The sequence below is a fragment of the Lonchura striata genome, chromosome 1 (assembly GCF_046129695.1).
Source record: "Lonchura striata isolate bLonStr1 chromosome 1, bLonStr1.mat, whole genome shotgun sequence".
Classification (NCBI taxonomy): Eukaryota; Metazoa; Chordata; class Aves; order Passeriformes; family Estrildidae; genus Lonchura; species Lonchura striata.
The window spans coordinates 17,866,661-17,938,749 of record NC_134603.1 but is presented as its reverse complement, the minus strand read 5'-3'; the positions used below and the strand labels follow the sequence as shown (position 1 = coordinate 17,938,749).

The 72,089-nt window shown below is 37.1% G+C and overlaps 2 long non-coding RNA genes across 2 annotated transcripts in view; both read left to right on the top strand.

Moving 5' to 3' along the window:
• Positions 1–729, top strand: part of LOC144246797 (uncharacterized) — a 1,244-nt gene extending 515 nt beyond the window's left edge. The window contains exon 2 of the long non-coding RNA XR_013340506.1: positions 90–729. This is a non-coding gene — a long non-coding RNA (uncharacterized LOC144246797). The remainder of the gene's footprint in view (positions 1–89) is intronic.
• A 28,886-nt stretch (positions 730–29,615) lies between these two features.
• Positions 29,616–44,824, top strand: LOC116183181 (uncharacterized). Its single transcript, XR_013340503.1, has 3 exons — positions 29,616–29,721; positions 35,370–35,512; positions 44,749–44,824. It is a non-coding gene; the product is annotated as an uncharacterized LOC116183181 (long non-coding RNA).
• Positions 44,825–72,089: the final 27,265 nt, after the last annotated feature.

The window sequence follows — 72,089 nt, the reverse complement described above, 5'->3', positions numbered from 1 at the left end:
GGAATTCTGGATGGGAGGGGGACAAGGAGTGGCTTTTGGCTGGACTTTTCTGTGTTAGCCACAACCTGAACCAAATCTTCTCCTTCAAGAGGGACTGTGTTTTGGGAGGATGCCAGTGAGTCAAGAGACCTGCTTCAGCTGGGAAAAAGACAAAAGTGGAGTGAACAGAGAAAAGGTTAGGGGGTTTGTGGTGGCGCCCCCTTGCCCTGGAAAGGAAAGAGAAGAGAAGAAGATCTCTGTTCTTGAGCCCTCGGCCCCAGGGGAAGATGGGGGGGGACTGTGGTCCCAAACAATGAAAAACTGAACTGTTGTTTTCTCCCCTCTTGGCAGGGCATCCTTGAAAGGAAAAATCCTAAAGGCAGTCTGACCATCCATGCATTGGTGGTGAGAGCACTGTGCATGGAAAGGAGAAGGGTCACCATGGCAAACTTTTTCTCCGGGCGGTGCCATGTGTGACATGGAAACACAGGATGTGGAGCTGTGTTTCTTGGGGGGTCTGTGGCACAGGAGAGACTCTGTTCCCTCGATGGACTGAGTATTGATTGCTTGGACGGTGGAAACCTGATTGGGGTCCAGATTGTGTCTCACTGTGGTTTGTTGGAGTTGGGTGGTGGGGGGAGGAATGTTTTGCAAGGTTTTCATTTGGATCTTTGTGTGTTTTTTTTTTTCCCTTCTTTAGTTTTCTCTTTTCTTTTGTAGTAGTAGTTTAATAAAGTTTTTTTCCTGTTATTAAGCTTGGGCCTGCTTTGCTCTATTCTAGATTCCACTTCACAGCATTCAAGGTAGGGATCACATTTTCATGGGGGCACTGGCATTGTGCCAGCGTCAAACCATGACAATGAGGAAGGCAATGAGGAGGGAACTTTTCTCACCTCTTTCTCCTCTTGCAGGCAGGCACTCATGACAATATGTGCATAGTATTCATTCCCCTCCTGAAAAGAATTCAAGTATGAAACATAACAAGAACTTGAGACTTTTCCCTATTCTCACCAGACTTTCTTTTAACTAGGGTGGCTCAAACATCTTTCATTTGACACATGGGGAGCTTTCTGCCTATGACAGTTTGATGCTAACGAGACTGTCTCTTCCTCTAAGATGTCTGTGTTGTCAGAACCCAGTAGAAATCTTCTACAGGTACCCGTGGTCCCAGTCAGGCATTCCAAGTATTGAATTGGTCTAGATTGTTGGCCAGATATTCAGCCTTTAGCTTCAAGATCCCAAGAGTCTCTCTCTAGTTTATTCTCTGTTTTGGTGCCTAAGGATGTGTTTGAAGCCAGTGTGTTTATAACAGTAGCACATGCATTGGCTAAATATTACTAATAGTTGTATGTTTGTACAGACCCCTGAGACTTTTGATGAAGAAGTAAAGAAAGTTCTTAAGCTTTTATTCACATTGACTCTTCATTTGTCTATTAGTCAATGAAGAAAATAACTACAGCCTTTGGTTGTCTGTGATACTTGGTTTCAGCACACTTGACTTGACATACTCTAATATTGATGTATGGCTCCCAAAGAAATAAATTATGTTTAACATGTCTCAGTAATGCAGCAGCTATAGAGAAAATAATGGAAGAAATAAACTTCATTCAATGCATCAGCTGAACCCAGGCATAACTGAACCAGTGAACAAAGGACACTTGGGGAAACAACGAAGGTAATGCCAGCTTTTGAGGAATAAAACAAAGCCATCTCATCCAACTAAGCAAAGAGTGGGATCAGAACCACTGTCTCAATGAAGGCATCAGCTCAATTGAAGAGGATTTAATACGCAGACTAATTAGCAGGAGAAGTAAGAGAATAATTTAACCAGTAGAAGATAGAATAATATTTAATGAAAGAACAATGTGATTTGCAGCCAGTGAACATTATTGCCTTTGCTAAAATGTATAACACTGAAAGATTTTTATAGTCAGTGTTCTGGCTTTGTGTAATTGCCATCCAGATCCCTTTTCTTCACAGAACAATATATAAATCAAATACCTCAACTCTGTGTGTGGATTAGCTTCTTGAACACAGTGAGAGGACCTGTCCTGGGACAAGATTTTTTTTCATGAGAAGAGCACAAAATTTTTCCAAAGGGTATTGATTTCTAGTGAAGAGAAATGAAGTAGGAGGCTAGGAGTGTGATCAGCCGGCAGCTGCAGCATGGGTGGGCACAGCGTGCTGTTCCTGCTGGTGACCCCAATGCCCTGACACTCCACGGTTGTGCTACAAGTGTTCCTTGCTGAGCATCACTGCTGCTCTTCCACTGTTTGTACCATGTGTTTGGGAGCCAAGTGAATGTGGTTTTTGTTTCATTTCTAATAAAAGGCCTTGTATTGACAGTCAGGGTCATGTATTACCCTGTTTTAATAATTGTGTACTGGTGAAGTGTTTATTGTCTGAGCTGTTTGAGCTTAACCTCTGGAAATACTGTACGTGGTATAGACCTAGGTCTGTATGTGGTATGGACCTAGCTTTCCATGTGGACTCTCAGACTCCCATGAATATAATCAACATGCTGCTGAAATACCACACCATTCTCATCCCCTCCAGCCCTTCCCCAATCTGCTGGAGGAATGCTGACAATATTAGGGTCCAAGAAGCACTGGAAGGGTAACCATAGCACCAGACAAAAGGTGTGGTTAACAAGAAAATTATTTCTTTTGTTACAAGAATCTGGGTGTCTTAGATGGTTGGGCATAGTCAGCAGAGATTCATGATTTGTAAATTAGCCCTGACTGGCCTGACTGCTTTGTATGACCAAATACCAGGATTTTTAGATTATGGGACAGTAGTAGATGTGATTTTCTTTATCAAGGCTTTCAACATTGTCAGCCACAATATTCCTATATCCAAGTAGGGATATTACAGAGTGGGTGGATGGGCAAATAAATTGTAAAAAGACAATTTGGATGATGAGTCTCAGAGAGTGGTTAGTGGGATGGACTTTACCTGATAAGGAACAGATAAGTTTCTTGCGAGGATACTGCAGGGATCTGTCTGGTTCACATCCCACGTAATATGCAGCAATGACTGGGAGGAGGTTACAAAATGTGCCCTCATCAAGTTTGCTGATGACATGAAACATAAGGCCCAGTATGCTCAGTGTCCAGATTTCCCTCCAGAACAACCTGGACAAGCTGGAAGATGGGGGCAACAGGGAACATTTTGAATGTTAACAGTGACAAATGCAAAGTCTTGCACCTGGGAGAGGAGAGTTCCTGGCATCAGCAAAGACTGGGGACTGTGGGAAGCCTGACCAGGGAGCAGCTCTGCAGGAAAAGAGCTGAGAGGCAGCAAGCTGAACAGGAACCTGTGTGCAACAAAGAAAAGCAACAACACCCTAGGCTGTAGTCTCTTCTAGTCAGCACTGCTTAGTTCTAGATCTGTGTATCCAGGATTTGAGTACCCCAAATACAAGAAAGATATTAATGAACTGGAGTGTGTTTATCAGAGGCCCACACAGCGGTCAGGGCTGGAGCACTTGCCATATGAAGAGGTGCTGAGGGAAGTAGGTTTGTTCAGGAAGGGAAGAGGTGGCTAAGGGGGAACCTAAAACCAACTGGTCAGTACCAAGATGGAAGCCATAAAGAAGATGCAGTCAAACTCTTCACAGCATTGCTGGTTGGTGGAAGAGATGTGGTAGACATGTATTTATGCAGGAGAGACTCCATCTGGGAATTAGAAGCTTTTTCTCTATGAGGGAAATTGGTGGAATGTGTTTCCAGAGAGGTAGAGCAGTCTCTGTCCTTGGTGCTTTCTTGGAGAGTTACTTCTTCCCTTGATAACTTTTCATCAAATCAAAGGGACCAATTCTGACATGCTTAATTCTTTAAGAAACTTACAGAATGAAAATTTCTAAATTATTGGAATAAACCAATGAAAGTAGTGGAATATAACATTTTTAGTATCTTTTAATGATTATCAGTTTTATCACAGTATTTGTGATTTTGGTTTTGTATTTCTAGTTTGGTGTCCTTTCTTGCTGAAAGTCCCTAGATAGACATACAATTGGTTATTAGGCAATTTCAGTACCTTAATTGACTATTATATTTAATTGTGTTTACAAAAGTTCAAGACAAACAAACCTTCTCTAATAGGTATGGGGATGTTGATATAATTGTGCATTAATAATGTTTAATTATATTTTGCACAAGAGTAGCATCCCTAGACACCAAGCAGGAAAGGGGATTATATTTTGCTAGACAGCAAGCAAACAGGGTGGTTCTCATGCAGAACTAATTTGGCACTGTAGAAGATGTCCTTTTGCTGAAGGGAAATGGAGGTTTAAAATATGGGTTTTTATGTGCCTAGTCTTGAAATGCCATAAGGGGATGTCAAAAACTACCAAAGGATGACCTAATGTTTTACAAGGATATTAACATCTGACAAAAACATTATGCCATTTCAGTAGAGAAAGATGGTTTCACATGGATTGATTTTTTTGTTGGTGTTTTTTTCCTTTTTCCAGTAAGAATTGAAAAATTTCAACAAAATGGGAATTTGTCAAAGAAGGAAATTTTCTACTGAAAAAAAATGTTTTGAAAAGAGTTGTTCACTTGTGTCTTATAACTACATTCTGGAAGGGAGAATTGGAGAGATGAGCTTTAAAACCTGTACTCATCCTCAATGTAAAGTTCCTGATGTTTGTATACAGAAGAAATAAAAAGAAAAATTTATAGACTAAATTTAGAGTTGTAATAAAATCACATGTGACTGATATCTTCCCTTTCTGAATGGATCTAAGAGACACATCCTACCTATGCTGGATGGTAACATACAATTTATTCTGCTAGCAGTGAATTGTGTCTTGTGCAGCTTTAATAACTCCATGGGAATGCAGCAGGTGTCATATAATGAATAATAGATGTATACTTATTTGGAAGTAAATACTGTCTCTTCCAAACAGCAAATTCTTCTGGAGGCCAGAAGTCAGCCAGATGAGCCATAAGAGATCCATTCTGCTTACCTTCAGTATATTTCACTGCCATCTTTTTCCTGCTCATTATGGTTTTCTCTCTCCTGTAAACATTTGAAAAAGCTGACAAATGCAAAACATGCTATGTTCAGCAAGCATTGTAAAATACTCCTTGAGGTGTAAAGATGTTATAACACAGAGTGGGAAAAAAAAAAGAGTTTTCTTAGACAGAGATGAAAGAGAAGGTTGCTACCTGTAATTAGTTTTTGAGGCTGTACTTTGATATGCTTGTAAATTAGTATATTCACTGGAAAGTGATGGCCACTCTTACCTCCTTTATGCCCCAAACTATTTATTTTCACTCTCTGACAACATTTTACTTTAATACTAATAAAACATGATACTTGCTTACTTTTCAGAAGGCCAGTGCTCGAGCTGGCTTACTGCATGCCTTCATAGATGAAAATGTTGGCCTAATGTGAAGAAGAGGGAAACTAGAACAGGAAGAGGAAGACAACATGAAGGCAGAGTCTCTTTTTACCAAGCACAGTGGAAAGATAAGTGCACATTAAAACTACAGATCATCAGTAAAAAAGTATGTATCAGATTCAGGACCAAATAATATGCAGGTCAGAGCAAAGAACTGAAGTATAGTTTTGTTTCTTTAGAGAAGTTTGTTAAAGTGTTGCTGCCATTAGCCAAATCAGTTCTTCACCACAGGCTGCAGGGTGGACCTACGAAGGGATGTGTTGGAACAACCCAGGATTCTGCACTGAACCATACAATGGGTGAGCATAATTTGACAGGACTAAATCCCAGTTTTTCAGAATTGGATTGACTACAAAAATTTCTTTACTCTCAGTGTGTGAGTGTCTGGAAATTAATGTATGAAAAGAAACTGGAAAGTGTTACAAGGCCTAAGAAAATATACTCAGATGACAGGGACTGTATTATGTTAAATTACAATCTCCCACACTGTATTTTATATTTGGATTAAAAAAATAAGAAATGTATTAACACCAATCTTAGTAACAGCCTAGAAAAATATATTTCAGTTCAAGTAACTCCTATACTAAAATTAATGCCAAAAAGAGAAAAATATGTATTTTATTTCACTTTTATTAGATAACTGAAAATATTAACTTCAAGTAATCTTAATTTAAAATGTGGAAACAATTAAAATATCAATACTGAGTAAGTTATTGTAAGGCTCTACTATCTTGAAATCTCCCACATACTGTCTAGATAATATTCCACTTACTTATATGTGGAATATTTGTCTTGGAGGAGTCAACAAAAGATCTACAGCTACTTAGAGGTTACTTGTAAAACAAAAGTAATTGAATGGAAAGACTATAGGTAATATGCATGGCTCAATTTTTGTCACTTAAAACCAAAATTCTTGGTCTTTGTTTTCTCTAGGATGCTGATGCGTAATCAATTTCTCCATTGGGCCATCCATGTACCTGTAAGAAAACCACAGATTATATTGTACCCACATCACACATAAAACTTTGCTGGATTTTACCATATTGCTCAAAGAGTGGGCTCCATGGTAACAAACAGATTTTCTTACTGCACTTTATGCATACAATGAAATATAAGTGTTTTACGTTGCTAGGATTGGTTTTTCTGAAACCTCATGGTTATACTGCAAGACATTTTGCCTGTCCAGCCAATCTTTTGCCACAGTCTATAGCTAATGTGGGCCCAGGCTGATGTAGCTAGCTAACCTAATGACTCTTTATAAATTTATACATATAAATTAATATATATTTACCAAACTGGTGTTGGTGATGGCAGATAGCATGTCAAGGACTCAGTGCTGGATAACTTGCACACCATAAATATTCTTGTTAGATCAGCTTTTCCTTTCCTTTCCTATATTTAATTTTGTGACTTCCCCCATCCTCTAATTCCCAGCTTTCCCAGCACCTAATAATGTCCTAGTCTCTGTTGAGTCCTGCGGGACTGCGAGTGAGGATGTAGGATCCCCTGCAGGAAAAGGAGTGCGAGAGAGATTACTTGAGCCATCATTGCTGGCCCTCCCTCAGCACTGCTGTCTAGATACATCAAAATATTTTATAGTGTTTTCAAAAGGTGCAGAAAATTGGACAAAATTAACTGCTATTTCTAGAGTTGAATCAGGTTAGGAAATAATTGCCTCCAGCATCTTGCTGCTTTCCCACCACAAAGTATTGCTCATTGAGGTCTGTCATCATGACTTGAGTTCTCCTTAATCTCCTGTTCATGTCTTAGCAGGTTTATTAACTTGGGCTCAGAATCACTCTGAGAATATCTGATGAATTTCTGATTTTGAAGCAAGGCATTCTTGCTTGCTGATTAATCTTTGCACCATATTCTACTATGCAGCATAAATATACCTCAAGGTTGAGCAATGGCAAGTGGGGATGAGGATGGAGGAGTCATATAAAGTGATGAACTTCTGGCTATTTGATATGCCTTTTGTTGGTACAGTGTTTTGAGAGAACCAAGGTACAAACAGGCACACACAGATGTGCTATGGATTTTAGGAGATAGGAATCTTGGATTGTGCAGTGGCAAGTGGCTGGGGCAGAAATACCTTAACTTTTACCGCTTATGATCAGAACAGTATGCCCTTAAGCATCCCATGTGTGTACCATGATCCATTATTTTCTACCCTCATGCTCGTTTAGTTAACTAGAACACTGATATAACTGAAATAACTGGTAGAGGTTATTTCAGTAAAAACCTGTTTCAAAGATCAAGACCATTAATAAAAAGTACAGATATGTTGATGCAGTTGTATATACATTAGGGCATTTATGGAGATGGTTAAGTTCTTTACAATATAGTATCTCTAAAGATAGAGCTATATGGATAGAAATATTGTAAAATATGTAAATATATACATAAGATAACTAAGGAAATGACCCACTAAGTAAAATTCACCTTTGGTAAAAAAACCACAAACAACAAACAAAACTGTAGAAGATTCTGCATGTCTAAAGCTCTAATTAAAATTAAATGAGTCTTTAGTAGAGGCTTCACCGTGTAAGTTTTGCAAATTTTATCTGAAATTCACCAGTTTTAAACATAACAGGAAGAAGCAATTTTTTTCTTAAGCTGGAGAGCAAGAATATGTGAAGGACAAGAATAAGATTTTGTGTCAATATATAAATCGTTGTGGGGTGATATTTGATGGACTGCTTGTCTGCAAGCAAACATAAGATGACAAGTCAATTATTTCAAGCTATTGCCAAAACACCAAAATATAAAACAAGGACATGTAAATAAAAGGACATAAGAGTAAGTATATAAGAGGTGGCAATTAAGCACTTCTCTACTCAACATTGGTAAGTCATCAGGTGGAATTCTTAAACATTTTTGGGCCTTGTGCATCTGTGAACCTATGAGATCTACCTATAGGAAATTGATCCCATAGAAAACATTTAGAATTAAATAGAACTCAGATGAATTGCAATGTTTTAGTCCTGACAAGTTTGAGAAGGTTTAGTCAAAATCTTGGAAACAGATAAAGAATATAGGAATACTGTATTTTCCATGTCTGCTTGTCTGCTGTGGAAGAATAAGCATGTTTGGTAAGCTCTGTAGCAATGAGAATTAACATGAGAGAAACTTTCTAACAATACATTTGGTAGACCACCAAGATCTGAGGTATCTGTGCACTTGTCATACTGATGCACCTGAAGGGTAGATCTGACAAGAGTCTGCCCAACATTACAGCTGTACAACTGCGTCTGCCTCAGAGTGGAAGGGTGAACCAGAGGATTTGTAGAAGGGCCTTTTATTCTTGTTGTATTGAAATTCCCACTCTTGTATACAATTATTATAGTCTTTTGTTCCCTTCATTTGTCTGTGCTTCTTTTGTTTATGACCTGTAGACTTTGCACAGTACCCTGCACTGAGATCCATGGATGCAGCAGGAGCCAGGATCTCCAGATAAACCAGGCTTAGCCCTGCTTTGGCAGGGTGGTCATCAGAACATGCCTTCTGGACTCCCTCTCCCCACACACCTCAGCACAGCTGGGATGTTAAATGAAAGGGAAAGAGCTGAGTTGTGTGGTGGGAAAGACACCAGATGAATGCAAATTAAATTATTTCCTGTGTATCTACACACAGGAGATCTTATGCAAATCGCATTGCAGTATCTAGAAATGGAGTTCAGAAAGAGTGGGCCAAATCCACAATAACTTTTGGTGAGGAAAGAAAGAAGTTATCCTTTGCTTCTTTTGATGAGGCACTTTTCATCACAATGTCTTTTTGATGCTGTATTTCAAGAATGTAAAAACACAGAACCATGCCTTTCTTCTCCTTAGCCAAAACTCACTGTTGTTGTTGTTGCTGCTGTTATTGTGTTGTAGGTACTTTTTTACCCTAACAACAAAGACTAGGCCTGATTTGATGCTAAGCCATAATTAAATAGACACTCTGCTACTCAGTTCCTTTCAATGAGCCTAACTGTTACCAATAGCACAATATAAATAATTTCAAATTCAGTCTCCAAAGTAGCAACCTGAAGGGATCAGAGCTAACATATTGAGGGAAATCAGCATACTTACCACTTGGGACAGAAATTATCTCTGGCTACATGAAGCAAACTAAAGAGTGGTGTTCTGCATAAAACAGTCTGGGAAGTAGTCTCATAAGATGTTTTTTAATATTTTCAATGTGTACTGATAAAATACCCTTAGACATGGATGTGCTCTGTAGTTCTTGTCAGGATGACATTGATTTTTTAAATGCACCTTCTTCATCAGTTCAGAAAGGAAATATTCCTATTTAGGAATAAAAGAGGAAAAAAGTAATGTTGATCTATACTTTTCCTGAAGACTGTGACTCTGTTTTATGTTATCATGACTCACCAAGAATAGCAATTTCACAATGGTTTGATAGAATACCATTGATATTGCCCCTCATTTCCTCTTCATTCCACCATTTATTCCCTTAATAGTTTCACCTCTCTGCAATGTTTACCTTTGCAATTTTATATGAATGACATTTATAATAACTACATAACAGGTGGGTGACAGTGGAACTTAAGAGATGATTTTTTTTCTTCTATGTACACAATTGTGAGATGCTACCCAATGGAATAAAAGAGAAAACTGTATATTAAAGTAGCGTAAAGTGTCTAAAAGAGAGTCAAACAAATGGTAGCTCGTTTCCTGACATACTGTGTATCACAAGCCAGCTGTGTCTTGCCTATTACACATATGCACAGAGTTTAACAAAACCTTTTTTGTTTTTTTTTCTGTAGAATTCATAATAATTTCAGTGAGTACTGATAACTTCTGTCTTTTTTAGGTGAATTAGGGAAGCTGTCATTCCATAAAGGTAAATGAAAATTTCTGCTATTAAACTGATATTAAAGTAACATAAGATAGAATTTGTTTCTTAGATGGGAGAAATTATGAACAATCAATCTCATGGTACTCGGACCTTGCCTTCAAGGAACTTCTGAAGTTAGTGAGTACCTTGGCAATGAGAAACACAGCATTGTTTAAAATAATAAAGTTTGTTCCCAGATACAGGATTAAATTTGTAAAGATGCAAGCTGGCTGAAGTCTGTACAACGAAGATCTGAACTTGATCTGCTCATAATTTCTGTGTGCAGAAATATTCAATTAACTGTACATCAAGTGATCCTCTGAAATATACGTATGTTGTGAAGTTTTGGCCAATGATATCTGCATTATACACACACTCTTGAGAAATCTGAATGTCCCATTTATGTCTGATGTTACACAGCTTAAGTATTCAGAATAATCCTATTTATTTCTGTTGAATCTGTAAATATGGTGCTCATAGCTCAGATAAGCAGTCAGTAATATTTAAAAGAGGACTGACAGTGGTTGGGCATCTACACCCACAGCTTGCTGCTCTGGCTACTCTTTTCTCATTGTTGCTGAACTCCTGCTTCTGCTTATTTTCCCCAAGAAGCTATTGGGACACATACAAGTTTCACAAAGGGAATTCAGAGATGAATCCAAATATGAAATGCCTATGTAGAATGTCCTGTGAATTAGGCAACTCAGGAAGGTTTTATATATACCTTACATGGCTCCAGGTATTTCCATTCTAAGCCTCTATCCTTTGTGTTTCTTTTTCCTCTTTTCACATTATTCACTTCAGAAATATAGGTGTTTTTTTAATTCTTCTAACTCATGTTGGGATTCCTGTCCACACAACCAGTCTTCTACACACTCTAAGAATACACGTGTCATAAAATCTCAAAGAAGATAATGGTCAAGGGACTTGTGAGGTCCATAAGGAAGACTGTAAGTAGCTGCAGACTGTTAGAGAGACAGAGAGAAGACATTCATATTTGGGTATAATGTTCCATCATACTTAAATTTTATTGTCGACCACCAGCTGTGTGGTCACTTGCCCTGAATACATCCTGAAGACTAAACACTAGGCATGGAATATTGAAAGATTTTTCCTGTTCAGCCACATCTATGGTGTATCTCCTTCAGTGTCTAAAACTGGCTGTAGGAGGGGGTCCCAGGGTTAGTCCACCTGAGATGCCCTGGGAGACCACTTCTGTATAATTTTCCTGCCCTCCCCTGATGCCAATCATCTATCCCTGTTCAGGTCCATCATTGGTTGAGCTATCCCTTTGTTCTGGAATGTTCCTTGTCTTTATGCTTTCATTGGTTCCCTATTGTTAGCCACCCCTTCCCCCATGTCCCCATCGGTCCTCACCCTGTTGGTCATCCCTACTCCTCTCCTGTATTGGTCCATTATTGGCTGGTTTGTACCCCGACCCTCCGATCCTGTTTCTGATATATACCTTACCCCGCCCGGGACCGTGCTCTCAGAGCCCGCTCCCTTCCTAAGAGGTGTCTCCCTGCACCTCCGGCTTTGCTTTTCCCTCAATAAAACCCTCTGGGGAACACAGCAGCCTGAGCGTCCTCCCGCCTTTGGTGGAAGCCTTGTTTTAGCTATCCAGCACCGGCAGACCCTACCCTCCGTGGCATTCCCGGCGGGACACAGGTCCCGCCTGTCACAACTGACAGTAATGCCTATTTAGGAATAAAAGAGGAAAAAAGTAATGTCCTGGGAAAAAAGAATTGTCCTGGGAAGCATCAGACCCAGCATCATGAGCTGGGCAAGGGAGGGGATTGTTCTGCTCTGCTCTGCTCTGCACTGGGGCAGCCTTGCCTTGAGTACTGGGGGCAATTTTGGGTGCCACAATATAAGAAATATGTTAAATTATTCAGGAGCACTTAAAGGAGGGAAAGAAAGATGGTGAAGCGCCTTGAGGGGAAGATTTTTGAGGACTGGCTGAGGTTACTTAGTCTGTTCATCCTGGAGGAGACTGAGGAGAGACATCACTGCAGTTACAACTTCCTCATGAGGGGAAGAGGAGAGGCAGGCACTGATCTCTTCTCTGTGGTCAACAGTGACAGGACCCGAGGGAATGGCCTGAGGCTGTGTCAGGGGAGGTTTAGGTTAGATAATAGATAAAGGTTCTTCACCCAGAGGGTGGTTGGGTGCTGGAACAGATCCCCAGGAAGTGGTCACAGCACCACTGAGTTCAAGGAGAGTTTGAACAATGCTCTCAGGCACATAGTAGGATTCCTGGGGCTGGGGCCAGGAGCTGGACTTCAGGATCCTTGTGGATCCCTTCCTACTCAGCTTATTCTGTGATTCTGTGGTTTTGTTAATAAATTAAAGATGAATTTTTCATGATCGCCAGAGACAAAAGAAGCAGTTATCTTAATAAGCAATCTGCTCCTGGTTTTGAGTGATTTCTTGAAATGTCTCTGAGCCTGGTTTTTCTGCATCTCTGTGCTATAATACAGATGCTGCAGAGATGAGAGGAAGTTGTAAGCAGGTTATTCATCATAGAGAGTTGTTCTTGCAAGGTACTCATATTGCAGTTTATCTGCATTTGCAGAAAGCCCATATGTTTTTCCATGGAACAAAGAAAAAACTTCAAATACATGATTGGGGTTTCTAAGTCCACTAGAAGATTAGTCATAAGTAATGAATTTCATTATTACCATCGCTTTATCTTAGATATTGAAAAACTTTAATTATTCTTTTTTCCATTTAGTTTACCATGAGAAGAGTGGCAAACATTTTGTTTGGCACTTGACAGAAATTCTTTTGGGAGAAGATTTTATTGTGTGATGCAAAATTTTTATGTAAGTTTTCTAGGTTGACATATATATTTGATGTAGGGAGAGATGGATTAGGTTTATAGTAAGTGTAGATATATCTGGGTTTATGGAATAATAGTCCTCTCTGTCTGGGTTTATGGTTTAATAGCCCAAAAACTATGTACAAAGACCATCATCAATACTGCTATAGATTGAGGGGGACATCAGTGACTGTGAGATAACCAGATACAGAGGCTATGATTTTAGTGACTGGAGAAAAAAAAGCTGTGAGACTGTGAATGGAGAGACATGATGTAGGACAAGATGTGTGGAAGACCAACAACAAATGGAGCAGCACAAAAATGAGAGAAGGTGTCCAGAATGAATGTGGTCCAGAAGGTGAAAAATGTGCTTGGATTCCCAAAGAAACATCCACTACCCCAATGTCCCTGTGTCTCAACCTCAGAACCTGGTGAGAACACTTGGAATTGCCTCCCTGTTGTCATCTTCAACTGAATATTAACCCAACATTTAGGTAAACAGATACTGAGACTAAGCACCGTCATGCATGTTCTAAATAGACAGCCTTTAAAATAAGCAGGAAATGTTCAGAGTTTTCTTTAAAATTATTTGATGTTTAAAATCATAAAGAAATCTAGAGGATATTTTAAGCACTTGATTATTTTAGGTGTTTAGGTTTAGCCTTTTTAGCAAGGATTTTAAGATAGAAATGCTCTTCAGTTAAGCTTCTGTTCCTCATGAATTGCACAGTTATATTTGCATTTTATTCATGCACATGCTGAACATCTCAACCTGGGAAAATATGATCTTTCTTGAATCTGAAACACCTCAGGTCATATTATTGCCAAGCACACTGGTGTTGAAAAAGCATGGATGGTTTCTTTCACTAAATTCCTCCAGAAACAGGTCAAAATGACTCAGCATTATAAGTAAACCAGGTCTGAGATACTGTTGCATGGAGGAACAAGCTGACCCTGGCCTGACAGTCCTGTCACAGGTAATGAATCTTTGGGATGTTTGGATAAGAAGTAGAAGATGGCTTTAGGGACATAAGCTTGTTGCTAATATTACTATAAGGAGATGTTATGACCTGGTTATTAAAATTATCAGAGAAACCTCTGCCTGAATCAATGCAAAAACAAGCCCATATACCAAAGTCAGTAGTATGGATTTTATTTAACAGTAAATGTGGGCATGAGAGAGAGAGACAGAGAGAGAAAGAAATAGAAAAGTGGGGGAAGGGGAAAAAGAGAGTGAGAGAGACAGATTAAGAAGAAAATACTACTCTGTGGATCCCAATGGTGCCCTGTTGATCCTCTTCTGGTCTTCTTGGTGGTGAGGATACTCCAAAAACATAGAGTTCAATGGATTAATATACAGTTGGGCCAGGTGGGAATGCCTAGGTACCTCCCCTTGGAAGGGGCAAAGACTGCTGCATCACTTTGCATTATGTGCAATTGTCTGGTGCAAGGCTTCATATTTTTATACAGAGTTCAGTGAAGAAACTTATCAGAAACAAAATACATAACCTCCAAAATGCTCAATACATTTGTGTTAAAATCTGGATTAAATAAATTCACAGGGGTTTATACCTCTCTGCTATTAAAAATATTAAAATTCACTTAGTGATAAGTTTTAGAATAGTTTTAATCTGGTGCGTTTTGTTAAGGAAATGACACAAATTTATGTTACTTATTGTGTATTCTATTTAAATTTTTTTGTGTCCTTAGGGCTACTAATGTGCTGCTAATTACCAGAGTGTGCATTTCTGCAGTCTAGGCAGCAGTAAGGAGGCTGGGAAAATTGAGTGCACAGAGTGTGCTACTGTAGGCAATAAAGTCATATCAAATAATAACCAGTTTTCACTGGAATACCTCAAAGCACTTTGCAGTGGTGGTTAGTTTCATGTTCCATTTTTCTATCTCCAGTGGTTGCAGTGCAACCTCCACTTTGAAACATGGGGACTTAGAATGATAAACATTGTAAGCATAACATCAAAGATAAATTCTCTTGAACTAAGACAGGAATTGCTTCTCTTTTTTCCTCTGGTTAGAGAAACCTGAATGTAAGGTGATTAAATAGAAAAGTGTTTTCAAAGCCAACCACTCTGGTTTTTAGGGCTATTTTCTTGGGAAATTGAAACTTATTACAGATAAGAGTCCTTTTGTTATTATCACTGATAGTTCTTGATTTTGCCACATGGTGAGATAACTCACTCTTATTTCTTAAATAATTTAGAAGGAAACTTAAACTCTCCAACAGATAATTTTAGAAAGAGCTAGCTCTGAAGAGTATTGCAACATCTTCTGTGCTCTTAAATAACTCTAGGCTGATCTATTTTCTTGTACTTACTTAGTCCCCTTCATTTCTGAAAGCAGTTTTTATTCTACTTTTCCCTGTCATGGGAGTGAAGTTATTTCCACTTTCTAAGTAAGTATTCTTCATTAAAAGGACACTTCAGCCTAAATCTGTAGTGTTTATGAAAATAAATTGGATTTCCCTGGAGAATTTTTCCAGCTTTCTTACTATCAGTTTAAAACTGTTGAGTTTACCCTGTCATACTTAATAGGGATCTTTCACCAGGAGTTTCTGTTTCTGATTCAGATCTAAAAGAGAGAATGTTCTGTCTTTACATTTTCCTGTAAATTAATCAGCAGTGGACAGCAATGGAACTTGGAATTTTCATAATTTAAATCACAGAAATAGTTTATTATCAGGGATGCCCTGCAGAACACTCTAGTCATTACAGCTGAATTGTAACTTAACCATATCTTTCTCAAAAAATTACATTCTGTCCAAGATGTTAGAGGACCACTTTTAGTGTCATTATGATATAGAATTGCGTGCCACAAAATTGATTGTCCAGGAGTGATTACAGCTGCAAGATGCTCTGCAGCTCCAGGTTATGAGCTCTAAACACCCTTGACTTTATCAGTGGAGGGACATCTACCTTGCTTGTTACAGCTTCTTCCACATATGCAGACTACTCAGAGCAGTCTAACTTGCAGAATACTGCTAAACTGGTGATCCATATTCAACCCCTTTAGCAGGAGATGGCTGCCTGTCCTTATGGAGGCAGGGCTGAGAAGGAGAGAGGCAATTTCCCAAAGTGCTCACTGTATGTCACTTCTAATCATTAATGATTGTTTCAGGCTTTCATTGAAGGAATCTAGGGAGTAACCTCATTGGATCAATCCACGAACACATCAGATTAATGAGTTCAAATTACAATTTTTTGGTCTTTCAGACTTCAGAAATATATTGTAAACCTGTTTTATGACTATTGTTACATGTCAAATTTTTCTTTCATTTATGACATATTTTCCAGAAAATAATGTCAGGGCCCATGTACACATACAGGCTCTGTACACTCCTCTCTCTGGCTGCCTGTGCTCAAAGTGCAGCTGTAACCCATATCATCCTGTTGTGAGATAAGAAGGGAGCTACAGAGATGTTTGGCTGTCACTGTGCTGCTGGTTGACTTTGATGTCTGTCACCAGCCTGCTCTGCTCTTGTCTGATGCTGTAAAACTGCCCTTGTGTTGGAAGGGACAGTGCCCTGCCTGCCTCACTGTCACTTTCCCCTTCCCTTGGGGAGCAATACACCCTAACAGCTATTTATTATTTTATTTTTATTATTATGATTCCACTAAGGGCAATAGAGATACATAGGCTAGCAGAAGCAGTTCAGGGTAGCTCAAGGTTAAACCTGGATGTGTTTGTCCATCCACAGCGATGGAAATTAAATCACTACTCCAAAAGACTGGATAGGATAGCACATGGTGAGTTGAAAATAAAATGAGCATTGGCTTGAGTAGGCTGAACTCTCCATTGTGTAGTGAGTATGGACAGCAATTTCTTTTTCTTGAAATGGAAAACGATTGTCAAAGATCCTGAAATTCAATTTTGTTATGTGTTTTTTTTCTTTAAAGCATTATGAGAAAGCTGCTAATATGTTGCCAATTAATAGCTTAAATTCTATTTTTTTTTACATTTTATTGTATTCTTTATACATGAAAGTGGCATTAATTTCAATGATATGCAAATGGTAAGTTATCGTTCCTACTTGGCATTCCTGATGAATAGGAAATTATACTAACAACCTTCACTATTTTATTCACTATTTATTGCTGGGGAGTAATTAGTAATTAATGACTATAAAAAGTTGCTTTCTTTTACAAAAATATGTCTTTTGTCCTTTTTTACTACATTTATATTCAACAGTCTCTGCCTTTGCAGCTTTATCTTACATAAACACTTTCTTTCTACCACTACTGGTACTGGCCAGTAGTTTGAATACTAAAATTTTAAATAAGAAAAGTCTTTCCAAATTATTCCTGGTCATTGTTTAGTGCCTTAGTGTTACCATATTCTCTAACTGAGATCTGAAGCTAGAAGAGAGGGGGAAAGACCCAGATTTTGTTAAAAGTATAAAGCAAAATTTTGCTTCCATCTTGGGCTCTGTGACCTTCAGGTTGGTCAATAGGATGCTGAAAGTCAACTGCATCACATGTTTTTCCATGGGTCATTTATATGGTCTGATTAGTTTATTTTATCTTCATAGACAACACTAGTTATGGGAAAATATGTGCATTTTTATGCAGTTGCTTAGATATTTTTGACTCCCGGTTACTCATCCAGATGAACAAGATGTCTTCCATAAGACTACTGCTATTTGTGGCATTCTCTGGAATATCTTGGCTATTTTGTGCTTATTTTCATATTTTCACATGACAATAGGCACATGTTTGGACATGTCAACTGAACTCAGTTCTTTACTGACAATGATGAGGCATCAACTCCTACGACTCCATGTAGACACATAAATGGAAACGTCTTAATTTGGAACTCAAAAATTCTCAGAGATTCTTCTAGACTTCTTGCAATATCTCTCTATTCTTTTGCTACAGAAAACCTAATTTTACCTTGCTGCTGTGTAACTGAGATGTAGACATTTTTTAGAAATATTCATACCTAGTTCTGGAGCTGGAGGACAGCTATACCTTACCTGGATTTCGAGGGGAACAACAGTGGCTCATCTACTGGACTTCTCAGGCATATTGCAAGGTATCTCCATGTATGATAGATTTCTTAACTAAAATTGAGTCTACCACGTGTGTAAGTGATACCTGTCTGGGATTGTTAGACACATACATAAACAAATTACTTATTGCTATCTTTCACTATTACACTGTGCGTGGCTATGTACTAAAATGATCACTTGATCCTAAGGGGACATTTAGGCTGGGACAGTAGCTCTGATTCTGGGACTGGGGGTAAAATCTGGCTATGTCCTTGCTATTAAACTGTCTTTGCTTCCAATTCAGAGAAGCTACATTCAAACTGTACTGTAAGTGTACTTATGTTGGCTAATTCACAAACTATGCCTGTGAATTGTTTGGAAAGAATGCTAAATCAGCTAGGCTGATAGTATGCTAGAAACTAGTGCAATAACAATACTTCAAATGCTATCTGGCCTTTCAGTGCTCAGTTCTTCCTTGGTGTTGCTCATTTAGTGTAGATGCCTCATGATTATTGAGAAGACTATTGGAGGGCCTGTATGGAATTTATAAACATGTCTCATAAGGATGATCTGGCAATCAGAAGTCAAGACATTCACCAGAGAAAATTACCAAAGCTCTTTTCAGGTGAAAATATTCCATTTGATATTATGTGACTATATATGTCATTTCACTCTGGAGAATAATATAACAGACAGCAAACTTCATTTGGAAATAGCACAGTGCCCATCAAAGAGGAGCAGTTGGTTCTAGAGTGGAATGTGACAGCTATTTGCCAGGGAAAATAGCATTACATATCTGCGTAGGAGTGAGGCCAAGAAAGAATTCTGCATGCAAGGGACAACACAGAGAGACTGTAAGGAGGTGAAAGGAGATCAACAGCCCTGAGGTTATTTATATAGTGGAAAGTTGGGTAAAAAAAAGTAATCTCACTTAGTATCCTTTGCTAATATGTCTTTAATAAAAGCTGGTTATCTGAATGCAACAGATTCAAGAATACCATACCCCGGATCATCATTTTAGCTGGTGTGGAAAGCTCCTCAGTGAATCAGTCCCTGAAGCAAGTGCAGTCACATCCTGTCCAAGTACTGATCAGGCCAAATCTTTGCGTATGCTTCCATCTGGAGAAGGCTTTGTGTGGGCACAGTGGTTTTCCTGATCAGAGTAATTACCAAGACTTCAAATTGTGAGCTGCAGGTCTTCTACTGATAAGATATTGTGCTGACTTAAATAAAGGGATTATTACTAAAGGATTTAATTATATACCTATGTGAGCACTTTTCACGTAGTAGTTGATTTCAAATTTTGTAGGGGTGAAAAGAAGCATTCAGACAGGATAATCTTAATTACCCTTTGGTGGGAGTGGAGAGTGCTCTCAGTAGGGTAGCAGATTGTTGGTCTGAAAAGGAGACCAATAGACTGACAATCCTTGACAGATGACTGTCAGATAAAACGACAAATGCATTTTCAGTGTAAAGTTAGCTCATGCAGGGTGCAAGAGTTACCACAAGACAGAAGGCAGCAAATTAGTCAGGCTGCTGCTTCTCAAATCCATGAGGGCAGTGCTGTCTAGTGCTTTACACTGCTACTTGATTTCTATTCCATAAAGATGTAGCTGTTATAGCTATCCCTGATTCAAATGAAGAATAATTTTATCCACATTTTTAAACACTGTTTTGTTTTGTTCAGGCCTCTGCCTGCACTTCTGTGTTAATGCAATCCTCAAACACTAGTTCCCAAGCATAGCCACAACCATTGTACCACAAAATCATGCTAAAATAATTATTTTCTCCTTTAGTGCCGTTTGCCGGGCTTCTGAATTTCAAACTTTTAAAAGCTGAATAATGTTTCTAGCATGATGACATATTTTACTTGACTTTAAATAACAGTATACATGATGATCCATGGTGATTTTAGTTATTTCTCTGGAAAACAAGTTTCCTCTAGGAATCCCTGGAAGCCTTCATTCACATCTAACTTTTTATTTATGATGGAAGAAAAATGGCAAGTCTGGAGACCAGTGTAGAATACTCTTGAGACATAAGGTAGGTGAAAATGGAGAAAGAATGGGAAAGCATTAGCTCTCCCTAGAAAGCATCACTATATTCCTCTGCTAAGGGGAATTTACTTTTTCTGTATTCCATATGCAAAGGAGATGTGAACATGGAGGAAGACTTTAGTGTTTACTCAACTGAAACTGTGCCACTAGTGACAAACTGGATAGAAAAAAATCTAGTACATAAAATAGCTTTACATGAGGAGTGCAAATATCTCAGCCATTACATGACCATGACCACGATATTGCATGACTGTGAGGTCTAAAGGTATGTTATGGAACCCTCCAGGCTAAGCTTATTTTTTCAGACTTGCCTGGTAGCTGGTCCCAGATGCCCTGGCCTATTCACTTCATGCTCACCCCCACACACAAAGGGGTATCTCAGCTGACCCCCAGTCTCAGTGGTCTCCCCAACATCTGCCTGGGACCCCATGGCCCATCCAGTAGCCAACACAATGACTTTCTTGGTCTCTAGGTTTGACACTGGCTACCAAGCTCTTATCCTACTTGCAGGGTAATTCTGATTTTATTAAAAAAATATTGTTGTTTTCAACTTACCCACATATTTTGCCATTTTTATATATAATAAGTCTAAACTTCAATGAAGATCTTCTGCAGAACCACATAAATTTAGATGGGGGATTGGTAAATATCTCTCACCATAAAGGCTAACAAACTGGACTATTTCTCCTGACAGAGAACTCTTATGGCAAAAACTAGCTGAAAATCATCCTCTGAATAAAGCTACTTTCTAAAGAAGCTTGTGCTGGAAAATTTTTATGGTACCCCTCAAGGAAAGCTAAACACATTTGTGCTTAAATCTAACAGAAAATGATTCATGAACAATGTCCCATCATAATACATGTTTCTGCATGGAGTCTGCAAATATGGGTCACAAGGACCTTCCTTGTACACACTTGCACCAGCACCAGTCCCAAGAGCAGCTCCTTGAGCACCTCAGCCCAGCTGGGGGTGCATCCCCCAGGCCAGCTCTGTTGCACAAAGGTGGTCACTGAGCTTGAGCCCCTGCGAGCTCCTGTTCCTGGATGCCTACAGGGCAATGCTGAGGCTGCATCTCACCTCTTTGCCAAGGCGTGAAGCTTCACTCCCTTGCAAGGTGTGTTTTGTCTCTGACACTCCTGGGTCCAACCTTCCAACCCTTTCTTGTAACTGGACCTTCTTTCCCTCTGTGCCAGATCATTTCTTTGTCTCAAATTACCACTGCTGAGCAGTTACAGCTAGGATTCCTGCTTTGCTTGCTTTTTTGTCAACAGACCAAGAAGAGGAAGCTCCAACGAGTCTCTTAAACCTGTGGTTTTTCAAATTTTAAGTGCTAACACAGAGGCTTCTGGAAGCTGTACCTTCAGCATCCTGCTTGGAAATGCACATAATAAATGTTTGATTTTGTGTTACTTGAGATGGAAAAAATATAAATAAAACATATGAAAGGCTTCTAGGTAAAAGGACTGAAAAAATCCAAACATGTTGTGGTATTGTTTTATTGTTTTGTTGGCAGAAAAATATCACACTTTGGGAACTGTGGGTGAATAACTTATTCAGGAGCTCAATAGAGAAGAGATCCAGCACATACTGGAACAGATTCAGGTTTTTGATTTTTTTTTTCTTTTTGTTTCCTTGTTTTTAAAGTTATAACTCTTTATAGATAAACTTAATGTTCATCCCCCAATAGCAGAGGACTCCTACATGCAATTTGATACATTTTATATTGTGTTTGTACTCCGAAGCATTCCTGATAATGGTTATTATGAATGGAAAATTTAGCATCTTTTTCTTGATGAAATGAGATTAATTTGAAGTCTATTCGAGTAAGTTAGTATGTCAGTCCCTTCTTGATAATTTTGAAATATACTGGGCAATTTTAATCTCACTGAAAGCTGTGTAGAATTCTTGAAGATAATTAATGATGTCCCTGCAAATTTACTGAAAGTGTTATTGACTAAAGGGAGAAAGGGCCAAAACTATACCTCTCTTGAGGCCAATGGAGCATGAAATCAGCCATTACACATTCCCTTTAGTAACAAGCAGCCATTTCATATGCATGTAGTTCAACACTAATGCATGCTTTTCTTGTATGTGTACTTCATAAAGGATCATCTGCTGCAGAGAAGATGTAGTTTTGTCAGGGTGATGTGGCTGACATAAATGAAATAGGACTCAAATATGAAAAAAATAATATTTAATTAGCTTCATTGTCTATAGGACAACCTGATACTTCTGTCTTCAGGAATCCAATCAGCAGCAATAGTTCTTCCAATTGCATAATGGACTTTTAAAACATTAGAACTACAATATAGCCCTGTATGCATGGTCATGAGAAGGATTCAAGAGCTGTAGAAATCAAACACTTCTCATGATTGCCATTCTATGTGAAAATTATGTGTGAACAAAGAAAATTGCTCCTGTCAAAGGACATTTGTCACTGTCGAGGCAGGATGGGAATGAAGAGACCCACAGACATTCAGCTCTCAACTCTTTGAAACATTTGTGAGGAATGTAGTTTTAAGTTGATTTGACCATGGCATCTATTGCAATCATTTATACATGAAGAGTCATTTGTACTTCAGGCTATGTTGTAATCACAGAATCATAGAATGGCTTTGGAAAGAGACCTTAACAATTGTGGAGTTGCATCCAGCCAGGCTGAATAGTGGTTTTGCCAGTAGCATATACAGAAGGCCTAGTGGGGGATACCTAGCCAGGTCATGGTGGGAAGAGTGGGGTCATGGGAGTCAGTATGTCAATAGAACTATCCTATATTTGGTCAGGTTTCTGGTTCTTGTTCTCAGTTGGTTTGGTACCTGATACAAATAAGGTCATGTTCTGAGTTCACATCTGTGATTGGACCCTTGCCCTCAAAAGACCCCTATAGCTGGTTGTGGGCCCACTCCCCCCAGGCTCTTGCCTCCATACTCTTCTATTTCCACATTTGTTGTTTTATTATTAAAGTCCTTATTTTTTCAGGCAAGACCATCATTCCTGTACCTTATTTCTCCAGCTCCCCCTGGCCAAGCTGAGCAAGTGCAGACTGTGATAAACAATCATCGAGTTCCAACCCCCATGGTAAGGGACACATTCCACTAGATCTCATCAGGCTCTACCAGAGTACCGCAAGAGAACAAAATCTGCTCTCCTGAGCTCTAGGGAAGTGAGTTTGTTGTATGACCTCCACACTGCCTTAAGGATCTCAAATTTCACCATTTCATGGTCACTGTAGCCCAGGCTGCTTTGAATTGCCTGTCAGCTCCTCCTTGTCGATGAGAACAAGGTCTAGATAACACCTCTTCTTGCTGGCTCCTCGATCCCTTGGTGAAGGAAGTTACCATAAATGCATTCCAGGAACCCCCTGGACTGCTTATGCCCTGCTTTGTTGTCCTTCCAGTAGTTATTGGGTTGTTTATGTCCACCATGAGGGACAGGGCTTGTGAACAGTTAGGCTGCTTTTATCTGTCTGTAGGCAACCTCATCCATTTGGTTTTCCTGGCTGGGTGGCCTGTAGCAGACCTTCACTGTGATGTCATCTGTCCATTTTGTCCCTTTAGTCCTGACCCATAAACTCTCTGTTGGCTCCTCATCCATCCCCAAAGGAAGCACCATGGACTTCAGCTGAGTGACAGCTGAGGGTGACATCACTCCTTGTCTCCTTGCTTTTCCTTCCTAAAAAGCCTTTGTCCTTCCATTTCAATGCTCCAGTCATAGGAGCCATCCCATCATGTCTCCACGATGCCAACAAGGTCATGGCCCTGCAGGTGTGTGCATGTCTCTAACTCCTGTTTATTCCCCGTGTGATGTGCATTTTCATAGTGGCATTTGAGTTAGGGCTCCGATGAAGCTGCCTTACTGACTGGAGTGCATGGAATTCCTTTGTGCTGCCTTTCAGGTACCTGCTACCTGCAATCCCTCTCCACGCACTTGGCATCTTGGTTTGGTACTGGCATCAAACTGGTAGGAGTGGCATGGACTGAGATTCCCCTCCCCAGTGTAAACTTAAATGTATAAATGGTTAAATCATAGAATCACACTGGTCTACAAAGAATGGTTTATTAGATGGGGAATAAATGAGCCTTGGTGGACCTCTGTGCAACTTTTGGGGCATGAATAGTTCATCTGCAGATGCATTTTTAAATCTGTTGCAGGCACTTCAGCAATTTGATCTGATTTCAAGATAATGGGATTTGATAATGCAAGTGCTGAAGTACTTTAAAAACTGAATTTGATGTATATTTCAAATTTTCCCTTTACAAAACCTCCTCAGAATACTTGAAATCATAAAAAAATTCTCCAATAGTTTTGGCTTGCTGTTAAAATCTTTTATCTTCAGGGAATTTTTCAGTCTTTGGCACAAAATATGAACATTAATATCAAAGCTGAAAATCAAAAGAAATACAAACAGAACTACAATTGAACTAGTCAGAAGAAAGAGAACTGAATGAAAATATACACATGGTAGATAGTGTAAAGAGCAGATGTGCAAGAAACAAGTAGAGCATATAAATTAGTAATTACAAGAAAATGTAAAGCTCAGTACACTCCATGTGATTTTAGTATACAGAGTAACCCAGTAACATCTGGGTGTAAGATTAGAAACAGAATTTTCAAAATGCTACTGCTTTTTAAAGTTGCCTAATATAATCAGTAAGAGTTTTTGGGATACAGACAGAAAACTCTTAGAATATCCACAGAAGACAACTTTGGTGGTATTATTAGCACGAGTGAATGGAAAAAAAAAATGTAGTAGGAAAATTCTCTTTATACTGAGCCACTATGAAACATAAGCAATGATTCTTAATAACTTCAAAATTTTGTGGCACTCATAGCCAGTAATTGTCAAGTACTATAAACTTTGAACACTAAGACATTGCAGTCGGGAGTAACAGTACAGGCAGAAAATGGAAATGGAGAATGTATGAAGGAGTAAAGGAGTGGTGCAAGGAGACTGACTGTGTAAGTAAAGATTAATGGAATTTTAAACTGGATTAAGCTAAGGATAAATGGACCATTTGTATATATGAGTATGGAGTGTGAATAGTGACAAAAGGGAAGATTATTATCTGCCTTTCAAGAACTTAAGAAATCATTGCAAAGATGGTTCTGAAACTGAGCTCTTATGTGTGAGATGGCAGCCCATGGTGACAAGGGGAATGACCTCACCTCTAGAAATGAATCTGACTCACCTCTAGAAATGGCTGACTGAGCTGCTTTTAGGAAGGAATGTGGAAAACTGAAAATTCTGAAGTTGTGACTTTACAGAAGTTGTCACCTGAGCACTGTTCACCAGGCAGTGGGTGGTCAATGGTTGCTTGCTAGCGAGTTCTAACAGCACCAAAATGAAGAGAAAGTACCAAAAAATATTCCTGGTCACCGCAGGAAGCCATTTTAATTTGAGAAACCACTTTTAGAGTAAGAAACTACATTTGTCAAGGTTAGATCATCCATCTTCCACAGAAATAACTAAAGGGGAGTAAAGAGTAGCAGCCTTGATTCTTACTGACTTTATTGGATTATTTTTATAACTTATATTTAAGTAGGAATACAGATATAGGTAAACAGGGACCCTGACCCCAAAACTAATTGTCTAAATCAGTTATTATATATTTTCAAAGGCTAGATGGTCAATATACTTCTGTTATTAACAAAACCAATACAAAAAAAAAAAAATATAATTCCTCTTAAGATGTTTGGTATCATCTCAGTTATCATAAAATGAAAAAATAACCTTCAGCTATCTTTCTTAATTCAACATATGTAAATACCTAAGATAGGAACAAGTTAGTTGTTCTGTAACATTTTTGAATCAGAAATTACATGTGACAGGCAACTACATTCTTATGTCTGCAACAGGAAAAACAAAAAAAATTAATAATGCTGAATACAAATAGATCTTTAGAAGAGACCTGATTTTGTGCTATACTTTACTTTTGGATGAGCTAATATCTTACTGGAATCAAGGATGAAGATTTCTGAACTCTCAGTAGAGATCTTGGAAATTTCTTTTTGTAGTGGCTTTCTTCAAAGGAGCTGTCTCTATTGTTCAGAGAATAAGATCCACATGGAAGATCCAAGTCTGAATTCTTGTCTCTTTTTCTTTTTCTTCTTTTGCTCAGTACTTAAGATACTGTTAAATGATACATAGGTTATTGCAAAGTCATAAGATACTATTTTTACTATTCTACTATTTTGTAAATGAGAAATGTATTTCTCTTTTTTGATGCTGAAATCACTATTTAGAGAAAAAATGTTTTATACATACATATTATGAATCCTTAGTGATGAAATGCAGTAACTCTCACAAAAGTAATAAAGGCAAGAATGAAGGAGACAGAGCAAAACTCACTGGAATAGTCACAGGAGGAAGAGAAGGAGAGGAAGAATGAGAGAGAGTGAACAAGGAGGAGAGGAGCTCTGAGAGAAACAGTCTATGAATCACTTTCCTGGTTTGTTTGTCTATAGTTTTCAACTATCTGAATATTCAGGGAAAAACTCCTCAGTTGAAGATATCTCATTTGACTGAACCATATAATCCTCAGTTGGAAGACACCCACAAAGATTACTGAAGTCCAACTCCTGCTCCTGCAGAGGACCACCCCAAGAATCACACCATGTGCCTGAGAGCATTGTCCAAACACTTCTTGAACTCTGAAAGGCTTGGTGCTGTGACCAGAACTTCCTTTGAGCTAATAGTGAAATTGTGATATTTATTCAAAATTTTACTTTTAAAGAGAATGCCTATTGCTATAAAGCTAAGAAGATTACAGAAATAGCAAGAACCCCTGAAGCCATGCATTTGTGTTTCAAAGTGGCTTTCCATGTATATAAGCATGGGACCTTGACTAAGATTAATGTGCAGGGATTAAAATTTTGGTAGCACTGTGCAAGTAACTCTCAAATAATGCTACTAAAATAATAATACTCAAAAAATAAACCGGACCAGGTGTGGACATGGGTTTTGCCACGATTGCATTTTGTTTTTAGAATGGATCATGGAACACTTTTGATCATGAACCCATGACCATTTTCCTAAACACTAGCTAGTTACAGATTGCAGGGGCTAAGGATTTTTCTCAAAGAAAAGACTGATTGAGGCCACAGTTCTGTCTGGTAAATGCATGAATGATGCTAGAACTATGCCAGTTTGTCTGTGACAAAAAATAGGTGCAAGCAGCATAAGTATAGGTGTTATAGTATTCATTGCCTCTTATTGCCTTATATCACCCCATATATCTTGCTTCTCTTTTGTCCTTAGAACATAATGGTTAAAACAACTGTATTTTTCTAAAATGTCATCTTTGTGATATCTGGCAACAGAAGCTTGACTTTGAAGTTGAAAGATATTTCTCATAATAGGTTAGGAGCAAGATATAATTTTGCTAGTGATACAATGTCTTTTCTAGGTCTTCAGGCTGATCTCACAAAACCTTTTTACTAGAGTAAACACAAATATACAGTAAACACACATTTAAAGTAAATACGTGTTATTGTGTATAGAAAGACATTTGAAATACTCTACTACCAACTAAAACAATCTAACAGCTTTAAAGGCAGATGCCACAAAGCCTGTTATAAAATATTTCAAATCATCTTTCAAAAGTGAAGTTGGAAAAACAACAGATATGTTTAGATCTTTAACTGTAACTTTTATAGAAACACCTTGTATAAAGTGCACACGTGAGTGTGGATGTAATTTTTTAAGTTTAAAGGTGCTTTTACAAACTAAGAGGAACATCATCACTTTAATCTTTAATGGCTTCCAAATGTTCTATCAGCACTTTAAAGATAAAATCCAGCAATACTCATGCAACATCAAGTGTCTCCACTGGATGTGTTCAAATTCATGTAGTCCATATCAGGAAAATACCTCCTTATAATTCTCTTTTGTCTCACTTTGTTTTGCATTGTAGTGTGGTTTACAATGGAGAGTTTGCAGTGGGATACTCAAACTGGATTCATTTTATTTGAGGGCGAGCTTGAGAAAGTGTGTCAGTAGCACAGCTAATACAATCTGGTTATTAAGTCTGTAGGGACAGACAGGAGCTCAGCTGAGGTAAAACTTTCAGAATTGCATACAGTGAGGACTTTGAGGCTTTAACATCATCTGCTTCATCCTTCAGATTCACCCTAGAACAGTTTGCTGTACTAATCCAGAAATGGCATCTGGGTTTTGATCCTAAGAAACTTGAAAATGGTGCAGTAATTGCTATTTAGAATACAATCACATACTCTCAAGTAGAACTCTTTGTTATTTCAAAAGACTGAAGAGTCAAATGGAACTGTCACCATAACTCAGAGTTAATGAAAGTCACCATAAGAAAATTTCTGCATGGAACAGTGTTGTCCTGTTTCTGAAGAACTACTTGGCTGTTGGGTGTACTGCTGTGACATTACTTGAAAATCTTAGCATTTTCACACGGCCAGGATTTCTGCATGAAAATAGAGGCAACTGAAAAAAAGTATAATAATGAATCCATTATATTTCAATGTTTAAAGCACATTTTGCAAAATATGGCTTTGGATTCTGGCTTTAGTGAGGATTTTTCCTCAATTTTTGGGTTATTTTCTTGGTCCAGAATCTAGGACCTTGAAGCATATCTACCATGATAATGCACATTTATCTCAACTACTCATGATCATCTACAGATGGACATTTGCACAGGTACTCTAGGCTCATTCTGTAGTCACTAAGTTATCTCTGAAGGATGGTTCTTCTCACACCTCTTAGGAAGGGATGGTGTAGCTATTTATCTCTTCTGAGTTCAGCAGAAGCCTGAGCTTACCAGCTATCTGACTAATGGATGGATAAAATGTCAAGATCAGTCTTGTTCCTTTTCTCTACTGGCTCAAGTGTACTGATATAAAGCACATGTACTTCACATAAAGTGAAGATCTAACATTTTTAAATATTTCTCACTTAGAAAGAGACAAGAATAACAGGAAACCAAAGATTTATCCTTTTTTCTTTTCCCTTACGCTTTAAGAGCATGCGATTAGCAAAACTTTGTATAAGGTTCTCTGTAGTTTTTTAGTTGACAATTCTGCAGAAAGTTATTTCTCAATAAAATGTAAACCAAATTACTTTGAATTGAATACTTCCAAAAACTATTATGATTTATTAGTCATAAGTTTATAATTTTAATGAAAAAAATGATTACAAGTTTTTTAAATAAAACTTTGCTAATACTCATGTGATTTAGCAGAAAAATGCTTTAAGTTCTCAGAAGTGTATGTGAGGAGATGTGGGAATTTCAAGGAGAACTAACTGTATAAAACAATTAGCCTCATAAGAAATATTAAGAAAAGGGGGAAAAATACTGGAAGTGAAAATATGAATAATTATGTAGAAGATAATCCCATCAATCACTGTGGAAATAAAAGAAGGTAGAGCTTAGAAAATAAACGAGACCAAAATTACCTCTTTTATGACTAAAACAGTTCCCTTCTTTGATCACTGGAGAGCACTGTTCCCCTATGAAACAATTTGTTTTAAGGACACAGCTGGGCATTCTGCTGCAGAAGTGATTTTCTGTAGCAAATTATATAACATATATTATGAATTCAGAGATACGGAAGAAAAAATGTTGATTTCCTGAAAAAAAAGGTAACATTTTATGGGATTTTATTCTTCTATCACCCAATTTATACAGATAATATCATACTGTTTATTATTCCTAGAGTAAGAATGTCTTCATCATGCCCAGAGATCAATCAAGTAGGTGATAGAACATGTGCCTATCTGAAATATGTGTTGTTTCTTTTATAAATCTCTTGATTGTAAAAGTAACACAAATTATATGAAATCCAGAGTAAATACATATAATCGATAAGCCCTGGACATATGATAGTAAAATCACCTGCATAATTTGTTACCAGAATTGGGAGGACTAACATCATATCTATCCAGGTCCTGAATAATTTCTGTTAAGTATAAAATTAGAATTCTAGAAAAAAATGCAAAAATAGCTACCATAAGTTCAGAACTACAATTATCTGGTGATTAGCAGAGGAACTTAATCAGTAATTCTGAGCTGGTAATTCTGTCTGGTTTGAGTATCTGTGATAAACAAAACCTTGTAAATCCTGGGATATTTTTTTATGTCTCAGGGTTCAAAATCTAACCATGGTTAATATTGATGCCTTAGAGCTTCACTTTGGCATTTCTGCTTTGAGATTCAGCCCTTTGTGCTTTGTTTCTTATTGTACAGTCAATTTTGACTTAGCAGAGTGGGATCAGAATCAGAATTCTCTGCCTCACTTGTATAAAAACAAGAATGGTAGCATTCTGTTCAACTGTTAAAGCATAGGTTACTTAATTGGAATGCAAATAATGCACTTTTTAAAAATCATTGTTTAAAGAAATTATCTCTGTTGTATCAAAGCCGAAACAAGGAGTGAAAATAATACCTTGCTATCAGCTTTTCCCTTTTTCTGTCATTATAAATGCTTTGTTTAGTTGTTAGGCAGTCATGTATGTAAAAGGGGAGCTGTTAATCATGCAAACTATTCTGTTACATATAGAACATATTAATTATGAACACGGAGGATTTTCAGCCTCTTGAAGAAAGGAGAGCTGTTAGGTCTACTGGATACCATAATCCACAAAGTGACCTGTATCTTTATGCACTGAGGAGGATCTGAGCCTGTAGGTCACCTACCAAATCTCATCTGCAGCTCTATGACCATGTCAAACATCTTGTTCACTGGCTATGTATAATTCATTGTACTGTATTAATTGAATTGCACACAGAAAAGACCTGATTTGTCAAGATAGCCTTTCCATTTCAGAGCAGTGAAGCTCCATTGATTTCCAGTCAGCGGAGAGGATGACACGAATAGATTGTTTAATATTAAAATCAAATCAGCATAATACTGACCTCTCTCAGTTTCACATCTTGCATAAGAACCTCTGCTGATCAGTAGCCCACGCTGCAAAGCACCACTGACCACATTAATTCAAAATCGATTATGGGACCATATGCAAATAGCAATTATGACTGACAACATGGAGGACATAAAGCTGAGAGGAAGTGTTTCTCAAAGTGTGACAGCAGGAATTAGTGCCGTGTCTATCAGCTCTACCTCTACTGGGGCTTTGGCTCAGTGAGTACGTTACGCAATAGAGCAAGCCATAGCTTTTAAATAATTAGCTGGGAACATCTCTTACTCGCATATCTGAACAGCAAAGGGAAAGCAGATATAGTTAGAGTCTGATTTAGCTAATTAGCATTATGGTATGTCTTGATTTTCTCTTTGCTTGACTTTGTAATGAGATTTGGGATAGCTATCGCAGATCTGAGATGATTAAGTATGCAGTGGCACAGACAGGGAAATGGGAAGACAGGAATAAAAGGCAGAGACTTCAGTCATTAAAGTGGGATCCAGTGAACCTAAAAACTATCCCAGGGCAGAAATCTCACGTGATTAGCACCCGAACTGTACCATGGAGTTTACATGAATTTAAGAAAACATATGTTTTAGAGGCTTTGGAGCTGTCTATGTCTACATGGAAAGGTACCAAAATTTCTCTTCAAAATCATCTGAATCCTCAGAGAACATTTTACAAGTTTGATGAGCTCAGTTATGTCAAATAGTTGTTGGCTTCTACCTGCAGGACTTATCAGATCCAGGAGGGTGTCCAGGAAGTTGCACAGCATTACTGAAGCCCTTATAGGTGCCTGATTCTTATTGATAATCATTATTCTGAACTCAGCAAACAGACCACCTGGGTTTCCGATTAAGGCTGCCAAACCAATGTCAAATGTTATGACCTAGCAAATGTCATCTGATATCAATAATGACACGGATGACACCAAATTTTATAATCTTTGATTTGTTGCGATTGAAACATCACTTTAGTTTTGATATGCTCAGAAATTTGATTTTTGTGATGAATGACGTTAGTCTTTTTTATGCTGGTAACTTTCTAAAGGGCCACAATAAATCTCAAATTTCTTCCTTCAGACTCTCACTCATCTTGCTGTCTGGCAACTTTGATCCTAATACTAACAACCTCCTCTCCTCCCCAGTTTCTTGTCATTTTCCTACCCTGTTTTTGGTAGTTCCAAAGCCCTCCATGCTGGGATACTGTTTAAATAAGTCAAGTCTTTTAATGTAGGTATGAAGCATTTGAATTTTCTGTCCTACCTTCTTATACAAGTGTTTAGGAAAATATGTCCTTCTCTTCATTATTACGTCTCTAATTAAAAAAAAAGATGAATGTATTGTTTTCTCTTTCCCTATAAAGCATTTTTGCTTTTAGATTATTTCCCTCTTCTTTGTTCTAACATTAGGCTAGTATACAAAGCAGTAGGCTGAAAAATTAGAATTTTTTACCAAGTAGTAGTCTCACCTCATTCTTTCTTACCCAAGCTTTTCCTTTCTTATCTAATTAGAACAAGAAAGTAATTTTCGCATCATATTTTTAATGAAAAAGGTAAAATTAGATTTAACTTCCATATTTAAAAAACGATAAATATTTACTGATTGTACTTTGAATTTATTTGTCTGTTCATATGCAGATGGCACAAATTCAGATCCTGCAGGAGATAAGAAACAAAAGCTCCAAAAAAGGAGAATTATGGAAAATATTAATAGATAAATTTCCATAAGAAATATATATATATATATATATATATATATATATGATTTGGAGCAGGGGAAAATCTCAATATGTTTTGGTGGCAACTTTAGCAATAAAAACTATGGGGTTTTTTAGGGCAAAATATCAGGAATATAAATTTTTATCTTCCTGGAAATCTCCCTGTTGTTATAAAAAAAGCAGTAACAGCTTCATTTTTGACCTCTAAAATAACAAGATATATCTTTAATGCACAAATATATATATATATTGACCTCTAAAATAACAGGATATATCTTTAATGCATAATCTAAACATTAATAGATTGTGATGTAAGTCAGGCAATAAACAAATTAAAAAAATATTACTATGAATTTTGTGTTGAATCAGTGTTTGCATTTCCACCTGTAATCTTAATTATTTTTGGTGTATAGTCTAAATCATTCTATGTTTCAGGAAGAAATATTATGTAGACCTAGTCTCTAAAATATAGTGGATAAACAAGAAAAAAGCACCTCATTTGACATAAAATTCTCCAAAATTATCAACCTAGCATTTATCAATACCTAATGCAAAACTGTATGTGAAAGGTTTTTCATGCATCATTAAGATGGATATATACACATCAAAGCCTATATTATATATTGCAATCCTCATTGAAAACATTCTTTGTTCAATTTTTTTAATAGGAAGTTCTTCTTGTATAACATTTTTGCTCCCCCTCATGTTTTTTTCATATTTTTTTAATTCCTGGAAAAACTCAGAATTATACCATTAAAGGGTCTATTTTTTGACAAAACCCAGAATTTTGTGAAAGAGCTAGTTCAGCACAAGCTTTTTGTCTGAAATGCTTTATATTGGGAAAAATAATATTGTGCCCTCCAATGATATAAATATAGGATTTTTCAAATATTTTGCAAATGGACACATATTATCAGAAGGACATTCCTTTGAATCACTTCACCTTTTGCTCTTGATGTTCCTGTCACCTGCTAACCCATCCACAAGGGACAATACATTCTTTTCCTTTTACTGCTGTGTAATAATCTGGTGTCAATAACAGCAACAATTAACATGAGAAAGTACCATCAAGCAACCACAGACATATTGCTTTTATAAAGAAAAGGAAAAAGCCTGTTTTCCCCCTACATTTTACTTTAATCTTTGATGGGTCTGTTAGTCTCCTGGAAAAAAGGACTGGGCATTTTACTGTATTCTGTATTTACTGTATACTGTAAACCTAATAATTTCACTGGGGAACACTAATGAGGCTGGGAATCTCTAACCAGTAGGTCATCACTATCTGTAAACTAAGTAATCATCCCTAAATATACTAGGGATTAATACAAAATCAGCTAAAGGTCACCAGGTACCTTTCAATATACTTTGGATCAGACTCAGAAAATTCAGAAATTCATAGTCCATTTTGAAATGAAGAGGCTCATTAGAAAAAGAATCCCCTGGCAGTCACATTGCTATTTTATTGAGCAGAACAGTGTTAAAAATGACCTTCCAGTGTTTTTCAAAACTTTAGAGCATTCAACAACTTTGAGGTAATCTTAGAGTTAGGTATTTCTCTTCTGTGGTTGCTCATTTGGCTTTTAACCTCTTAAGGTGCCTTAAGTTTACAGATTTTGCACCTCTGCACTTCTGCCTTTCTAGAGTATAAGTGGATTATTTTAAAATTGTATAAGGCCTAAATGGGAATTTCTTCAACCTAAGTGCCACCACCTTTGCCAGTACAAACTGTTAGGGATAAATAGAATAATGTTGAAAACTGTAGTTTAAAAAATCATTTAGTATCCAGTTGCCACTGGACCATGGCTAACTACTAATTGGTCCCTTTAGATGCTTCTCCAGCTTATTTTTCACTTCAGCTTGTATTCCAAAATTTTTCCCCAAATCCAACAATCTAAAAATCTTGTGATAAAGCTCTTGCTAATTTACATAGCAGAAGGTTGCTATAGCAACCTGGCAGAGCATTTCCAGCAGCAACATACTAGAGGCAATCTTTATCATTATGTGAGAAATATGCTTTAAAGGTGTGTGATAGTCTGTATAACTGTTTTTTCCTCAAGACATTTGTTTGATCATGCAGTGAAGGCAAAGTATTTCAACTTTGCTATCATGGTCCTAAGCTTGGTGAGCACTGTTGCCATAAACACGTTTTATGAGTTCACTGTATATCAAAGCATGAAGAACTGGAGAACAGTTGAACTTGCACAGATCAAGGCTGCAGGATGTGTCTCTGTGTTGGATGTACCCAGCTGAGGCTTTTGAAAACTGCCAAAATAGTTTCCAAGCATAGTGTGGCACATGGATACCTTGGGAATTCCACCCTTCTTCCTACACACAAGCAGTGATGTGTGGGGCCTCATGGCCAGCTGCCTCACTGCATTGGACTTTTCCACTAGGAAGAACAGGACTTGCACAAAGCAAAGGGTTTGACAAAAACGTGGCAAAATTAAAATTCAGGTATTATGAATATCAACCAGCAGATCTGTCATCCATCTTTGATGAGAAAATGAATCCCTAATGGATCCTTTGAGAAATCTACAGTGATGTGTTTTCAATTCAGTATGAGAATAATGTTGGTAACACGCTTACATTTTGGTTGTTGCTGAACAGTTTTTACTGAGTAAAGGACTTTTCAATTTCCTATGTTCTAACAGCGAGGAGACAAAGCAAATGTGGGAGGGAGCACAGAACAACCACCCGAACTGGCCCAAGGAATATTCCATACCATAGGATATCATACTCAATATATAAACTGGGGAAGATACTTAGAAGGGGGCCAATTGCAGTTTGGAAACAGGTATGGCATTACTCAGCAGGTGTTAAACAATTGTATTATTCATCACCTGTTTTTCTTGTGTTTTAACCCACTCTCTTCTTTTAAAATTATTATTATGATTATTTTAATAACATTGCATTTTACTTAATTTCAATTATTTCAACTGATGTTATTTCAACCCACAAATTTGATATTTTTTTCTTGATTCTTCTCAGAATCAGGCTCAATGCCTGATCAGCCTCCTATCTGGTGCTTCTGTCTCATCTCTATTAATAAGAAACTTCAGGGTATGCCACTTTTTTCATTATCAGAATTTACAGCCAGGCAATACCCATTCTGTCTAGCAGGCAGAAGACTTCTTGACAGTGCAAAAAGTTCATATTCAAACACTGACTTGCAGACAGATGTACACCCAATTATCTGATTCCTCTTAACATTCACAGTTTAAGCTATTTTTTTTTTTTTTTTGCCTTTGTCAGCTGGGTAAACTCTAAATACAATACTAAATTTGCATCAGCCAAGGCAGTTAAAAATTCTGCTGATTTCTTTTCTTCTGACAAAGAGGTATGGCTTTGTGATGACATATATTTCAAGATGCATCTAAAGCACGAAGAGCGTTTTTACACCGAGCAGCTCACCTGTATAAATGAGCTCCCATCAGAGCCTTGCAATCACACCATCAGATAGATTTAGAGTCTGCATTACCCTTTCTCCTCAGAAGCTATTTATTCCTTCCTGAGCTGAAAGGCTGTCAGACCTCACTGATGTTTAGACCAAGAGCTTTTTCCCAGCTTAACTGGTTAGGGAACAATTATTTTCTTTACAAGGTCGAGTCTGCTTTGCCATGTGCCTTAGTTTCTCTTTGTCTTGGATCCTTGTGCAGCGCATCTTTTGGTGGACTTTATATTTCTAGTTGAATATTGAAAGCTTACCTGAAAAAAAATTTGAATGTGCTAACTCTGTGAACCTCAATATTGGTTCAAGACTGAGAGGGAATCTTGAAAGTGGGAATGAGTTTGGGGTGACTGATCTCTAACCCTTCCTTCCAGTGTTTATGGTAAAAATTAGAGAAGCCATGAAATAGGAAAATAATCTCATCCAAAAAGTAGAAAATCATTATCAATCAGACTGGAAATCCAAGATAATCTAGTTTAATATACATGACTCTAAATTTAGACTATGTTAAAATCTACATAGGTTGGAGATTTTAATCATATTTCTGGGCACTACATTAAAGTTAGCACCAGTAGGGCAGTATTCCCAAAGGTGATAGCCTGCCAACACGTCTGCTTTTGTCTCCCTGCCCTGTGTGTTGTCACACAGCTGCTGTGTCTGACCACACAGGTAACACAAGATAGCTGTGACTGGAGCTAGTCAAGCTAACATAGAAGATTTCTAGCCCAAATTCCTGTTTTCAAGGAGATTTGCTGTTGTAAATCCATCAGCTTTTCAGATTGAATTTTCTACATTTGAGTGCTCCTGAGAAGTGATATATGACTTGCATTGGCATGGGGCAGAGAGGATCTTGCTGAGGTACGACAGTGAAGCCACTGCTGGATTGGTGCATGAAGTACTGGCTGACACAATCAAAGGATTTTGACCAATCCTCAGCATCCTGATAAATGCTTCACTGTTTCAGAGGTGACCAAGAGTTTGGTCTCTTTATTCTAGAGGCTGTACCACACCCCTCACTTCTGTATTGAATTCAGTGACTTGTCCTTGGCCAATGTGTAACTCCTTTCTGTGTGCATCTTCTGAAACCATCCCATCTTACTTTGAAGATATCAGATCAAAAATACATATTTTAGACAAACTCACTTTAAAAGACATGGGCTTAGATTTATCAGACTCATTTCAGCAAACATAATTGGTGTGCCAAAACTGGGAGCTCAGTAATTAACAGAAAGGCAGAGAGCTTCAGTGGGTAACTCACGTTGCTTAATATCTGCATCTCTCTCTGGAGATACCTGACTCCTGACATTGCCTATATAAACACTCAGAGATAAACTTTACATTTTGGCAGTGCAGACAAAAGGTCTCAAGTTACAATGGATTAATCTGGGCTTTAAATAAGCCCTTTTCTCAGAATAGCATCCCAAAAGTCCATATTCCGATGGTTTTTAATTTAGATGCTAACACCTCTCTGGATTTGCTTATTTCAGGATGAACTTGCTATCTTTGTAGGTATTCCTTGCTTCCAAGTGTGTGAATTTGCATTTTAAAACCATTTTGTTTGAAAGACCCCAGCTTGCTAAGTGATCAGTTCCTTGTATTTCCCAGAGAATAGCCTTTGTTTGCGTTATGTGGCTGCAATGTTACAATGTAAATTACAATTTTTTCTTTATACAGTATTTCAACTGATTCTTGACTTCAACAGAAGCATATTGAAAATTATTGCACAAGGAAAAACTTAATTAAAACCTGAAGTTTGGGGCTATATAATTCAAGTAAAGGTTATAGCTAATTTAGCAGCTGTAAATTGCTAGGGGTTGTTATTTACATAAAGCACATACAATTTTATTACACCCATAGTATGGCATTTAATTAATTAATTTGACATTTCCATAGCACATGTTCTAATTCTCTCTGACAGGTAGATGCTTCATATTTCATCTAAAAGCAGACAAAAGATTCATGGCTATCCAAATGGAGCCACTCCAAAATTTACAAAAAGATCCTCTGCATTTGGATGTGAAAAGAGAGGATAAATGGATGTTGAATTAAGCCATGTTTAAGACACAGATAGCAATATTTGCAATTTGAACACTTGATGACCTTCATAAATATGTCTCCTTGTGTGTCAGTGCTTTGTATGCTCTTCCCTCGATGCCTTCAGATGCCAGTGCTTTCTGCTGCTGAAGGAAGATGTCTCACAGAAAAGCCTGCAAATTAACAACAAAATAAGATAATTTGCATATTTGTATGGCCCTTTTCAGGATATAACAAATATGAAGATTAATAAACAAGAAGCCAGCATGTTCTACAGAAGCCAGAAGACTTGTATCTTAGAGGTCTGTACTGTGCAATCCATAGTTTGCAAAATGCTGGTGAAGGGATGAATGGAGCACCAAGATCTGTTGATACCCATAGTGGAAAGAGAATAGCAAAAGCCATGAAAATTGGCATATATTTTCCTTGTATCTTATCATTATCAAGATCATGATCATGATCATGATTATCAAAGAATAAAAATAAAGAAGGAAGAAAGAAAAATGAAAGAGAGATGAGGTAGGAGAGGACAGGGTATCCCCAGTGCTGGGTCCAGCACTGATTGAGCTGAGAGAGTGTCCAGCTTGTGGAGGTACCTTTCTGTAGGTACGTTTTCCACCCTGGTGTCACCCTGATTTTTTGAGATTTTCTAAAGTCTTCTGAGTTTACATTCTTGTAGCAAATTTTCTCACACAACTTTCTGTAAATAACCTATTGTTTTGCATTCCTTCATAGAGGAGGATAAATTTGATGGACTGGTAGTTTGTCCAGTGTCATTGGAGAGGTGGCATGTTCACCCTCCATTCCACTGTCATATTTGGAAAATTATAAATGCTGGAGTTAGAAAAAATAAAATTATTCTCTTTGTCGTGACAACAGCAGTAACTGCGTTGTGCTTTCTCATGTCCTCTAGTGACACCCTGGGATTAGGTTTATTGCTCTTTTAAATTAGTTATCACGTGCAGTCTATTCTTCTTGACCTTTCTAGAAATAGGCTGAGGGGTTTTGAGGGTCCTATTGTGCCCTTTTTCTGCTTCTATTGGTCTTGCCTGCTCCTTGACCCCACTTCTGTGCTTGTGCTGCATGCTGTGCTGTCCTCATGGACCTGAACAGGAAAATTGGTTCCAGAAAGGGGCTGCCATACCTTCATATACTCCCCTCTCCCTTCTTCCAGACAAATGCTGGTCTGGCTGACTGCTTGAATGGTCATTGGTATTTGAGGCATAGCAATGCATTAACTCCTTCCTGCTCAGGTTTCTACAAGGTGAAAAACCTACCCAGTCTATCCCTTTCATACTTTTAATGCTGAACAGTTGGGAAGATCACTGAGAAAAATGCATGAGAAGAAAGTTTCCTTTCTGATTAACTCACAGGGTTATTTTTGTACGTGAAACTCAGAGAAGAAAGACTTATTACCATTTCTTATTACAAAAAATATGTATAAATTTCTTTCAATGTAAACTGAACTTTCCCTGTCAGCACAAAAATTTTACTTATTTGCCTGAAGCCACGTTTTTTAATCATTGTTATATGCGTTTTTTAATAAGAGACCGCATAAAGTATTAACAGTGTAAATTCTTTCCATCTAAGTAATTTGGGTTTATTTATTTTACTGCTAATTTTCAATTGTGTTATATTAAATCTGTGACACTGAGGCTGACATATAAAACTTTGTCAATGAATATTCAAATGTGATGTTCTCTATGCACACATTTTTCAGAAGAGCTGCTTTTTGTTTTTAAACTCCTTTTCTTGTGTTAAATATATATGAGTAGGAACCCAACAATGTATTCTAATAAAGCTGGAAGTAAATGTTCTTCAAATTGTGGCTAACATTCAGAAACTGGGACTTGTCCTGGGGGGAGAGATATTTGACCCCTACCTGCAAAAATATATCATAATTCTTCTTTTCTCACATGAAAATTAAAATAAGAGTATTTTTTAAATCAGGTTTGTTGTTTTTTTTTTCTTTTTTGTTGCTACTGTCATGAGAACAATGTGCAAGAGCACAACTTCTAGAACAGTCAGTGTCATCACACTTGCTTTGTTTCCTCATATCCATATAGGCAGCAGTGTCCAGCTCTGACTTGAATTTCCAAATGACTTCTGGATGCTAGAGTCTTTGAGATGGATGTCTCCTTAACTTAGTGCATTCCCATGTAAAGGAGACTAATGCTGTCAAAGGTTCCCTAAGATCATGTGTGTGGCCTCAAAGTACTGCTGTACAAGAAGGCTTATTATCTGCAGGTGTTTGCTTGCCTGATGCAAGTATTTGAGAGTTTAGGGCATCTCAGCATTGTTCTGACATTCAGGCTAATCACATGTACTCTGCCTCATCTGATTTTTCAAGTGGTAATATTGCTATTATGGGTTGATTGCTGTGTTGCAAAACAGAAGGAGTGATTAGCTTTCTTAGACTGAAAAGAAGTAAAAAAAAAAATCTCCAAAACTGTATTTTTGTCTGAGGCTGTTTATTTTTACTATGTTTTTCTTTAAGATGAGGACTTTTGATCCTATGAACATTTGTAAAACAGAATTAAAACAAAATAAAATGAGAATTACAAACACAAACCATAAGCTCAGATTCAGAAGTAAATGCATTCCCTAAACACAATGTATCTTAGTAATTCAGATTGCCATACAAAACAACAGATTAATCCCTCATTTGAATATAAATGTTTTAGTTAGGCATAATACTGAATGATGAAGCTGACCACTTTAATACACATCATAAGTTTTTTAGCCTCTACAGGTATTGGAAGAAAAACAGGCACATTATTATACAAAACCAGTAGTTATATAATGATATCTCAAAGCTTTTGTTTTCATTTTAGTAACATACAAAGAAAAGTTAGAAAAATAGAGCAGTAAAATCCACACATTTTTCTTGTTCCCCAGGGCAAGATATATTTCAAATCCACTGTACAGCTCTGCAATGCAGTGGAGCAAGCAGCATAGGTACTGTGTGGATGACTGGGTGTCAGAATGAAGCTTCAGACAAAGTTTATTAGAGAAACCCTCCTGTTGAGTCACAAGGTGCAGAATGGACCTCCTTGCTTCTAAACTCCTTCTCAGACAGGAGCCTGGATTGTAGCTCTAGGCTGCCAACAGTTTTTGTGCAAAACATTATAAAGGTGTGACTGAATCTTTATACAAGTTTGTCCTACATGATTAAGGATGGCAAACAAAAGAAATTGCTATAAAAATAAATTATTTATTATGACAGTGATTGCATTAAAAGATCTTAATCAGAATTATTTACTACACAGTATAGGTAGCTGTAACTACTAATATGCTATAGTGCACTATTTTTCAAGCAATATTGAAGCAATTATATTAAAGCTAGCAAAAACAATAAGTAGAGATTGCTCTTACTCAGCAACTACCTTGGGCAAATCTCCTTTGTTTTGCCTTGAGGAGCATGCCTGAAGGCATGATGCTTTCTGCCTGAAGGATGTCTGTGCTCAAGGGAGGAATGTCCACAAGTTCTCCAAGAAAGGATATGTTGGAAGACTCTGCTGTTAAAAAGTGGGACTGGACTTTATAATACAAAGTGAAAGACTGTCAGTCATATGTGTCCAGGCCAGCTGTGTCAGTTCAGCATCTTTAGATAAGTTAGTAGTGGTACAGTATAACTCGTTGCTTTGTTTAGCAGGTGCCCCATCAGGTCTGCCATGTCTTACCTCACTACAAATATGTTTAATTTCCAGACTGATGAGTCAGGCTGGTTTCAGCATTCTTCAAAACCAAACCCAGCATGATATCCCTTTCTCTATTCACCACTTTTGATTTGTAAACAGTTTGAGCTGTTTTACTCCCACTTTGGGGAGAGCATCCTGCTACACTGGGCACTACTGCCTTCTTCCTGGGCCTGAGAATATGGAAAATCCTCCTAGCCTAAAATATGAATAGTTTTGGATCTTCTTCCCTGACTAAACTCATGTCTGATTCCCCTCTTCTCCTCTCTTTCTTCCTGTTTTTTCTTGCTTTCTCCTGCCTTCTCCCTGCTGCTGCACAGCCAGTTACTCTAGGGCAAGACCACATCACCTGTGGCACTGCTGTGCTTGATTTTTGTTGTGGGAATGAACCAGTTACTGCTCTCAAGCAGCACTCTGGAGCTACAGGATTTGTCTCATTCTGAGCCTATTAGTGTGAAGTAAAATGCATAGGTACAATGTTCCACTTGAGCATTTTAAAATTAATGTTTCATCACTATCACTTTGATATCTGGCTTTTATTCAAAGACAAGATTAATAGTTTACAAGTGATTTCTCTGATATGAAAAGGTAAAGAATTAAAGAGGAAGAAGCAAAATTAATCTAAAATCCAAACTCACTTATTAACAGAAGACTATAATCCAGTAAGATATTGTATTTTCAATGTCATCTGAATCTATTAATCTATATGAATAGACAGAGTGTCTAATATAATGCTTTAATGAATTTGCCTTACCACAAACCATGATTTTTGGCATACTAGATCCACATTTATGATTTCAAAATTCAGATAAAACCTGAGCATTTAGGCTAATTTAGGTTGTCTTTTTCTAGGTCTCTCTTTTAACAACCTAAGGTTTCAGAGAGAATTCACATTTCTTCACCCCAGTTAAAACTATTTAAAAAATATTTTGAGATAAACCATATATTTTGCAGAACATTTGCAAAAATACAATACCTAAGATAATACTTCATACAGGTGTGAAGTGGCCTTTTCCACATTCTAACCTGTTTATGTCTTTCTGAAAGTTGTGCACCCTTTTCACCTGCTTTGCCAGGTATGCCACCACTCTCAGATTTCATGTTATTCCTGTTTAACTGATTGAGGATGAAATACATAGTTTACCCATCTCTGTCCAAAATCATAACATTTTTTCTTCTGGTAATGTGCAACTGGACCAGGAAAACATGCAGCTTCAGGTTTTATGGGGAGTGACAAATGCTGGAAGGTAAATGCCATAGTGGTTTTTTTTGCTCAGCTACTGATTGTAGCAGTTTAAGTCTATCTCACAAAGGCATTAAATAATGTTTGCAGTCAAGAAGCATTAGTAAGATATTTTAGTCATGTTAATACTTGGCTGATCCCTCTTTGAATAAGTTTAACTGTGGAATATTTCTTCCATTAATGCTGAAATGGATAAAAACTATATGAGCTTGCATAGCTCAGTGGACTCCAAACTGAAAATAAAAATTCAGGGTCAGAAGAAAGACTTTATTTCCATGTGAAGGGGGTTGACTTTTGTTGTCAATGGCACAAATCCTGCTCTCTTCAGTGTAAGACTGTAGCGAGGACAATACAATGTTCTCTGTACAGGACACGATCTGAAGCATGAACATCATCAGGGAATTTTGGACTGGTAGGCTGTGGCAATCAGATGAAGCACTTTTCCCACACTTAGAGCATCCCTCTAATCATACAGGTCTGTTGCTTAGAAGGTGAGGCTGATGAAACTTGGCTTCCCACATTTTGATGAACCCTTTCAGGGTAAGTGCTCCCAGCCACAGACAGTTGTCTTTCATTGGTGCTTAAATGTGAATGAGGGTTAAGCAGAAGAAGAAAAAGGCATGCATTCATACTCTAGCAAATTATGGTTTCCTGTAGTTTAGTGGAGGAAAACATAAATTAATTTTGTTCTTGTCTTCAAAGCTGAAGGCTTTAGAGGGACTTTCTTTCTTCTGCCTGAGATGTCTTCCCCTTGTGACTTTCCTGACAAGAGCTTCAGAGCCATGCAGAGAGCTGAAATGAACTGGAGGATGCCTGGTATAATAAAATGATTCTCTGGGAAGAAGGCATTGGGGTGCCAGAGGCTAATTTTGTGACATGTTTGAAGAACAGCAAGTGTGAGAAGATAAATGGGGCTATGAAAATTATGCAAATGGGTGGAGAAGTCCAAAAGGTAAAAAGGTTATTGTGTCTGTCTCAAACACTGACTGCCAGATGTGGAGTCAGTCAAGGGTTGTTGGTAATAACAGACAAGAATAGCTGGTAATAAAATGCTGTGAAAAAGAACAGGATGTAGCTGTAGAAGGGGGCCATGCAGAGATAGGACAGCACTTTTCTTGGACAAATATCCTTGCTATGGCTTCTGGAGATAAGTACAAAAAAATAAAGTGCAAAGGCAGGACTGAGGTCAAGAAGACATGGACTGTTGACAAAGACAGACCCAGTAAGGGGGATCTAAGCCATGAAACACTCCAAAAGTCCCCCAACCCATTTCCAGAACCATCTAGAAGAATGAGCTGCACATGACAACTGATTTGCATGGAAAGTGAGAAACTTATTTCCAGGATAGAAAAAACTTATTTATAAAAAGGTTCCCCCCATGAAACCTGGGCATTGGCCTCAGGACTATGGGTACTCCATTAGGTGGGCCAGTGCTGAAGCCAGGACTGGTGATCCCTTCCCCTTCCCTTTCCCCCTTATTCAAAATGCACTTCTGAATGCTTATACCAGAAGATGGGACCGACATAGACATTTCCATGCCAAGTGTGTAATTTACTTTGTGAGTTTTGGCAGAAGCTCTAACTTTTGCTGTTTCTTTTTGACCACAGGCAGCTGCACAGCTGTGTGTTTTGGAGTGCGACTACACAGTGGGGACATCGAGTATGTCTATTATTGTAAAGAAAGAACAAGGTAAAAATATAATTAGAGCCAGAAGAAATGCTGAAGAGATCAGAAATAGGGTGGAGAACATATTAGATATGCAAGGAGGATCAAGTAAGGGTCCCAGAATTCCTGATGTTTCTTTCTATTGCATCCCATTTCTTATACCAGGTCAGTCACATGAACTAAGGAAATACTAATGAAGGTATCTTTAGTAGAAAACTGCAGTCATTGTAGGAAAAGATAGGAGAAATCAGAAAAAAAATCATTATTGAAACATTTAAAAGGAGGAAAATGTGAACAGAAAAAAGGTTGTGGAGCAGAAGTCTTTAAAGGACAATAAAATTTTAATATTTGCTCTTGTGACTCATGACCTTGACTCCATGATACAAAGGCAATTGTTTTTTAAAATCCAAATTATAAACTCTTTTTGCAAGGGAATACTTACACATTCTGCCATTACTCTTCAGGTGCTGTTCATTACAATCTAAAGAAGGAGAAAAAACTCTTTGTCAAATGCTAAGCAGTTCTGGGTGTCAAGGACAAATAACCTGAAGGGTGCCTCCTTTTAAATGACAGCTGTTGTGAATTTGGGATGCCTCAGTTTGGCCATACAGTAGGAAGGAGGGTGCAAAGGAGAAGATAGGTATTTGTGGCTTTCTTCTCATAGAAGGATTAAGGATTTGCACTTCTTATGGCAAGTCTTCACTTTTAAATTTATTTTACTTGTGACTAAATGTAGTTGCTATGGTTACAAACAGTTTCAATTTTGCCTTGAAGAGATAATGATTTATCATATTGAAACAAAAAGCAGGCAAAAGCAGTTTAGCAGGAATAGCAATTTCATGTCACTTTCTTTTTATTTGTTATAGTTCTCTTAATTTGTGTACCTGTTAGTATTGGTTAAAAAAGTTTTTGTTGGAAGAGTTTTGTTGTCATAAAAATGCAGATGGATTGAAATTTTAATAGAATCATAGAATGGTTTGAGTTGGAAGAGACCTTAAAGATTATCTACTTCCAACCCCCTGCCATGGGCAGGGACCCCTTCCACTAACCTAGTTTGCTCAAAGCCCCATCCAACCTAGCTCGGAGCAGTTCCAGGGATGGGGCAGCCACAACTTCCCTGTACAACCTGATCCAGTGCCTCAACACCCTCACAGTCAAGAATTTGTTCTTAATATCTAATCTAAACCTTTGCTCTTTCAGTCTGAAGAAATTACCACTTGTTCTGTCACTACATGCGCTTGTAAAAAGTCTCTCTCCACCTTTTTTGTGGGGTCTCTTTAGGTACCCAGCCCTCTCATTTGTCAGGTCTCCCTGCAGGGCCCCCTGCCCTCGAGGGAGTCAACAGCTCCTCCCAGTTTTGTATTGTCTGTGAACCTGCTCAGTGTCCCTTCCAGTCCTGCATCCAAGTAATTTTTGAAGATGCTGAAGAGCATGGGGCCCTGCAGAAGTAGCAGTCTGAGGGCATCACCAGGCTAGGATGTTTCCTGGTGAATTTTGAACAACATTGTAATTTTTCATCCAGGTTTAATTTTCTGAAGAGGAAAATTAATTTAAGAGTAAATATTTACATATTTTTCTATTCCCCTTCTGATAACTTTAAAATTTCAGCTACCACTATACTGCAGACAGGGAGTTGGTATACTGTGACCCATTAGACAAAAGATAGACTTTGCCTTCTGCTGTCATTTGGGATGTCAGTCTTGACCGTGAAGCTATGGCAGGGTATCACACTGGGATACTGCTGGAGCTGCTAACTGCTTGTCTTTTTCCTCTGTGGTTTATTGCTCCCGGGAGAGGAGGAATTAAAGAACAAGTCACTGCCCATTTTATACTCCCATGAAAGCTGTTTCACATGTCCCTTCTCATTTGCCACCTTCCTGAAGTTTGTGACCAGCAACAAAGAATTGAACCAAAGATGCTGAAGCTAATGGAGATGAAATTTCAGGTATGATTATAAATAAAATATGTTGAAAGAATTGCTATTAATACTACACATTTCATAATTTCTTTGATGAGAGGGAAATCAGAAAGTGGATACAAAGTAAAAAGGAGTGTATTTGATGAACATGGGTAACTCCTGCTGCAGGAGAGAGTATACTCCTGCTGCTGGAGCTGGTGTGAGAAGCCAAAGATTATTTTTCTCAACCTCTGTAGTCTCATACACCTTTCATTGCTAAAGTTGTGAAAATCAGAATTCCATGCTCTGATATAGGCTACAGGCACTTTAAATTTGTTGCAAAACAAGACTTTATTTAATGTTGGCTGCTTTTTCCAGGCTCAGAATACATTTTTGATCATTTGGCTTCTTTAGTTGATATTGCTGTGGGCTGTGAGCAAAGATGAACAGTCAATATTCACTTTAATAAGTAAATTTCCTGGGAGCAAGAAAATCATATTATAACCTCACCTGAACTAATGTCTGCTCTCAAAGCCCTTTTGGCAACAGTTGTCTATCCATAAATTCTTTGACCTTTCAGTGCTCCACAAATATATGGATCACCTGTAAGTACACTCAAATATTGTGCTGAGATTTAACTAGCCCAAAATTTATGTTTCGAGTCTAGTGGTTTGGATCTGTTGTAAAAAACATAGGAAGAAAAATCCTCATCTATGGGGTGTACACACTGCAGTGCAAATGATGGGACACAGAATATTTTCAGCTGACATGAGCACTACTGTTTCTGATGCCATTGCAGTCAGAGTGTGAGCTGAGGACCTGTGAATTTTATAGATAGGGACACTTATTAAGTTATACAGAATTGTCCTCTATGCAATGTAATGCATATGCTACATTCTGAATAACCTCTGTGATACTATCCAGGGGTTTTTGGACATTGCTCTTAAAAAAAAAAAAAAAAAAAAAAAAAAAAAAAAAAAAAAAAGTAAAGAGGTTCATGTCAACAGCAATGTTTTTAATTCTTGGAGTAAAATTGTGATAGCAATGAAATTTATTATTATACTCAGTATTAAATAGAAAAAAATAAAAGATGGTTTTCCCTCCTTCTCTGTTCTGTTTAACACAGCATAAATTCTAGTTTATAAACCTTGCAGATTTTATGTGCTTACAGTATAATATTGAGTAATCAGCAGTCACAAAGAAACATAGAATATGACATAGTAAGACATTTTTTCTGAGTACTAACTTTTGAAGTATATTGTAATGTAAAACATTGTGTAGTATATTATGTTAAAATATATATGCCTTATGGTTATTTTAGTATGCAATATTTATATACTATTGGACATATAGAATAAGTGTTTTCAGCTGGTTTTTAACCTCGTGGTTCTAAGTCCCACTTTGTTACACTGCCTGTGCTAACTGATGCAGCCTCTGGAAAGCTCTGCTTACATGTCTCTTAAAGCAATTCTATTTATGAGGTCAATATAGATTTTACAGTAATGAGGACAAGAGATTTCTGAATCTGTGTAAAAGGACATGAATTGAAATCTGTGACAAGTCTGGTGATATTTAGAATGTATTCTTCACAAAGAATTCTAATTTTGCAGCAATTTTTCTAAATGTAACTAGTGCAATATCAGCATGGCAGATGAGAGTGTTATTCCATGTTTGGCCTATCCACACCTCATTAACTTTTACAAATATTTGACAATCTTTTTTCAATATCCATGGAATCAAATAAATGTTCAAGTTATATTAATGACAATGAAGCACCCCCTCTCCCTCAAATCCTCCTTTACCTTGTGAGCATTTAAATTGCTCAGAAATCTCACATTGAGAGGTAATATGCATTCAAACATGACAAAAGCAGGTAAGGATATATATACGTATATGCTGGTGTTTCTATATTTAAGATCTTCAAGCATAGGAAACATTTACTCAGCTGAAATGAGTATTTTTTTGTCTCTACAGAAGTGGAGTTTGCATATATTCCAGAATTTGCACATATTCTAACTTATGGCACATCATTTGAGGAGGCTAAATCAAGAGTCTAACTGATGCAGGACTATATGCAGACAGTGTCAAGCTGGAGAGTCAGTGACTTCCCAGCATCACATCAGACTCAAATTGTCCTTGACATTTCCCCTTTCTCACTACTTTAGCAATGTACAGCAAATAGATAGTCTGAACCCAGACCTCAGGATCCATCCTCTGCCTCTGAGAGGCTATTATGAATTTTATTCATTTTGACAAGTTTATGGGGCTCATTTGCTTTATAGAGTTTATTCCAAATACTGCCAAGCTAGTCCATACATGAGTGAAATAGTATCAGAAAAATAAAGCTCAGTCTTCCAATTAAAAAGAAAAACTATTATTTCTGTTGAATCACTGTGCTTACAGCTGACAACTTATACAACCTTACACTTGTGCCCAATTCCATTAAAAAAAACCTCAAAAAACAAAATCCAAACCCCAAATATATTCAGATTTTCTGATGCTTACTCAAACTGTTAAAAATTAAAAATTATGAAGTAACTGCTCAGTTTATGGTCTTTGCACTGACTGTGGTAAAAAGATTTAATTTTTAGCAAATTCTGATTACTCACATCAAGTTAAAGGTTTTTCAGAGGCATCTGCTGTAAATGGCTGAATATATATATAAATTTGTTTAAATAAAACTTTTCCCACTCTCCTGTCTACTTATTTTCTAATTTTATCTCTTTTTGTTTGTTTTTGTTTTGTTTTGTTTAGAATTTCTGTTTCCTTTCTAAAGCTTTCAATTTCAGACAGCTCTTCCCTTTGCTTGGTTCTTCTGCTCCTGCTCTCAGGCTGACTATGGGAATCAAGCAGATCTTTGTGGCTCTCAGTCCTCGGGCCAAAAACGAGCAGATCCATTAATATCTTTTGCTTCTGAAATCACACCACGTTTGTCCTTAGCTCTGAGGCACTACATACTTGAGGCTATCTTGTTTCACTGACAAGAAATCCACTGGAAATCTTCTGACAAATGGGCAGATTTTAGAGGCTATATCAATTTCAATATGGATTTATATTTTTGTTGGTTTCATTTCCAGGGTCTGCAACAAGATTTAGATTTCTAGATTCTTTTGGGAATCTCATTTAGGTAGTAACAACCTCAACTTCTACCTAAGGAAAGGTGATTAGAATACTATACTGTGCCTTGCCCCTGGATTATGGTAGGTGACATAAACAAGTTCTATATCATATAGCAAAATTACAAAACACATTTTTATGCCATCTCCCACCCCTTCCCAAACTCCTAATTAGTCAGATACTCAAAAATAAATCACTTGAGGGAACAGACTTTTTAAGGTCACTCTGTGTTGACATTTTCTCTCTAGTCAAGTCTAAACCAAGTAATTATTATTTTTTTTCTCCCCATCATTTCTATTGTTCCTTGCATTCGAAAGCTTGCACCAGGCCTATCACCAAGGTCATAATCTGTGTTACATCCTTTTATTCTTTCAGTTTTTTGTCATCTTTTGTGAAGTTCATGGAATCACAGAATGGGTAAGGTTGGAAGGGTCCATAGTAGGTCATCTTGTTCAACCTCCCTGCACAAGCAGGATCATCCCAGAGCACGTTGCCCAGGATTGTTTCCAGATGGTTTTTGAGTATCTCTACTGAAGGAGTCTCCACACCCTCTCTGGAGAACTTGTTCCAGTGCATGGTCACTGCATAGTAAAGATCTCACTCATGTTCAGGTGGAGATTCCTGTGCATCAGTTCCTGCCCAGTGCCTCTTGTCCTGTGGCTTCACTCCACCAAAAGGAGCCTGGATCCATCCTCTGGCACCCTTCCTCCAGTTACTGATCATGATGAAGTCCCCTCTCAGCCACCTCTTCTCAAGGCTGGACAGGCCGAGCTCCCTCAGCCTGTGTAAGAGAGGTGCTCCAGTCCCATAATAATCTTTGTTTCCTTCACTGGGCCTGCACCAGGAGCTCCATGTACCTTTTAGAAGTCCAGAACAGGACACAGCACTCCAGATCCCTATCCCTGCTCAGATGTATTTGCTGAGCAAGCAGCTTTCTTGGCACCCAAATTCACACATTTTCTTAAATATTTCTGCCTATCTTTATCATGAAATCTCTTTCTCTTTAATTTACCTAATGATTAGGAAAAAGGCCAAGAATTTGTCTCTTATTATTTGTCACATTCTTCAGAGCCAGGATTCCAGAATGAATGCATTTTATCCTAGCCTCTGGGATCCTACCACAAGTCTAAGGAGTGGAAAAGATTCTAGATCTGGGGACTGCTTTGCAAGATGGATAGAGTCTCTTTCTGCATCTAGTAAATGTGAAAACTCTTCAAACAACTAAGGCACTTATTTTATTAAAGTAATTCTTTGGAAAGGAAAAGTACTTACATTTTGGGCTGTATTTTTCACAATTAAATTAAAGTTTTATTTTACTTCATGTTTTATAGCAACATCAGTAACAAAAGAGAGTGCATTTACTGCTGCTGTCCATTCTGAAGACATAACTTTAATTTTGAAATATGCTGGCTGTAGCAAGTACAGATACTATTGTCAAACTGGACCACTTGTATTCAGTTGAATGATTTCACTGAAGCTACAGTATTTTAGATAGGAATGATCCATACTGATTTACTTATGTAACTTAAGTATCCAATCTAATATGTGGCCTAAGTTAATTTAGATGAATCCTTTTAGATCTATTTATCTGTATGTTTTGAATTAAATCACATTGCTTGCAAATCTTATAAAAAGATTGAGCTTGTCTGTTTTCCATAAAATTAAGCCCTTTGGTTGAAGTAATATATCAGCTGTTGCAGTTTCCATCCAACCTGGTTTATCTTTTTCCAGAACTGACAAATGGATAACCAGAACCAAAAATGAATACAGACATAAAGAGAAAAGAAAATCTGCATACTCTAACAAATAAATATTCTTTATTAGATATGATTGTTGATATTTTTGCCTAAAGAATAAAATAATATTTTTGTTTGTTTCTGGGTCAAAAACCCTTTTGTTTCTGCAATAAATTACTCAATGTGATCTATTAACATCATGCATTGTCCACTTCTTTCTGCATGCTAGGTAGAATGCTTTCACAGGTCTTGAAATCTACTTTTGACTTCAAGAAGGTAGAACACGCTTCTTTTCAGACAGTGATACAATTTTCAGACAGTGGTACGACTTTCAGAACGTGGTACCACTGTCTGAAAAGAAATTCCTTGGTATTTTTCTTCCTTCAGACATCTTTACTTTTCCTTAAAACATTTTTGAGATATCTATAACTGATATAACTTTCAGATGGAATAAAAAAATAAACATCAGCACCTTGGAAGTTTTACCTGGGACTTTAAACATGACTGGGTGCAATGGGTTATGAAAAGCAACATCCAAACCTTCTCTAAGGTAACCCGTGATACTGATGATTACATGAATTGTTTTTCCAAGCAAAGACTACTCTAACAAAGAAGAATCATGGAATTACAGAATATTTTAATTTGGAAAAGGCACCTTAGATTGTTGAGTCCAACCATTAACCAACCCATCAGAACCAGGTCCACCACTAAACCATGTTTCCAAGCACCAAACCTACACAAGTTTTCAATTACCTCTAGGGATGGTGACTCCAGCACTTTCCTGGACAACATGTTCCAAAGCTTGAAAACCCTTTCTATGAAGAAAGGTTCCTAAAATTCAATGTAAACCTCCCCTTTTCTTGAGGCCATTTTCTCTTGTCCTTTTGCATGATACTTTGGAGAAGAGAATGACCCTGGCTGCACTGTCCTTTCAGGGAGTATTAGAGAGCGACAAGGTCCCCTGAGCCTCATTTTCTCCAGGTTAAACAACCCCAAGTCCCTCAGCTGCTTCAGGCCTTTCACCAGCTCCATTGCTCTTCTCTGGTCTCGCTCCTCAATGCCTTTGTCACGGTGAGGAGCCCAGAACTGGACACAGCACTCGAGGAGTGGCCTCCCCAGAGCCCAGGACAGAGCGATGATCCTGCCCTGCTCCTGCTGGCCACACCACTGCTGATCCAGGCCAGCTGTCACTGGCCTTCCTGGCCACCTGGGCACGCCTGGCTCGTGTTCAGCTGCTGTCACCAGCACACACAGACCAAGTTTTCAGGGTCTGGCTGGATGTTAGTAAGCTTCAAACCACTGCTATTACCTAAAGTGTAGAGTGTTATATTCTTAACAAATATGCTTAAACTCAATAATGAAACGCTGCCTTTTTTGACCCTGTGGTTATTTTAGAATAAAAGATGTCCTGATCACAGACATTTAGTATCCATTGTTATAAATGTACTACTGTTGAAGAAGAAAAAATGCTGTTCAGTCCCAGATATAGCAATATTAATATTGCACTAAAACTATTATAAAAACCAAAAAAACCCAACAACATTTAAAAAGTTTTGGGTTTTTTTCCCCAGAGTGGTTATCAGACTAAACTGAAAAATAATGATATGTTGGTATCTATTATCTAAATAGATAACAAAGCTGAAGTTAAGGTCACTTTGGCTTATTGTGTAGCTAAAACTCAAACAAACAGGTCATTTTAGAATAATAATCCACCACTTAAATAAGAATAAAAACACTGGGATTTGGGTTTTATTTATTTGTTACTTTTTTATGGTCTAGAATTCTAATTTATGACTAGTAATACAGAACTTTTAGTTTAGGAAGAAAAGAAGGAGGAATTTTAGGAACATTTCTTAATGTGCTGAAAGTTGTGTTTTAATACAATTTCACCTTTTATATTCCTCAACTTGGATGGGACAACTTAGCAAATGGACATAGCTCTGCTGTCTCTGAATGATTAAGATAATTTTAAAAACTAAAATAAATGAATTTATTATGCAAATATGAAAAAAATGTAAAAAGAACAGAGGACTATTTCACTTTTAATAACAGCAACAGTAAGACTACTCATGACAATAATAGTATGCAATTCAGTATCTTTAATAAATGCTTTTCATTCAAAGACAGTGAATCAGAGAAGGTCAATTTGTCCAAGGGATAGAACACATGTTATTGGAATATTGTGGAATTGAAGAGTATTTCACAGAGTGGAACTGGTGGTGGTTTTAATATTGCAGTGTTGCAATCCTGTGAACTACCTTCTACTGACAAGTAATAATCATCTTCTAAAAGTTAACTCAGCAGCAAAATTCCTGCCCCTGCAAGCAGAAGGGATGTGCTGTGCTGCCAGTGGGTATAGCCCTCATCCAGACCTGCCACCCTGAGTTTAGGGATAGTCCATATGTTCACTTTTTGAAGAGGCTGCTGCTGTGTGTGACTCCTGGCATCAGCTTATGCAATTATCTATTAACAGCTAAAGGAAGTGCCATTTGATCTGTCTTAAAATTAATTCATTCTCATTTTCTCAAGTGACCCCAGTTCCCATGTTGTGAGATTTGATAAATAATAGTAGTGTCTATTTCAGCTTTTTAAAATAAAATCTTAACCATGTGTCCCCACAGCTGTGCCCTTTTAAAACTGAATAACTCCACTCCCCTCTGTTCTCTCCTTGATGCTTTTTGTCCCTTCTCTAAAGCATGAGGACTATTTTGAGGTGTAGGGATGAGAATTGTACACAACATTGAAGATGTGGGAACACCAATTTTTCCATAGTGGAAACATTGCACCCTCTGTCTTGGTCTCATCCCCTTCCTTGATAACTCCCTATGTTTTTATGCTGTCTTATCAGGGATGGAAGGCAGTGTCATTGTGCTGTAGTTGTCAGTCTCCCCAGCATTCCTCTGTCTAGATGGGAATTTTATAGGAACCTCCAGTAATCCAGCACAGAAATAGATAGCAATAGCAAGTTACACACTTTGGCCAGCAGATTTGCAATTTCATATTTCAGTCACTTGGGTCTTAAGTAAATGACGTCTCATTAAAGGGATTTAAGACATTTTGCTTTGCTTGATAATTTCAGCATATTTTCTTTAAGTTGCCTAGTCCCTTTCACCTATCTGCTGTAAGAAGTTCATTGCATGGCAGAATCTGTTCAACAAATCAGTTAAAAACCTAGACAAAGGAATTCTGGAACCTCTGTGCTAAGGACTTATCACACCTGAGCTAACCTTTGATATGTTTGTAACGAGGCATTATATTTAATAAGATTTTGGTTTTGATGTATTTACAGAATTTTTTATTTCGTTTGAGTATTCTTTTCAATATATTAATCAATTTCTTAGCCTGCTTAATTTCCTTCTTGCATTTTGACTGCCCAGGTTTTTCAGACTTAGTCTTTCTCATTCCTAACAATAAAGGTATGCTTTTTCTTTGTCTCATGTATCTATTTAATTATTGCTCAAAATAAAACTCTTGTGTTCTTGTCCAGAGGTTCACTGGCATTACTTTGTCTTTCTTCAGAGAATATACTGTCAGTGGTTTGGGTGTTTTTTATTCTTCCTCATATTTTCCTCTACAATCTTCTACAAACATTGCATCTAAATTTTGACTTCTACAAAACCATTTCCTTAGCCCTAAGTATTTAATACTGAGTGTACTTTGAAGCTTCTGGATTAGGGCCTCCAGGTATCTAAGGTCAAGTTTGGATGTGAAGTCACTACACTGGATCTCATAATCACAAATTTCTTATTTCATCACTTTAAATTTTAGCACTTCCTCTGAAGAAAGCAGTTTCTGGGTTGTTAGTACAGGGGTGTGGGAGAATGGATTGTAAGAGAAGAGAGCTAGTGCTGTTGGCTCTGATGAGTTGTAGCTGTACGAATTACCAAAGGATGGAAACAGCCTTGCCCTTAATAGGTCACAGCTATGACCAATAAGGATGTGTGCTATAAAAGAGTGGCTTGGGCAGGCCAAGAAGGTGGAAGAAGGTGATGGAGTGGGAAGTTTGTAGATGGAAGTATGAAATACTGTAGAATTGAAAAGGGACTGATGCTTGTGTCTATCTTTGGTGTCAGTCATTTGAGCCCACTGTCAATCGGGGAAAGGTATAAGAGTTTTTAGAATAATGAGGGACTGACACTTGTGTTATGAGTTCACTGTTATTTGGAGCCCTGTGTGAGGAGTGAGCACTGACAATACTGGGGTAAGTACAAAATCTGTTTGTAGGTTTTTGACCTTTGAAAGCTAAAAAAATTATGTACCTAATTTTAATTTCTTTTTGACCATGAAGTTGACTATTGAAGATGATCTTATTAGTCCTGTGATGGAGTTCTCATGCTTTCTTTGTACCTCCTGATACATCAGATCCCTGCCTGGCTACCCACCCACAGTTATTAGAGGAGTAAGTGAGTTACTAAAGAGAATGACTCTGTGAAGGGAAAGGTGGCTGGAGGCCTTGGGAAGTGCACCTAAGGCTACCAGTGGGAATCACAGAGATGTGAGACAGCTTAGCAAATGATATGCAAATTAATTATTTTTCCTCTAGTCATGAACAAAACCAATTGTGTTTTCATCTTACTAGAGCTAGGAGGAAGTTTGTCTGCTTTGACTTTTTATGTGAAATTGATTTAATTCAGATTTATATCAATACAAAGAGCTGTGTGTTTTCTTCCCAGTGTCAGTTCAACCTTTGCCCTTTGGAGAGTCATGGCCAGAGGCTTGTCTTCCTTAAAAGTAAATTCTTTGTGCTTTTAATTATGAAGTAATATGGCCCTAGAGGTTTAAGTAGATAACGAAAGCGGGTTAAATGTACAGATACACATCCCTTGGAAAGGTGAATGCATTGTCTTAAAATCTGTCCCCATCTTGAGAAAACATAAACTTGATTGTTTCAGGGCAAACTGAATACCTTGCAGAGTATTCACTTTTAGGTGTCAGCCATAAAGGGAGCTGCAAAGCTGAGGTGCCCCAACAGTGGAGGATGGCACCTTTCAGTCTTTACAGCTCAGGAGGGTCAGCTGAGGATCTGCAATTGAATAAAACTGATCTGCTTGGCTCTAAGTGATATTTAAATGCCAAAGGACTGCCAGAGGCCCACTGGGGATGGTGGTGCATGCACACAGAAGCCTTCTGGACATTTAATCTTCTGTGATACTTTAAGGGGTGCTGCTTGGTATCACACATGCAAAATGTATGTGTTCAGATAAAACCCTGTTGGTTGATGTTCACTTGGTAGGCATGACATATTATTTAAGAGCAACATCCAAAGAATCAGTAAGTGAAAGAAAGCAGTCCTATGGAAGACAAGACTTTCCATATCTTTAATTATGGACTAATTATTTAAATTAATTAAATTAATTATTATCCATGTGACTGGTGAGATAATTGCTCAAGCAGAGAAGGCAATGGCTTCTATCACTGGCCAATTTTGATGCTGCTTAAAGAGGCTGGAATATTAATCAGCCATACCTTGGGGGAAGAATTGGCAAGTGAATTATTAGTCTTTTATTTTCTGGATAAGTAGGAAGACAATTCTTAGTTTAAGGAGATCAATATTGATAAATGTTGATTTCACAGTGAAGTAGTTTCAGAGCTTGGGGGATTAAAGACCATAAAATATGTACGTTAAAAATACATGTAGAATCCTATGAAATACTGAAATAGAAAACAGAACGACATACTAAATGCAAGACAAGTAGATCATTATCCATTTGAAATATAGGGGGTTTATGTGTGTTTTCTCCCATTATCACATTCTCAATGGTTTAGCTTTCTTCAAAGGTTAATGTATATAATATTTCACTTTTGAAAATAAAATTGCTTTCCATTGCCTATTTGCAAACCAGGCTTATAATACATAGGATGGAAAAAGACAATGCTTCTTAATCATTTTTGTAAATGATCTGGATTTGTTTTTTGCTCTGAGATTTGTTTACATGCACAGTAGGTTTTATATAAAACATCAAGTCTACATTTTAAATGTTTAAAACTTCATGGCTTATATTTTCTGGACCCACTAAATTCTGTTTTCGTTTATGCTCAAGTTTCTTTATTCTTTTTTTAACTGGGGCCTTATCTAGACTTAGTGGAATTGAATGCCTAATAAAATATGACTAAATGCCTCTATCAATAACTAAAATAAATTGATTCCATGTTCAACATAAGGTATTAATTGAAAAGACACGAGATTTTTGTTAATTTTGTCTAAATTTCCTGCCTACTGAAATTATAAAACTTGGGTAAGATTGGAACAGGAAAACCAATACTTATTTTGTAGATATCTAGGGAATTCCTTCCTATGTTAACTGCTAATACAACTGATGAGAACTAATATTTATAGAAAAGCACATTTAAATGATGCTACGGTACCAAAATTCTCTATCTTTATAGGAATTTGAATTACAATTTTAGATTGAGCCAATATCCTGTTTGGGGACTATAAAATGTATCTTTGGGATAGAGAAACAGAAAATACTAGTTACTTCTTCAGTGGTTTTATATTTTGTGGCAGAGCAGAAGCCAATATAGGAGCTGTATTTTAATGTAATTTTAATGATGAGTTCAAAACTTATGCAGGAACATGAACAACAGCTTTCAGAAATAAGCTTAGGTAACTTAAATGGAAGCACTGGAAAAGGTGTATTTTGACAAGGTATGTGATAGAGTGTTGAAATTAAAATGAGAGACAAGGTTCAATAGTTATTGACTATGCAATCATTGGTCTTCAATTAATTTTAGAAAATTCCGCTACAACAAAGGAGTAAAAATCTAGGGAAAAACCTGTATTAATCCTAAAAATCATATATTTTTTTTATGTACCAGAAATTTAAAATAATTAAATTGGAGTTTATTTATTACCCTACAGCATAATGCTGTACAATCTATGTACAGCATCATTACAAAGGTAATTTTGGAGCAATTACATGTTTAATAACTATTGTATCTAGCTGAAAAATCAGATTCATTACACATGTGATTTTTCTCCTGAAGGGGTCAGAATTCATTTATGATATAGTGATATTGCCCTGAAGGGACATATTACAAGTGTCTCTTGGCAGAGAATCACGTTATATAGTTGTGAACTATAAATTGTGTAGAAAACATTAAAATGTTATCCTCCACTAAGTAGCTCTCTTAGGATGAGTCTTCTGTCTTAATATGTAATGTCTGCTGAAAACAAACACTTGTCTCCTCTCTCCCCCTGAAAATATTGACTAAAGGAGCCCAATATAATTATTTGTAATCTGTCTTTTAATTTTTTTTCTCCACCCTGCAGAGGAAGAGCTTTGCTGGGACCTGATAAATAACATGCATTATTGTTTTTTGCTTTGAAGTCACTCCAAAAATACAGTAAAGAGTTAAAAAAATGTTTCAGTTTGGTAAATTTGTATCTGAAAGTTCTTACTGTTAGAGATTAATGGGTGAGTAATGTGTCTACTCATGCATGACTTAATTCAATGATCAAAAGCAGACTACATAAAGCAAAATGTTGGCTAAGTTGGCTTGGCAAAATACCTTTTTTCTCACCTTGATTTTTCAGTTCTTGACGTGGCTGCAATATGTCTGAAGGCAATGCATCTCTACTGCACTGCTGTACAGCAAATAAGATCTTGTTACAGGGTGCAAGTTACTCATCTGAACTTCTCTCATTTTCAGGGTTTCAGAAAGTTTACCAGGAAAGCAGATTCTTGATGCAATGTATGGCAATGTCAGCTAAAAGACGCTCTTGCTTTTTTATGTGATCACACTTGAGACTGCATCACATGTGGATATAAGCTACCTTTCTTGCTCTGAAATATGGTCCTTGATGATGATGAGGCAGTATTTTGGTGGGACAACAAAAAGGACTTTCACTGATGATGCCTAATTTGTATATTCTGTAGGGAAGTACACTCCTTTGACTTCCATCTTAAATATTTATCTATGTCACCTTCATTTTCAAAGGAAGGAGGCATTTTAAAAACAGTAATTACAGTTCATGACCTTTAAATGTTTCAGCTAACTGCTGTACAAGTAGTAGAAAATTTTATCGCAATTATTTCCCAATAAAGATATTTAAATACAATTAGATGTATCAAGGTATTTACTAATGCAAAACCCAATGTTCTAAATCACGATGATCTCTAGTTGCATATATTAGAAGTATTTTTATTTAGAACCACAGGCTAATAAACAGAGGAAGAAAAAAAATTTCATTATATGAAGGTCATTGGGAGTTTTGCATAGTTTTGGAGCTGAATGGAAGATGAAACCTAAATGTAGTTGTCAATGATATATAATCTTTCCATTATATATAATTGTGTTTATTTTCTGTTTACATTTAATGAACATGTGAAGGTACTTCTTAATTTTCAGCACAGAAGTTATAGCTGTCTTGGGGAACTAGTAAGTTTTGTAACTTCCTTTGACAGTCTGCATGAACTTTTTATAACAAATACATATATGTGTCCTGTAAATCCTCTGCCCATATCATGCTTGGTTTGTTGGTCTCCTTTTCTGTTAGGTTTTGCTCTCTCACTCTTTCATGGGAGAAAAATATTTGTAATGTACACTGGAAATTACATATGTAGTCTGAAGAAAATACATTATGCCTATTTTGGTTTTTATTTATCCTGATTATTCTCCATATGAATTTATTTATAGAGTTTATTAAGTTATTTTATCTCTATAACTGCATTCATTAGAATTAGGCTATTGAAAATTATTCAAATCAGCAATGAAAATAAGTTCCTAAATGAACATAAATCCAAGACATAATCAATGCCTTCTTTAATATTTCAGGTTTGATTTTTAACCCATCTCTTTAAAAAGGAATGTGAATTATATTAAGTTGTTGCAAATGAATATTTAACAGGCACTATTATTTGTAATGCTTCTTGAGCATCATTGAACTTCATAATGAAACTTCATATAACAATTTAGAGGTTCCACTGATAAGAAGCCAGACATTTTGACAGTTTCTTTTTTTTTATAAAACTGTAAAACACATTCAAAGTGTATTTTATTAAATTGAAAATATCTTAGACATGTATAGTCTAGATCTAATTAGTACATTGAAGAATGAATTAAAAAACTTATATTCTAAAGTGGGGTGGTAAAATAAGTCTGAAAGTGCTTAAGGTGTTGGAAGGCTGGAAGTCATTGGAAAGCTGGTTCTGTCATTAAATTAATGGATAAATCCACTGTTATTTCTCCATTTTTCTCTGATAAACAATGTGAGTTTCAGGAGACCTTCAGGTTAAATTGGTTTTATGGAGATTTAACTCCTTTGAATGATCAGTTACCTACCTTCAATTACAAGGTCAAGTTTTCTCTTACCTTGAACACTACGAATCTGATGTAAGAAACCATAAAACAATAGCCAGGAGTAGGAAGAAGTAAAACAGCACTGTATATTTCCTGCTTCATTTATTTCTTCCCTTTTCCTGCAAGTCTTCTACCTCATCCATGTTGAAATAACTGTTCATTTATTTCTCTTGTTCTTTTCCTGGTACCAAACGCTGAATTAGGGTTAGTTCTGTATGGTCACTGGCAATAACCCAGAGTATGTGAAAACCTCTAATGGTTTAGAAGGGAAGCAATTTTGTAAAGAGCCTAATGCTATTCAGAGTGTCATTTCATTCCTGATTAGCACCAATAAAATTTATTTCTTTGTTTCAAATGTACTGAGATTTAAATAAAATTTAATGTCATATATTTGCATTACAACAGCAGGTTGGAGCTCCACTCATGGTTAAATACTTTTTAAGTATTTTATTTTTTTAAGTACAGAACAACTGTGTTGCTGACGAATGACTTTGTTATAGATGTGGAATTCTGCAGAAATAATTTTGGACTTTGCAAGCAGTACAGCAGACACAACTCTCATGTGCTATTATTGCTATTTTTCTCACAAATATACCTGTCACACCATCATACAGGTTGCTATGAAGAAAATTAAATCCATCCCAGCCAGACACAGCACACTTATACTTGAAAACCAAAACATCAACCTCATGTGCATATGCTCCAGAGTGTCAAGGCTTTCTCTCTTTCCTCCCTGCACCAGTGAGTGTGCTGGGGTGAGTAAGAAGATGGGAAGGGATGCAGCCAGGACAGCAGACCCCCAGTGATAAAAGGAATATCACATAGCATATGATGTGTTCAGCAATAAAAATCCAGGGAAAGAAGAATGAAGCAGGGACACTGAAGGAGATTAAGGTCTTTAATTTCCTAAGCAACAATTATGGGTGCTGGAGCCCTTCTTTTTTGGAATTGGTCAAGCATGTGGCCTGATGTTGGGAAGTAGTTTTAGTTCTTTAGTTCTTTAGTTTTGCTTTACTTGTGGACAAATATTTCCTTCACTTGCTAAACTCATGAGTTCTCTTGTTTTGACCTTATGTTCTCTCTGATTCTGCTGAAGAGAATGAACAAGCAGCTTGGTGAGGGTCTTAGCTGCCAGCAATCTTCAGCCCACCACAACAGCCTAATAAATTTTGATGAATGAAGCTTTAATGTACCTAAATTAGATGACTCAATATATATAAAAATCAGATTAATGGATTATGGTAATTATCAACTCTGTCATGAACCAGGCAGAACTTATCTTCTGTCTTCCCTGATGACACAAAATTGTCAGCACCTATTGATGGAGATAATCTGAAATTACAATTATAGTATCTGCTAGACCATTTGAGGAAGCCACTGTCATTTTCACATATTTAAATATATTGCTTGTTGAATTTTATTTTGTTCTTCTTTGAAGGTTACTAATTTTAGCTAAGATTGTACTACTCTAAAATAGAAATAAATTAAAGTAGGAAATAGAAAGAAAGGGAATTTCTGGAAATAATCCTGCCAGATAAAAAAGAAAAACAACATTCAACTGCCTGAAGCATTCTTGTGCAACTGTTTCTTATACAGCAGCTGGAATACAGTTTCTGTTTGTTGATATTGCAGGGTTGGTTGAATTGTAATTACAAAGCTTTCTGCAACAGGCTGCTGGAACTAATATGTGGATAGATATCATAAAGAACCAATACTGAGGTGTTAGAAGGGATTTGAGAATCCCATCAAAAGAAATAGCCTTAATCATCCACAATAACATTGCATTAATTATTAATAGAGCTAAGAAGTAGTCAAAATTGCTCACATTAAATGTTAATCATAAGGGTAGATGAATTCCTGTTATTTGTGACAGGCACATTAACCCTATTTCTCAATACATTTATGGTGGTTCTATTTATCTGCCAAAATAGAGATATTTCAACTGTTATTTGATGAAAGATGCTGGAAAATATTCACTTCAGAGGTTGCTTTTTAGTTATGAACCCTATTATTAGGAACAGGGCACTATTATGGGAAAAGCAGCAAACTGTTGGGAGGATATAAAAAATTCTTTTAATATAAGGATTTGTGTTATTCCAAATTAAGGCTTCATGCAAACTGACAGACACAACTACCTTCCTGACACCCAACATGGGTTTGACACAGATGTTTTTTGTTCAGCAGAGGTTGGTCTTGTGTTATTTGTGTGTGCATGGTGCTCCTGCTTTATCTGACAAACTAGAAGTGTTCACCTGTCTGGGCTGAAGTTTTCTAATCTGGCAGCAGTTTTTCATAAATCTTAGAAAGCAAAGTTTACCAGCTTTTATGTGGCTGCCCATGTAATGCAGGGCAATGTTATGCTACCACCTTGAAGTCACATCTTTCCAAACTCCGAGTTGTCACTGATGAGGCAAAGTCATAAGTACCAAAAAACGCAAACAGAATTTTTATTATTGCTTGGTTTTTTTTGTGAGAGGTAGGATTGGTGAAGGACTATATCTTGATAGCCACATAAGAATTGGTAGAATTTTTTCTCATTCTAATGAAATTTGAGAGAATTTGCTGAGGCATAATAAATATGCTAACAGAAGATAGCAGTTTTTCAGTGCATATTAAACATACATAAACTTTAATATTTAAATACACAAAAAATATCCTTATGCCTGTAATAGCAATTTTAACAAGTATAATTCTGTTTCTAAGTTATAAACATGGCATATATAAAATTGCAATTGACCATATATATTATGAGCAATACCTCTGGTTGTTGTTGCATTGTAGCTTTATTGAACAGAAAATAAATTTTATAATAATTATTGTGAGCATAACCTAATGGTCACTGAGAGAAATAGGAGTATTTAAATTATTTTCAGTGGCTTTTGGACCCTGTAGGAATTCTGCAATTAAATATGCCTGTGCTGTGTTTGATGGGACTACACACCTGTGCAAACATTTAAACTAGTGGATTTTAAATGTGTGGATTTTTAGGTGTGTCCATGAACACACACAAAAAAGGTTGGAGATCAATTTTTACTACTGGAACAATTTACCAAAGTTTTTCAGACAGTTAAATCATTCAAGTGTTTTTGTTCAGTATTGTACCCACTTGAAATACTGGAGTAATTGAACATTGATGAAAAGGTAATAACACTGAAATTTACAAGTCTCTAAAGTGCATAATTTTGTTTGCTGTGTAATTCTACATGAAGAAAAACAAAGCAATGAACAACTGATGTATACTATTGGAGAGCTAAATGTGTACTTTTTCATCAATTCTATGAACTTTTAAAACTATGTAGTATGCTTTATTTCAGAAATAAAATTAATACTGTTGACTTGCTAAACCAAAAATGTAAGATTTGTGTTTAAACTGAATTTAAAATTCCAAGAGTACTATTATGGATCACATTTGAGTTACAGAATTTTTTCAATAGCATGGTGTTTGATTATATATATTTTGAAAAGACCTGTTCATTGAAATCCTGACAGGGCAAGCTAAATTAGTCTTTTAAAAAATTATATGTGTATATATATATATGTACAGATATTATAAAGTAAATTTTCCCAGTTTAACTATACTGATCTACCAGGACAAGAAAACAGACCTCAAATTAAAGCAAACTTTTATACCAAATATAAGACATATTTGAGTCTAAGGAGGTCTGAAGCACCAAGGCATGTGCTGTTTGTGACCCCTGCATGGACTGTGGTTAATGCATCAGGGGACAAAAATGGCAGTGCAGCAGTTTGGAATTGGCAAGCAGACACTGAAAATCACCTGGAAGAAAAAGTTAGAAGCTGAAAGAAATGGAAGAGTATCTTTTTATCTGCTGCCACTGTTTTCCTCTGCTTCTGTTTACATGTGTGTTCTTAAATAATGTACATCAGAGGCTGCAATGAATAATTCATACAAGATTATCTGGGTACCAATGTATTTGTATAGCAAGTAATCACAGAAAAATATGAATGAATGTCTACAGTTGTTATCTCTGTGTTGTCTGCATAATCAAATTTCATAATCAGAGAAAAATTGAAACAGTTACATAAAACATGCTGAGAAAAATGAGGGTAGAAATTAAAAAGTCACAACAGAAACAGGGCCTCTGAGTTAGGAATAAGAATGTAGCTGTCAAATCACAGAGAGCTATTGTAGAATATTGAATATGTTTTGCCAACTTTCAGACAACACTGAAACACAGCAAGTAGAAACTGCAAAAATTACTTTCTCTGAAGGACTGCAAAAGTGAAATTTTTTGATTTTTAGGACATAGGCAGCAATTCAGATTAGCATAGAATGCGTTTGCTAACTAGGGCTTAGTGTATCACTTCAAGCTAGCAGAAAATGTCTTGATGCTTCCTTTCATGAGAAATGTCAGTTCCATCACTCACTAGTCTGTTGAAGTTTGGGAACAGTTCAAAGTCACAACTGAACAGAAAAGAAGGACTGATACAGCCTGGGTCTACAGAGATCCTGATCTGTAGGATGGTAACAACTGAGTGCCTTTTCTTCATGCTTTTCTGTTATAGGGAGAGCACAAATCTACCACTGGTGCCTTTATCACACATCTGAAGAAGTATCCCTACAGAACAGTAGAACATTTTCCATATGATATTGAATCAGTTAGGCTCCTTACACATGCCAGGAATTCTTACAGATGATGTAACAGCTGAATGGAATAAAAATTTAGAACCAAAGCTTAATATTTGAACAAATTCTTTTTATGTGGGCTTTATTAAAATACTAAATTTGAAACTGCAGACTTGCAAAATCTTCAGGTTGCATCTTTAAAATGCATACTTGAAAGCCTTAAACACTGTAAGAATATTATTTATCACGTACAATAAGAATATTCTCAAATGTTGGAAACTCAGATTAATTTTAGGTTAGTAAAATTCAATCCACAAACAAAGTTACTACCTTGTGTCCTGTGAATTTTCAGCATGAACTCCAGAAACCAGTCTAACTGGTGGAGAAGCATCACCTCAGCCCCAGAGGAGTTGCTAAGTTTGGAGTGAAATTTGAGTCAAGTCCCAGACCTGTTCCAATCCAAGTAATTGACAGATGATTACTGGAAAAAAAACCACATACATTAAATGAAAAAATAATTATTCAAAGATTTTTTTCCTGTCTAATGCAAATGTTTTAAATGTTTTCCTGTCTTAAACCAGTGATGTTGTCCTGTTAGTTCTGGGCACTTCTTACCAGCTTTAAATAGATAGCACAATGTAAAAGTCAAATAAAATATTTCTATTGCTAAGACTGCAGTATGTCCTAGAGGGCTTCCAAATTGCCACAGTAGACAGTCTGCAGCATGCTTGGTCTCCTTGCTGTTTAAGTCCCTGTCTACTGAATGCAAGTGTTTGTAGAAGTTGAAAACCAGCTGTCTGAACTGAACACAGCTCTCCAATTTCATCACAAACTGAACACAACTGTCTGATTCCATCACAGGTCCCAGGCTGGATGTAGGCTTTTGTGGCAGCCCAATAATTGTGTTGTTTCTAGGCTGCCTTTCTTTTCTTGCTGTTAGTCAGCTTCCCTGGCTCCTGACTGGCAGCTCGGGCACTTCCCAGGCTGGTCTGCAGCCGTCCAGCACCCTGAGCTCCGGGCAGGTGAGAGGAGCCTCAGCTGCGTGATGTCTTCAGACTCGGTTCAGAGATGAGCTTCTGCCTGCAGGGCAAGTAACTAGAAGCTGCCGGCAGATCTAAGTGCCTGCTCTGCTTCTGGATGGTTCTCTGGAGATTTCCACAGACTACCAGGATGGTTAGCCATTGTAAATGGTATCCCAAAAGAGAAAGAACTTCCAAACCAGTGGAATATCTCATCTACACTCAAAAAGCAGAATTATTTTCAGTGATGAATTAGGACCAGGCATTCTACATGAATAAAGAGCACTCTAAGCATCAGGCTGTAAAAATGTCTTTCTGTTATTCCTCTGACCACAAGAGACATTTGTATAATGTACAGAAACTAGAATAGATTCAGCAGGTCTGACTGACAGACATCCTGAATAAATAGTCTGGATTCTGAAGGTAGAGTGTCAAAGAGATTTGCGGTCTTTATTTCCTAAATCTTGTCTTTGGGGAGCAAGCAGACAAACAAAAAAGACGTCAAGAAAGCCAAAAAAAAAAAAAAAAAAAAAATCTACCTCCCCCCTCTCCATAGCAAAAAACCTGGCAAACCCTGAACAATAGAGAAGATTTGATACCACAAGAGAGTGCTATAAGCACTGCACAGTCATTAGTTCTTAGCTTTCCTTTTGTATCTTTTTTAGTGAGAAAAATAACACTTTTTAAACTCAAAATGTCTTAGCTTTTAAAATTCTGACTAAATATTTTTATGTGGCGTAATAACAAATTTAATAATGGCAAAGTATTTTAGCTTCCCCAAATATTGGAGGAGTTGTGTTTCTTTTTTTTCTAATTTGATAGTATAATAAAAATAATTTCTTCTTAGATTTTCATCTTGGTGGCTTCAATGGCTATTGTTGCTAGAAATAAGTCCCTTTTTCTTTCATAATCTGATATCTTAACTTGCTATATTGGTAACTACATTGTGTTCTCAGCCTATCACCCTTGCTCTCTGCTACACAAGTCACAACGCTGAATACTCAATTAATTCAGAAATTATTCCTATCTGACTCATTGCCTAACTTAATTAATTTTCTGTTAGGGTAATTAATCCATTCTTCAATGGCTTGTCTACTGATCAGAGTAATTGCTGGGCTAATTTTGAGTCAGTTTGCCTACTGGTCTGATTTTTTCCTATAAAAATATTCTTGATTCATTTTATAACCATGTAATATTTGTAATTCATTCCTAAATGGTTACTGTGCTTCCAAGTTTTGCTTCACAAAACAGAGGTTTAAATTCAATGTAATAATAAGGGGAAAAAAAAAGAAGGCCATTTTTTATACTTGTCACACACAGCATTTAGAAATTGAGTCAAGTAGGACAATAAAGAAAGCTTGGTGGAGTGAAGAACATTTTCCTTTGTCAACAATGAAATGAAACTCTTGTGATCACCTAGTGGGCTCTGTACCTGCACCATCTATCACTGTCCATTATGTGCTGCCCTGCAGATGTGGACTGTATGCCTTGAAGTCACAAGCCCCATTTAGGTCTCAGGCTTTAGGGGCACCACTGCCAGCCTACTTCAGCCTCCATACGGAGGTAGGATCAAGTTTTCATAGTTAAAATCTGAGAGATCTAGTTCATTTTTAAATCCAAAAGGGAAAGAAAATTCATAAAATTCTTAAAAAGTCTGTCTCTGAATTTCAACAATGCAGCATTTTGACATTTTTGCTTAATATCCAACCTACATTTTCAGCAGATTAGATTAACAACTCATTGTTTTTTCAGCTTTGTCAGTAGAGAAAAAATTATTATCATCCCCTTCCCACTGGCATTTTACATGGTCTATTGCTTGTCATTTCTATGCTCAACTGCCTCTTTTCTAAGATGAAAGGAAACCAGCAACTTTAATCTTTCTTTGCAGGCAGGCAGGTCATAATTTCCAATATTTTAACACTTATTTCCTGTGTATTCCTTCCAGCTCACTATTATAATTTGTAACATTTGTTCTGTAAACTTTGTTACTTCAGCCAAGGCCTCAGCAATCCTGAATAAACTAGGAAAAGTCTTTCCAGAGTGAAAGCTATACTTCTAGAAGGAAAAGGCATCACACTATTACATTTAGTTTGTAATCCACTAGAATCCCCTAAACATCCTGTACTCCTGCTTAGCCATTAATTTCCCTATATTTTGTCCTTTTTCATGTACCCTTCAACTGTGACTGACAGTTCAGCTGTTCTTATATTTGCCTTTACTGAGTTTTGTCAATCTGAGTTCAATCTAGCTCTTCATCTTAAAATAATTCTGATCATATTCTCTGGATTACTTGCACTCTGCCCCTGCAAAATTAACAATCCTCCTGCTCTTTCATCATGCAAATCATTAATAAAAATACTAATGGGACAAAGGCAGACCTCTATTGGATGCCATGTTCAGTTAATTTACAGTTTGATGATAAATAATTAAAAAGTTTTATTTGACTGTAATTTTTGGGTGTACACCTACTACATTATTAGATTTCTTAGACTTAATTAACTTCAACAAATCTAAGTTCTGCATTTAGTAAACTAGTGTCTTGTTGAATTTGACATTTATAATACATAATAGTTTATATTTTAATACAGAGATAGTCACAGAAAGTCTCAAAGTAATGAAATTATTTCTCCTTAGAATGAAATTCATTTTCCAGAGTAGGTAATTATAGTGTTTTTCCTCTATGCCTTTAATAAAAAATTACATGGGCCTCATTTCCAATCCTATTAAATGACTAAATGGATGGGCAACTCTCTGATTTTTATCAAGCAGAATATATTTCATCTGCTTTCTGTGAAAAACACTTGAGTTCTTTTACTGACTGACAGGTCTCAGCCAGTCTTTCTCAGTCTGTATTTTCATTCTGATCTGTAATGGGTTATGACTGGGCAGATGTCCTGTGCAGCCATGAATTTGATTTGCAGGATCAAAGCTTAATGAGAGATAAGTGATAAGAATGATTCTTCTGTCTAACATAAAGTGCCAGTATTTCTCATGTTTCTCACATACCTTTCTGGGTAGATCATCTGAAATTGTTAGGGAGGAACACAAAGCAGAGAAGGATCAGAAAGATCAGAACAGATAAAATGACACTGTCAAAACCACTCTATTGTGGTCTGAGAGCACACATTCAAATCAGAAATTGCTATGAAATGAAAAGAAAACTCCAGGCAAGAAAACTCCAGGCAAAAATCCCCAAACAATAACAATCCCCCTAAAAAGCAGGCATACCCAATCTATAAAATAACCCTTCCAAAACCCTCAATTTTTTTTACATTTTTTTATGAAATTACAAGTTCACTGCAGAGGCACATAGATAATTAATCTTATTATACATTATTTACAGGTCAATAACTAGAACTTCCATAATGATTCTAAGTAGCATATTGCATAAACACAAGAACACAACAGGAAGAAACTACAAATGGTTTATATTAAAAATTATATCCAAAACGATTTTTTTTTAAATTGTAATCAGAGACAGATGTCTGAGCTGGCATAACTCCACAGGTTTGATTTCTGTGGAGCAGCTGAACACAGGCACAGCTGAATTTCCTCTTTCAAAGTTCTCAAACAGTTTCTGTATTTTAATGTTAAAACAGAGAATGGAACTACAAGTAATAGCTGCTGAATTTCTCATCTCAGAAAAAGTAACTCATATATAAATGTTAAAGTTTGCTGAGCTTGGATCTAATTACCTGTTGAGACTGAAATGTGAAGCCGGCAAAGGTTATAAAGTAATGGTAATTACTGTGCAAGGCACATCTTTTTATGAGAAATCGTTCAGCTTGCTTCAGATCATAAGAGAGACAGAGAAAGAGAGAGAGAGCCAGGAGAGGCAGAGCAGAAAGTTTTGGATAGATTAGAGAAGTAAAAACATAGACAAAACCAGAAGAAATTCTCAAGATAATAATAAGACATTTGGATATAAACACCCTTATGGAAGCTGAATTGCCATATATGATAGCATAATCCTAAATTAGAACTTATAATAGCCATTGTTATTGCATAGGAATACAGGATCTTTAGCCAACCTGCTTACTGATGATGACATATCCTCCCCTAATGTTTGCCATCTAGTCTAAGGCTAGCTATAGATGTTCCCCAATCCTATAAGCCAATGAAGAGACACAACAAATATCCAGAGGCCCATTCCTTCTACCAGTCTTCAAACTGAACCTTAGTATTAGATGAAGGTGATGAGTTTAGAATAGTTGCTTATATTTTAGGCAGAATAGAATAGAATAGAATAGAATAGAATAGAATAGAATAGAATAGAATAGAATAGTTCATTGGCAGCAACCTGCAGTGATCATCAGCTGCCTGACCACTTCATGGCTGACTAAAATCTATAAAAAAAAAATGTTATTCAGGGTGCGGTCCAAATGCTTCTTAAATACTGACAGGTTTGGGAGTTTAACCACCTTTATAGAAAATCTGTTTGAGTGCTTGACCACCCTCTTAGTAAAAAATATTTCCTAATGTTGAGTCTGAACCTCCCCTGAGGTTCAGAAGGGTTCATCTTTGAGCCATTCCCACTCATCCTAGAGCATATATCCACTACACTGGATACCAGGAAGAATTGCTTACAACTTCCCTCTTCATGTTCCTTAGTCTCCTATGCTGTAAACTAGATGAGCTCCAAGTCCTCAGCTGCTCTTTACAAGACATCTCTTCCAGCCCACTCATTGGCTTTGTTGTCCTCCTCTGGATGCATTCAAGGACTTTCACATCCTTCTTAAATTGTGGGGCCCAGAACTGCACAACACTGGTCAAGGTGAGGCTGCACCAACTATAAATACAGAGGGATAATCCCCACTTTAGCCCAGCTGGTGATGCTGTGTTTGATGCACCCCAGGATGCATTTTGTTCTCTGGGCTGCTGGGGCACACTGCTGACTCCCACTGACCTGATGCCCCAGATCCAGCACTCCCAGATTCCTTTCTGCAGGGCAGCTCTCCAGACACTCATCTCTGAATTTATGCTCGAGCTTGATGCTTTTCCATCCTTGGTGCAGAATCCACCATTTGTTCTTGCCACTGAAGATTTTTAAAGCTCCTATCTGTCTAGATACCTCCATAAGCCATCTTGTCCAAGAAAAATCCTACCCCCCCATAATGTATAAAGAGATAGACAGCCTTACCCTTGCAGGTTTGCAATCTAAATGAACAAGATAAATAAAAAATGAATGCAGAATGGAGTGTTGTTCTCCTTGCATGCACATTAGCAAGTGATTGATAATGAGAATTCTGTCTGCTGGGGTTGGTGTTATGAGTCTTGTGTAACCACTTAGTAGATCCATTGATACTTGTTTTGTGATATATATTCAATTTACATCTAATCTACCTCAAAACACAGCCAGGCATTTTTTGGAAAACATTTTATTCTTATATTAGCATTATTTTAAAAAGTATAAATTTACTAAATGAAAGACAATACTGTTGTGGCGCGGCATGCGCTTCTCGCCGCGGCACCCCGAGCGGTGCCGTGCTGGGCGGTGAGGGAAGAGAACGGGCGGCCGCTTTCCCCCGCAAGCTCTGCAGTTTCAGTTCGTGGCGCGCAGGGACAGACGAAGGCGACACGGGACTTGGGGGGGAACGAGATGGTTTTATTCCATGAGCCCCAA